Source organism: Helianthus annuus, chromosome 17, assembly GCF_002127325.2.
Source record: "Helianthus annuus cultivar XRQ/B chromosome 17, HanXRQr2.0-SUNRISE, whole genome shotgun sequence".
Classification (NCBI taxonomy): Eukaryota; Viridiplantae; Streptophyta; class Magnoliopsida; order Asterales; family Asteraceae; genus Helianthus; species Helianthus annuus.
Window position 1 is genome coordinate 47563629 of NC_035449.2, and position 72089 is coordinate 47635717.

General features: G+C 36.3%; 2 protein-coding genes and 3 long non-coding RNA genes across 6 annotated transcripts; 4 read left to right on the forward strand and 1 right to left on the reverse strand.

Moving 5' to 3' along the window:
- Positions 1-13352: 13352 nt before the first annotated feature.
- Positions 13353-13791, forward strand: LOC110923495. Its single transcript, XR_002584118.2, has 2 exons — positions 13353-13445; positions 13594-13791. It is a non-coding gene; the product is annotated as an uncharacterized LOC110923495 (long non-coding RNA).
- On the reverse strand, positions 13673-15827 carry LOC110923494 (extensin). Of its 2 annotated transcripts, XM_035987066.1 has the most exons (4): positions 15702-15827; positions 14629-15387; positions 14331-14598; positions 13673-14233 (listed from the first exon to the last, which is right to left on the reverse strand). In XM_035987066.1, the coding sequence occupies exons 1-4, from the start codon at positions 15753-15755 to the stop codon at positions 14049-14051; spliced, it is 1266 nt and encodes a 421-aa protein (XP_035842959.1). In that variant the 5' UTR covers positions 15756-15827; the 3' UTR covers positions 13673-14048. The 2 variants fall into 2 exon arrangements, with proteins under 2 accessions (XP_035842959.1, XP_022023269.1); XM_022167577.2 differs by having other exon boundaries at positions 14331-15387.
- Positions 15828-31490: 15663 nt separating this feature from the next.
- LOC110921546 (glycosyltransferase BC10) lies at positions 31491-35629 on the forward strand. The gene is made up of 11 exons (XM_022165883.2): positions 31491-32014; positions 32714-32830; positions 32953-33053; positions 33136-33207; positions 33298-33379; positions 33484-33564; positions 34139-34177; positions 34408-34473; positions 34594-34743; positions 34894-35022; positions 35360-35629. The coding sequence occupies exons 1-11, from the start codon at positions 31799-31801 to the stop codon at positions 35414-35416; spliced, it is 1110 nt and encodes a 369-aa protein (XP_022021575.1). The 5' UTR covers positions 31491-31798; the 3' UTR covers positions 35417-35629.
- Positions 35630-52773: 17144 nt separating this feature from the next.
- Positions 52774-54978, forward strand: LOC118489276. Its single transcript, XR_004886988.1, has 3 exons — positions 52774-53102; positions 53971-54278; positions 54356-54978. It is a non-coding gene; the product is annotated as an uncharacterized LOC118489276 (long non-coding RNA).
- A 14043-nt stretch (positions 54979-69021) lies between these two features.
- LOC110922542 lies at positions 69022-70269 on the forward strand. The gene is made up of 2 exons (XR_002583241.2): positions 69022-69401; positions 70156-70269. It is a non-coding gene; the product is annotated as an uncharacterized LOC110922542 (long non-coding RNA).
- The last annotated feature ends 1820 nt before the right edge of the window (positions 70270-72089 follow it).

The window sequence follows — 72089 nt, forward strand, 5'->3', positions numbered from 1 at the left end:
CTATTCACACAAGAAACGAAAAATGAGCATTTAGTCTAAAGATGTATATTTGTATGCTCAATAAAGGCTCAAAACTCACTTTTGTGGGAATGGGTTTTTAATGCGATCAAGTATATATAATCGAATTTTTAACTAGACTTGTTATGCCGTTTCGTAATTTTCTTATGTTGGTTCTTTGTTATCACGACGCTATCGGTTGTAAATTTATAAAAATATAACCTTTTTAGAGCTTGTTATTCCCAAGTTAAACCAAGACAAGTAAAAAAAACGAAAAGTTTTTGAAAAAAATTTGGGGTGTTTAGCGGTTCCAATAGAGTTTTGTGTAAGGCTTGTAATTAGGATTTGCAAAATTCAAGGTTTTAGCACCCCCCCCCCACACTTAAATTACACATTGTCCTCAATGTGTCCCAAAAATAAGATTTTCGGTTGATTAGAATGTGTAAAAGTGGGTTAAAAAGCAAAGATTTATGCTACTGGCATCCTGGACACGGCCCCGTGGTGACCGGGCACGGCCCCGTGGTCAGGTGCCAGTAACAGAAATTAAAGAAATAAGACAGAAGCCTGGACACGGGGGCGTGTCCACTGAACACGGCCCGTGTCCAGTTACCTGAACTGGGCGTTTTTTCTGCAGGTGGCTCAGCACAGGGCCGTGTTGGTTGGGCACGGCCCGTGTTGAGCCTTCTGTGATGGAGATTTGTGTCGCGTTGCTCTGTTCTTTGTGCATGGGGCCATTTTTCTCGTTCCCTTTTTCATCCATTACCACCATGAGCGTGTTTTATTTATTAATAACCATCAAACCTTAGAAACCATCATATCATTGCAAACATAGAGAGACATTACATAAAAACTAAAGATAAAAATACATAAATATTAAATCATGGAGTTCTAGCCCTATGTTTTATTTTAATTAGCAAAATTTCCAAGAAGCTACTAATCTTGGTTAGATAAGGCTTTTAGAAACTCCTTTTTCCGGGTGTGGTTCCCCTCATATGTCGGCGAGCCACTCCTCCACCTCCCTTGGAAGGAGAAAAGAGGGCTCATTTGCATTAGTTTGAGGAGTTTCGATTTCCGCTGGAATTTCTTGTGGGTGCTCCATGGAAGGTTCCGCGGGAAAGTCTTCCCACCCGGTAGGGTTGTTAACCCCGATTGCTAAGTTCCAGTCTTGTTGTGGAAGGACTGGTTCCATTGGAGGTGCTACAAGAATGTTTAACCTTTGGTGCAAAAGGTTAATTTTTCTTGGAAGCTCCTTTCGAGTCACACCGTAAGATCGTTAATACGGTCAATTAGGACCTCCTCTACTGACGTCATTTCGTCGAGAGCTTCCCTCAATGCTATCATATAGTGCACAAGCGTAGCTTCAACGGAGGGCCTTCTTCCCCTTCGGCTGTTTAAGGAATGAACGGATGATGTTTTGCTGTTTTCACTCGCCATTCTACGAAAAATAAACCGAAAAACAGTTTATGTGATGAAACAGTTCCTGGACACGGCCCCGTGCTCATTGAGCACGGCCCCGTGTTCATCTTTCTGCAGAATTTTTTAGCAAGGAATCTTGGCTTTTTAAGTTATTTTCTGAATTTATGTAGGCTTTTTGGACATTAATAACTTTTAAACAATGTTATACAACATGTTTTTACCAAGATTTCATGAATAAAACTCATTGTTCCCTACCACAAAGGTTGAAGAATTCAAACTTTTTGATGGTAGTTCTTGAAGAAAGATGACAAAGAAGGAAATGGCTAGAAGAGGAAAGGACAAGATGGGATGTTGGAAACTTTTTTTAGACTTACCTTGGATTGTTTGAGAGAAGATTCCTTCAAATCTCTGCCCCAAGTTGGTCCAAATGTGCAGAATTTTTGGCTGCATTTATAGAAAACGACAGCCTTCTGGACACGGCCCCGTGTTCGCTGGGCACGCCCCCGTGTGCAGGTAAAATTCTGACACAGTTTGTCCGTATTCTGACGTTCTGATCAGAAGAGAATCTTTTGGTGAACACGAGGGCGTGTTGGCCGGGCACGGCCCCGTGTCGAGTGGACTGTTTTATGAAGTTTGTTGCTCCTATGGAGCTTATTTATATCGGGTGGTTCTTGATTTGTTGGAACAACCCCAAAGTGCCTAAGATACCTTAATTGTCCTATACTAAGGCGAGAACGCAAGAGGTTATCGGTGAGGGTAATTCCTATTTTCATTCTAGGTGGACAAGTCCAACCCTTTTCCGGGCTCTCGTTAAAGAAGGTGTATGCCGAATCGCTCAGGTCTATGTATGCATCGAACGAAGTCGATGGGGAGTCCTTCACGGCACAATCGGCACAGGGACGACTATCGTCCAAGTCTTTTCTAGGTATGAAGGTATTTTCGGGAGCAACGAGGTTGTCGGAATGCGGTTCCAACATTTCCTCATGGTCATCATCTTGGGGCGGATCAATAAAATCCTTCCTAAGTTCTTTTGACCAATTGAGAATTAGTTCTTCTAGTTGAAATAACTCGTCAAGGAGCATTTCCCCTAGAATATCTAGCTGGGCGCATTCGAGGGAGAGATAGTGCTTATTTTTACTTTCGCCCCTCTTAAGGTTATAAGGAATCGGTGGGTCTATATAGTGGGGCCTATAATTTAGAAAATAACATTTTAATTCTTCATGCTCGCCTCCACATAATCGACACCACATACCATAAGAGTGCCGAAAGTAAAAAGAATTACTATTACCCATGTTTGTGTCAGAAATTACCAACCGCCGGGATCTAACGGTTCTGTTTTCAGTAAGAGAATCTTGGGCACGGGGGCGTGTTGAATGGACACGGCCCCGTGTTCAGCTTACTGTCTGACTTAAAACAGGATTGCCAGTTCCAATGATTGAGCACGGGGGCGTGTTCAGCAGGCATGGCCCCGTGCTGAGCTCTGCAGAAGCTGAAAAACTAAGAAAAATCCTAAAAATTAAAAAGAAAAATAAAAATATGATTAGGCCGTTGATTCCTAACTTTCTTAAAATCCTTGTGTCCCCGGCAACGGCGCCAAAAACTTGATGTGCGTGAAGTGTGTTATATTTTTTATGTATATTTAAGCCCCTTTTACACTTTCAGCCAAGTTTTAAATTTATAAAACACGATATTTACTAACACTAAACACACATATGGGCAAGTGCACCCATCGTGGACGTAGTATAGTGTTGGTAAGATACCGAGGTCGTCCAAGGACACAAGAGCTTTTAATACCGGTTTATCCTCAACGTCTAATCAAATCAAAAAAGTGAGAAAAATGTTTTTAACTAAGAAAATAAAAACTAACTAAATGCTGAAAAATAAAATAAAATAAAAACAGATAGACAAGATGAATCACTTGGATCCGACACGTGTATTAGTATAACCTTTGATTATTTTCGCACTTTTGCACTTGTTTAAGAGATTATCTTAGTTATTGTAGTAGGCCCCTCTTTTGAAGGCGACGTTACCCTCAACCCAGTAGTTTGAGTCAGCAAGGATACAATCCTAAAGGGTCGGATTATTGAAAGATAATGAATTAAGTTATTAATGCAAATTGTGGTAGGCCCCGCTTTCGGCGGTGACGTTACCCTCGGCTAAGTAGTCTGAGTCAGCAGGGATACAGTCCTAAATAGCCGGGTTATAGTATTAATAGTAGTTAACTTATGAGGGGGTCAAAGAGTTTGGATCCCCGCCATCCAATACCTATGGGCATTGAAGGAGATCCTACTAAATTTGACCCAGGTCTCAAGCAGGACCTCTAAACGCTGAACAAGGGCAAGACCCTTACCAAACCGTTCCCTTAACCCCCGACCAGGTAGCCAACATACCTCCATATAGACCGTGGAGATATGAATGGTGAAAATCTTTTATTTTATATAGACAGTAAAATAATGCCAAGACACCACGGACAAACGATAAGGAAAGATCACCTTCAACATAAGCAACTAGTTATTAAAGTCGTTAATACAAAACCAAATAAAAAGTGCAAAAGATTAAAAATAAAAAGTATTATACTAAATACTTGTCTTCACCAAGTGATGTAAGAGACTTAGGCAAACATGGCCTTGATTGTCAAGAACTCTTACGATCAATCTTGGATCCCGAGACGACTCACACACTCTACGATGGACAATGGATGATGGTGGTGGATGATGGTGTTATGGTGGTGGTGGGTGGTGGATGAAGTGTGAGAGAGGTGGTGTGCCAAGGGATGAGATGGAATGAAACCAAGCACTCCTATTTATAGGCTGAACAGAAGGCTGGGCACGGCCCCGTGTCCGCTGGACACGCCCCCGTGCCCGTCTGACACTCTCTCTCCTCATTAATTGTAATTCGCAATTACAATTAATGCGCCTGCTGTACTTTCAGCACGCCCCCGTGCCCGCTGAACACGGCCCCGTGGTGGGCAATGGAAGCTTCTATAAGTTTGTCTTTTATGCTGCTTCTTGGGCACGGCCCCGTGCTGGCTGAGCAAGGGGCGTGTTCAGACTTCTGCTTTCTCTTCTTTGCCTTGGAGGATGCCGTTGAGGGTCCGGGCAGTCTACTTTTATTCCTTTTCTTGTATTTATGCTAGAATTAGTTGTCTTTTTGCTTCTTTTGTGAATTTGAGCTCATTTCATCCTGAAAATACAAAAGAAAGACAAAAACACTCTTTTTCCAACATTAGTACTTAAAAAGGGTTAGTTTTATGCCTTAATTGATGTGATTTATATGTTGTATTTTACACACTTCAGTACGCCTCGTGACATCATCTCGGACCGTGATGCTCGGTTTACCTCGAGATTGTGGGAAACATTTCAGGCGGCTCTTGGTATGTCGCTTAATCTGAGTACCGCATTCCATCCTCAAACCGACGGACAGACTGAGAGGACGATCCGTACTCTTGAAGACATGCTCCGCGCGTGTGTTATAGATTTTGGTGGTAGTTGGAACAAATACCTGTCGTTAGTCGAATTATCGTACAACAACAGTTATCATGCTAGCATCCAAATGGCACCATTCGAGGCCCTGTATGGGAGAAGATGTCGTTCGCCTATTGTGTGGCACGAGATCGGTCATTCGCAATTAACCGGTCCCGAGTTATTACAAGAAACGACTGACAAAATCCTCCAGATTCGAGGCAACTTGTTGAAAGCTCGTAGTAGACAGAAAAGTTACGCCGATAGAAGACGCAAGCCCCTTGAATTTGACGTTGGCGACTATGTACTCCTAAAGGTATCACCTTGGAAGGGTGTAGTCAGATTCGGCAAGAAAGGGAAACTAGCGCCTCGATATGTTGGACCTTTTAAGATTCTGGAAAGGATCGGAAAAGTCGCCTACAGACTCGAACTACCGGAGGAACTCAGTAACGTCCACCCGACTTTCCACGTCTCTAACCTCCGAAAGTGCCTAGCTGATCATGATTTGATCGTACCGCTCGACGATCTTCAGGTCAACGAAACGTTACACTTCGTGGAAAAGCCCGTCGAAATCATGGATCGCCAAACCAAGCAACTCAGACGCTCGCGCATCCCTATCGTGAAAGTCCGATGGGAAGGCAAACGAGGCGCGAAGTTCACTTGGGAACTCGAAAGCGACATGAAGGCTAAGTACCCGCAGTTATTTAAATAGATCTGAAGCATCAAATTGGTAACATCACGGTGATGTGCAGCTTTCAGCCTAATTTCGGGACGAAATTCCCTAAACAAGGGGAGGTTGTAACACCCCCTGTTTTCGAATGTCAAAGTCAAAGTTTGACTTCTTTGACTGTTAATAGTCAATTTTAATTTTTGTATTATGTGGAGGAAGTGTTGTCTAATTAAAGTAAATCGAATGTTTATTCTATGCGAACCGATTATCGACCTTGAATAGCAGGAAGTAACAATGCAATAAAGTTAATCAATCAATAATCAAGCTAATCGAATCATCATTGAACCCGAAACTCGAATTATGCGAACTGTGGTATTAATATACGTGTGTGTGTGCCTTATGTGCTACTTGTGCGTGTTTATTTAATGTTATGTGTGGTGATCAATCGAATCAAATCGAAACTCGAAAAGCAATTCAAACTCAATCACATCGAATCGAAATCGAAGTCGGATAGTAATCATAAATGCTTATATGTTAGATATAGTAGTTGGGACTGAAGGTAATTTGACTAGGAAACTCTATCGTATTCGTATCGTCTTCAATCGAAATCGAAATACCAAAAATCGTCGCCGAAACACTTAAAACAGGCCACTGATCGAACATGACCCTTCTGATCGAACAGCCCAGCCGATCGAACATGCTGTTCGATCGAGCAGGCCGTCCGATCAGGAAGCCTGGCCGATCGACCAGCAATTTCCTCTTTTGGAGCCTATAAATAGGGCTGTCATTGTCATTCTTTCCACTTTTGGAAACTCTCTGACCGACCAGCTCGTGCTCCCCTTCTTTTCTCAGATTTCTTCCGATTCCGGTAAGTTTTCACTCTAAATCTTGTACGTTTTTTTTATCATTACACGATTCTACACCTTTCTATCTTTCAAATCTGGATTTCTAACCGTGAAATCACCAAGATCTAAGAGTTCTTGGATGATGTCATCATGGTGTACTTGAAGAACATCATGTTTTGGCCTCATTCAACCATGAATAGCTTAGATCTAACCGATTTCCACATAAACAAACTAAAATCTATCATAGATCTAAACATTACCCGGTGTGGAAGATTGAAAGATGGATTTTTCCGACTTTCTTTCAACTCCTTTACACTCAAAACCTATAAACCGGTAGAAACGGAGCTTGAACCAGCTCACTAATCATTCTAACAACCACGTGGTTCAAGGTTACTCATCGTCATATCATCGACTTATTCAGGCTAACCTACTCTTAAGCGCTCCCTTCAATCCATAATCAAGCGAAGCTAGGAATAAGCTCTAGAGGCCCCCAACAAGTAGTTTTCTGTCAAGATCAAATGTTTAATGTTTAGTTGTATGTAGATCTTGTCAGGCTGGGTCTTTAGGAGCATTTAAACAATATTTATTTTATCATGTTAAATCTGAGTTGTCGGAACAGAATTACTTGTTTGGATGTTATCTGTAATAATGAATTTGTTTATTCGGGATACGGTATGGGACGTATCTTTAACTGGATTATATGAATAGTTGTTATGGAAACTTCTGGACAATCTGTTTCGCTCAGTGCCATACCCTGATGATTCCGCAATCGGTTGGGTGTGACACCTATACACGAGGAAACACAATAAATCTAAAAAAAAACCCCTTGTGAGAATCAAACTCAAAACCTAATGGTTCCAAGCTTTATCCCACCCTTAAAATACCACTAGGCTATAATGCTATAGGCTCAAGTTGTAACTAATACTTGCATATTTTACTGATAAGTGAAAAAGTAATTATTACATATAGGAACACTTATTTTTTCTTTTAACTTGCGTAAGATTTTCGTTAATCAAATTAAAAAAGAAAAAAAATGAAGATAAAAGAAAAATGTGGTTTACATGGCTATTTATAATTGGTTAAAATGTGTAATAATCTGGCACCCTTTTTTCACACCCTTGGTCCCTTTTACGCCGGATAACGCACACATGGGTGGGGTGTATCTGGCAAGAGGCGAGAAGAAATGACAATCGGTCTTATAAAAGAAAAAAAAATGAGGAAATGAGCCAATTCATAGAGTCATGATTTGACTCGAGCAAGCGAGTCGAATACTCAATGCGACCTTAGTTTCTGTCTCAATCTCAATTGATGTTGACTCGGCTTAGATGACTTGTTTAATAGGGGTATAATGGTTTTTTTTTAATATAAAATAAATAAATTAATAATTTCTTTTTCTCTTTCTATTTAAATACTTACAATTAGTGTTGTAAACAAACCAAACAACAGATGCTTATACTTGTTCACTAAATTACAATTGAATAAACTAACAAAAATCATGTTTATTCGTTAAGAAAATATATTTGTTTATGTTCTAATAACGAATATAAACATACATACGTAATATAAATTTTTAAATAGATATACAAAATATATGCATGTTATTATTGTATATAATTTTTCATCTTTGTTCGTGTAGTCGTAAATATATTATGATGAAGGGGCACATTCGGGATGGAAGTTTTGGTTCATTGGGTTGGATGGGAACACCATCGCAAATAGCTCGGGATGAGATTTGGGTTGGTAATTCTTGTTGGTGAAGCTACAATTTGAGAAAACTAGTTTTTTACCCACGTCACGCGTTGCGACGACAACATAGCGTTTGTAATTTCGTGTCACACACTACGACGATGTCATTAACGTATGAATTTGTTACACACATGATATATGTGTAGACTCGTTAATCGTACTTTAGCCATTACTTCAACTTATAATAATGGATTTTATACATTAACATTAAACATTATATCAACAATTGTGTAGTTGCAAACAAATAAATATTTATTTGGTTTCACCTTTAAATCTTTCTCTAAATTATCTCTCTTTGAATATTCCAAGTGACATCACCACGTTTCCAAACCTCAAACCTTATTTCACTTTGATTTTCCTTCATTTGCATCCCCATGATAGCAAAGCTGTCAATACTAAACAACTTTATATAGAAACTTCGTAGTTAAAAAAATTATACTTCCCACAACTTTAATTTTGTGTCAGTAGAGGAGTAAACTGTAAAAGAGATAAACACAATGACATCTCATCATATTTCGCCCGAGTCTCTTCAGTGTCCACATAACAGGTGAAAAGTCGAGAGGTGATATACAAAAGACCAAAACCATCTTTGAATTTCAAAACCTTTTCATCTTCTTTTAGGCTATTTGATTTTAAGTCATTCCCACCATAACAGGTGAAAAGTCGAGAGGACATGGAAGATTTGAAGATATTTGAAGGACATGGAAGATTTGAAGATATATGAACTTAGACTGTGGTGTGTGTGGCGTGGGTTGGGGCGGCGGTTTGGGTTCAACGCCGACTGCTTCACCTCAGGTTGTCGTTGGGGATGCGTTGCCATTTGGCGTGGAGATTGAGCCTTGGGGGGTGGGGGGGGGGGTGACATGGCTGGCTTTGGTTGGCTGGTTCGATCTAGCCGTTGGGGGGTAACCGTTGCCAAACCAAAAAAATCCACATGGCTGGCCACGCCAAGCTAAGCCACGACACACCCCTAGTTTTTTGGGTATTACCTCCTGGATCCCACCCTCGCCACGTGTCGAGCAATGCCCCCAACCCAAGCCCCTCCACACCCAATAGTCTTAATTCCACGCTAAAGCCATCTCTAATTGTGAGTCTCGGTTCTAATCTGCAAACCCGAATAACCCTATCATAAAATATCCGAAGTTAATCATACAACCGGTTCTCGATTATGTTTTTTTTTCATGGTTTCAGGTCTGGGGTCGGTTCGGGTTTAACCGAGGTCGGGTTAACTCATTTGCTCAGCATGGTCCTCACCATCAATGTTTTAAAAACCGGTTTTTAAATCAAACCGGATTAGGCTAAAATATGGTTCAACTGGTTGAACCAGGTTGTACCGAGCGGTTCAACCGGGTTGACTACCTAACTGTATAATTTCATAAATTACAACATCAACTCGAAGGTTAATCCAAAAATGCATGATTACATATTAAAAGATCATCCAAAAGTAAATCCATAATAAAAAATTATCCAAAAAATAATCGAAAATCATTCAATTTTCCAACAAGCTCTTTTAAATGAAAGTGTACGATCTGTTTAAACCATTTGAGTGTTGAATACATCAAGTTCACGATCGCATAAAAGATGAAATTCACTATTATCGCCATCCTCATCAACTAGAGGATAACTATTTTCGTTTCATACAATATTAAATAAGAACTTTTATTTACGAATAATCATAATATATAAAAATTATGTAAGATAAGTAACATATATAATAAAAATAATTAACAACCCAAACTAAAATAACACTGGGCCAGTACCGGTATTACGTTTCAAACCGGTATACCGGATTTTACAGCCGGTACAAAACTTATGCCGTTTCACTTATTTACCGGGGTGTTTCGTACCGGATTTACATCTAAAAACGGTAATACCGGTATAACCAGCCGGTATTTACCGGTTTTTAAAACATTGCTCACCACAACCACAAAAGCCATCATCACCAAACACTTGCGGATCAATTCCCAATCTTTTCTCCCTCTCTTTCTATACTACTTTACCAACTTCAAATCTCTTTCTATACTACTTTACAAACTTCAAAACTAAACACGTACGCCAATAGATATATAAACATTTTCAAAAAAATCTTTAAAAGATTAGTCTCAGATCAGTAAATGTATCAGAACAAAGAGGAATTAAACCGCCATGGCTGCATCCTTCTTGGCAGAAACCAAAAAATCTGTTCAATTTCCAACGGAAAATGCCACGCCAAGATGCGGCAAATCTCAACTTTGAACGATTTACTCAGACAACAAAAAAAATAATCATCACCGCCTTCATCTTGTCACGAAGAACAACCACCAGCATCAATAAAAAATAGAAATAACTAAACCAATAGACTCAGATCTAATAGATCGTTGCCAAGCAATTTAGAGAGAAAAAGAGAGGTGGGAGGCCAAACGTTTTAGAGAGAGAGAGAGAGGTTTGCAATTTGGTAAAACAGAGTGGGAACATAGGGTTTTACACCACAACGTGGAGATGGTGACCGTCGTGGTGGCGCGACGGCGATGGAGACCGTGGTGGTGGTGCGACGGCGGTGACCCTCTGGTCACCGCACCTCTCTCTTCCCTGTCCCTTTTTCCCTCTTCCAGTTCATATGAAGTGAAACCATGAGGAGTAAGTTGTAAATCTGAAGACACGCGTCTCCAGGAGAAATGGCCGCCCAAATAGATGAATAGGAACAAACCATGAACACAAACACTATTCATTTCCATAGTGTTATTAATAGATATTAATATTAATGGAATTTGGTTTCATCAGGTTCAGCTTTGAAGTGCCCCTTTCAATTTTGGTAAAGATAAGGTGATCCTCCTTTGATGGGTTTATTTGAGTTCATTGGGTTTAATTTGGAGTGCCCCTCACACCCTTGTGACCAGTTTACCTAACATCTCTACATACTTATTATTAATAGAATGAATGAAAAACATGTTCCTTTTCCCTCTTCCAGTTCATATGAAGTGAAACCATGAGGAGTAAGTTGTAAATCTGGAGACACGCGTCTCCAGGAGAAATGGCCGCCCAAATAGATGAATAGGAACAAACCATGAACACAAACACTATTCATTTCCATAGTGTTATTAATAGATATTAATATTAATGGAATTTGGTTTCATCAGGTTCAGCTTTGAAGTGCCCCTTTCAATTTTGGTAAAGATAAGGTGATCCTCCTTTGATGGGTTTATTTGAGTTCATTGGGTTTAATTTGGAGTGCCCCTCACACCCTTGTGACCAGTTTACCTAACATCTCTACATACTTATTATTAATAGAATGAATGAAAAACATGTTCGCGTTTGTCACTAAACTAGATGGCGCAACGGTACGTTGCGGCAACGAACCATAAATGAAAGCATATAAGAGTAAAATTTTAACTTCTAAGATACAAATTTAATAATAGCTGGTTAAAGTAGGGGCCATAGTGGGTGTTTGGGATTCCTTCTCAAAAGTGACTTATTAACTTATATAAGTCATAAGTAAGAAATTAGAAATTCTGACTTCTTAAAAATGACTTCTCAACTCACAAAATGCTCTCGCGCTACAGTGCCCACAAGAATTTAGCTCTTGATCATAGTTGTGTCGGTTCAACAATTTATTAACTTTTATAAGTCAATAAGTCATAAGTTGCTCCAAAATAAGCTAACCCAAACACCCCCACAATTTAGCTCTTGATCATAGTTGTGTAGAGCCGTTCAAACAACTCGCCACTCGTTCGAAAATTGCTCAGAAAATGCTCGTTCGATTTGACGCTCGGTTGTAAACGAGCCGCTCTGCTCGGTTCGGTTTGAAAACGAGCCAAGCATGAGCAAAGATCTTCTCGGCTCGAATTATTATTTTTAGTTAGTATACATATATACTTAAATATAAATTAAATTTATTGTTTTATATATATCACTCTATTAGATTTTGGTCCACTATATACAAATTTACAACTATATCTACACTTACTAGTCCAGTTAGTCAGTCACGCCAAAAAAATTAATATAAAATCTAAAAGTTAAACCCTAAACCGATAAACGACAGTCTGCTCATCACCTACATGTTTCATGCCATTACCCTAAGTCAATAGTTTCATGCTCTCAACGTTATTGTTCGTGCAATATGATCATCGCCTCGTCGGCCACAACATTGTTACTCATAAGAAAAATATTATGCCATGAAATGTGTCTGTTTTTAAAGACATAAAAACGTGAGACCCACATTGTCATTATCTCTCTCAGCTAATTTAAATCGAGCGACACGGTTGTTCAAATTTCAAACTTCGCTCGACACTCGCTCGGAAGGTATTCATCAATTTTCCCAGGAGCAATATTTGAATCAGATGAGTCCCAAAACCACATTTGTAGTTGCTGGTATGATAAAATGAATAGTTTCTAAGTTAGTGCTACATTTGACAATAACTAGTGTTTCAATACCATCATAAAAAAAAATCATTTGACTTATGTGATTGTTGTTCAAAAGATTTGTATAGGTCTGTAAACGAATCAAACGTTCATGAACCTTTCATGAACTTGTTTGGCGGGAAGTTCGTTTATTTAATAAACGGACGAACACGAACAAAAAAAAATTGTTCATTTAATTTAATTAAATGAACGAACATGAACACACCTTGTGTTCGTTCATTTAGGTTCGTGAACATTCTTTTATGTTCGTTCATTTATGTTCGTGAACGTTCGTTTATGTTCGTTTAAATTTTAATAAATACTTAAAAGTTATATTTATTAAAATATTAGGTTTTCTAACTACTTATATAAATATAACTAATTAGTATATCTATGAACCCTTATTTAGATGTGTTTTCGGATGAAATGTAATATATTAGACTTGTTTCTTCAATCATGTTAATTTATGTTTATTCAAATATGTTCAGTTAATTTTTTTTATGTTCGTTTGTGTTCGTGACTGTTTGTTTAGGCTTTAAACGGACGAACATAAACGAACACGAACATGTCCGATTTCTTAATCAACGAACACGAACAAAAAAAAATGTGTTCGATTATATGTTCGTGTTCGGTTAAAGTTAAATGAACGTGTTCGTGTTCGTTCGGTTCGTTTACGGGCCTAATAACAAACATTAAAAAATGATTTTTAGGCTATTCGACGTGGTTCACTTTTTTTCGGTTTCCATAGAATGCAAAACCGTAACCTAACCGTAAATTTCAGTTCGGTTTTTGTCGGTTCAGTTAAATTGTTTTTTTTGGGCTCACCCCTAATTGTCATAGCTGACTTAGATTATTGACTTGTTATTTCTCAGAGAAGAGTGCCACTGCATGCTTTTCCTCACCCCTGATAATGATTTTGCTGGCAATGAGCAGGTAGTATGAATGATCCCCAAATTTCTGTTAATATTGAATTTAAACTGTGAAAGAATATTTCTTTTAGTTATTTATTCTTTTTAACATGTTATTATTTAACCGTTTTGCACCTCTGGCAACTGCATAATCTTCCCTTCAATAAATGCAGGTGATTACAATGGAAGAAATTAAAGAATCAACTGCCAATATGTAGTTTAGGTGCACCCTCGCTCTTTTTTGGTACACAAATACTGATTACATATCTACACTACATGTATAACTTTATTTATATGCTCATATAACATCACTTTTGGTGTATCCGACCATCACATTAACATGCCTTCAACAAAAATAAAATGTTTTTTTTTATTATTAAACAACCTAACCTAACCTAAATGCTCATATACATGTTCCTTAATTTCTCTTGAATTTATTATAATTTGTTGAACGTCATATAATTTGTTAATTGCGTAATGATAAACATCATATTGTATTCATTAAAGTACTCCCTCCTGCTTGATATCAAGAATTTTGCAAGCAAACAACAACTGAAATTCAAAAGACAAGACCGGCCAATTTATTCTTAAACTTTAGCTGGTAACTACTATAAAAGATGCATGGTCTTCATGGGCACATTGGTCTACCAGCTTGAGTCTTCATATCTGTGTAGCATGAGCCACAGATCTCTTTCTTTCCATACTGACCGGGAGGAACACACTTGCATCGGTTGCAGCATGCCATGCAGTCTCGGTGACATCTCTCTTGGTTCGAATGTAACTCGCACCTTAATCCACAAGATGAAAAGCATCCTACATCCATAAGATTAGGAAATGATCATTAGACACATGATTCTTGAAACTTATGAAATGGATATTTTTAGTTATGTAAGAACCAAAATGATGTTACCTTTGAAGTCTGCTGGTGGGGCTGATGGCTTAATGACTTGTTGACCAATGCTGGTGCATGGTGGGGGTGCTATAATAGGTGTTGGCGGCGGAGTGTTGTTATTACAGTTTGGTGGTGGAAGTGCGGGGGGATTTGTTGGAGCCGGTGGGGTTGTCGGTGGATATGTTGGAGTCAATGGGGGTGTGGTGGGAGTTGTTGGAGCCGGTGGGGTTCTTGGGGGATATGTAGGAGACGATGGGGTTGTCGGGGGACTTGTTGGAGCCAGTGGGGGTGTGGAGGGATTTGTTGGAGCCGGTGGGGGTGTGGAGGGAGTTGCTGGAGCCGATGGGGTTTTGGGGGGATATGTTGGAGACGGTGGGGTTGTCGGGGGACTTGTTGGAGCCGCTGGGGGTGTGGATGGATTTGTAGGAGCCGGTGGCGGAGTTCCAGCGGGTGGACCGTTGGCTGGTGGAGTAGGATAGGATGGAGCTTTGGGGGTGCAAGGTGGTGTGGGTGGAACAACAGGTGGTGGTGAAGAGTTGGGAGTCTGAGGAGATGGAGGAATTACAGATGGTGGGGTATTAGGTGTAGGTGGAATTCTTGGGGGGACGTTGGGTGAATTACCAGGGGTTGGAGCTGGTGTGGGTGTTATAATAGGTGTTGGCGTTGGAGCTGGTGGGGGTGTTATAATAGGTGTTGGCGGCGGAGTGTTGTTATTACAATCTGGTGGAAGTGTGGGGGGGTTTGTTGGAGCCGGTGGGGTTGTCGGTGGATATGTTGGAGTCAATGGGGGTGTGGTGGGAGTTGTTGGAGCCGGTGGGGTTTTGGGGGGATATGTTGGAGACGGTGTCGGGGGAGTTGTTGGAGGCGGTGTGGGTGGCGTGGGATATGCTGGAGACGGTGGGGTTGTCGAGGGAGTTGTTGGAGCCGGTGTGGGTGGTGTGGGATATGCTGGAGTCGGTGTGGGTGGCGGGGGATATGTTGGTGGTGGCGGAGGTGATGGGGGTTGACAATTAGCATTGGTAGGTGGTGGTGGTGGTGGTAAGAGAATTGGCGTTGCAAAGCTAACATGCATCACCTATAATACAAAAATGAATTTGAACTTAGAATTTGTTGAGCCAAGCCAACAACAAAAGTCATCATCGACTGTGGCAACATATATAATTAAAAAGTTTTGCAGCTAATGTGCTGCATTGTATAAGCTAGCTGTAACATTTGATTTATTAGCTTGTACGTGATGCAACTAACTTACTTGTTACCACATTATGCTTTCAAAATGTATATTTTAAAAAGATAATGACAATTAATTATACAACATGCAAGGAAAGAAAGTTGTAGAATATGCAATGAAATGAGTAAATAGCAAAAAGGTGAAAGAAGCTAGAAACGTACATATGCTGCTGCAACCAAGACAAGAACAGCTAAAGCAAAAGGAGGAGACTTCATGGTAAGTGAAGTGAAGTGAAGTGAAGATTGATGGTGAATGCGTTAAGGTGGTAAGTGTTGTGATTTATATATAACAAGCCCAAAGGATGATACCACTTCATTTATGAAAGAGATCGAGAGACATAGCATATGGGTTTGCAAATCACATGCACAAAGAATATGCATGTGGCATACATATCTCATTCTGTGTTTCCTTTCCTCTATTTTTACCGGAGTACGTATGGGACAATAGACAAATCAAAAAGCAATCTCCCATTCCCAAAGTAATCATCGTATATTATATAGTTTTCATATAAAGAGTTGGTGGATAAATCATCATCAATGTTACAACCCAACCCGGACAGTTGGCTTGTTAAACGCAAGCACCATCTATATCTTATGTTGGACACCACACCATCTATTTCTTGTGTTGGATTCGTAAGTCTCGACATGCATTCTACATAACAACTAACAACAACTCAGTTTGAACCACAACGTTGCATATGTTTTTTATGAATGATACGCGAAACAAGAAAATTTCTATCGGCAGTTATCAATCTAGGATGGAAGATTTGGTGTTTGATAAGCGCTTACGTGTCATGTCAAACCCCATATATAATCTAATGGGACGAATTGTATTGTTGAGTAACTTAATATACTATAAGTGCTATGAAATGATGTTATTAGATTAGTTAGCACTTTTTTTTCTGTTAGTTTTTCATAATTTTTTTATAGTATTAGAACCTAGAGTGTTGCTATCTAGTGATTCTCTGATCTAGCCATCATTCCAGTTTAAAAGCAAAACATTTTCGGGTAAACAAATGTCCGTAGTTCAGGTTTTGTTAGTTAAAAAAATGTATTTTTTTAACACGCTCAAGGCCTCGTTTAGTTAACCATGAGTGATGAAGAAGAAAACGTACTACTTAAAGTTTTAAGACTTGTTCTATGAATGTTTATAAAAATGTTCTCGGACTTGAACACATTATGTCTGCAACATTTATTTCATAATCTTCATTTAAGATTTTGTTTTTTTATGAAGATTTTAGTTTATAAACGTTAGTTTGAACTTTACAAATTTTTTATCAAATTGATCTTTTCTTATATACCCGTTGGTAGTTGGCGATCTTGCCTTATACCACTTGATATTGATTAGTGGGATTACCTCCCGTCATGTGTGTGAATTCGATCCGTATCGATTTCGATTCTGATTACTTGTAAACTACTACTCGCAACATAATTTAGAAATTCTTTTATATCGACAAATAGACATGTTGGGATTGGGTACTCTAATTTTATAGGTAATAAAAGAAGAAACTAGAAATTGTGGTTACCGTTTCTTGGTTTACATATATAGATAAACTAGTTTAATTCCCCGTGCGTTACACGGGTTAAATAATTTAAACTATAGGATAGATATTTCTGTAAATATCATTTGTATATCTCAACTTCACTGCCAATACTATCACTTTGTATGTCAATTTCTGGTTTATCAATTGCAGTCTCCTCAGTAAATTTGCCCGGTTGTTAACGCAAATTTTTATATGGGCTATCAGGGAGGACCTACCTTGACGGGTCGGTGGGCGGGTGCACCCATTTGAAAAAAATTAGTGTATTTTTTAGACAAAAAGCCCGATCGCACCCCTTGAAAACTTCATCCGTACCCCCATAACAAAATTTCTGGCCCGCCGCCAGTGCGGATTCATGATTTTATTCTAATGGGTTCCTTTTGGTAAATTTTTTTAATTCTCACTATTTTTTTCTAAATTATATAAGGTTCTCACTAATTTTTTCCAAACGCACTGGGTTCCTGGGAACCCACAAATGTAGGCTGGATCCGCCCCTGCGCCAGTCTCTCTCTAAAACCACCTCTCTCTTTGTCTCTCTAGAAGACATTCAAAATCCAAAACTATATAGCATAGTAAATAAAAACACATTTGTTCAAACTTCAAAGAGACATCAGATTAATCTGAGCTTTATATTGATTGTACAATGAAGTTACTACCAATTATCATTTAAGTTACTCTCGAAAGTTCATCTTCCGTAGGGTAATAAACAGGTGCAGGTGGTATAGTTAATGATGAACATGTGGTTGTTAATTTTGGTTTTCAAATAAACTCAAATCAATCCATACATATATAAACATAGATCACTATCAAAATCTAGCAACAGTTTTTGAAACATGACGCAATTTTAACAAAATAATGAGCTCACACTTAATATAAACATGAGGATTGTAAACCCAAAAAGCGAAATTAATATAAAAAAAGTGCTTTTAAGTAAGAAATATAGATAAAGAATGTGATGTGAAAGGCTTTTAGAAAATAAACATGGTTAAAAGAAAAGTATGTATGTTTTATTATAGCGAGAGAGATAACGAAACCGTTGTATATGCTATAAGTTGTGCTTTATCACATGTAAATCATTGTACGATAAATGTTATTTTATGCATAATAAACAACAAGAAATCTTGTTAATTATTTATTAAAAAGAATAAACTTAAAACCCAAGCCAGTCAAGTAATATGCTACAAAAGGGGGCCTGGTAAGTGGTAAATGATGCTCATATTTCTCTACGAAACAAATGCTGAGCCAGGCCCAATACATCTTATCCATCAACCATTATTAGTCAATAGTCGAGATTGATACGTAGGGGTGAGCAAGTTTAGGTCCGGACCGAAAATAACCGAGAACAGAACCGAAGATATACCCAACCCGATCCGAACCCAAGTATCTAGGTATTTAGATCGTTTCCAAATTTTCATATAAAATCGGGTCGGGTCGGGTCGGTTCTCTTTTTCTTTTCATGGTGAAACCCGACTTGGACCTATGGACCGGAACCGACCCTATATTTAGGGTAGTGAATCAGTTCTGTATTTTATGTTTGATTGGTTCTCGGGTCGGGTCGGGTAGGGTCGGGTTTTTCCGTTTGCTCACCCCTATTGATACGACTCACAAGTCAAAATTGTTGGATGTGCTAAAAGTAGTTTATTAATTAGCGACTAAATTAACCTAATCTAGACATAAAGTTATACCCTAGACTCTGTAAAATTTAACTAAACCACTAACTGGCAAGTGAACCGATCGACTCTAGTAAGCTAAGTAAGTCCGGAAATCGAACCCACGTGACTCTTTAAATTACGTAATTAGACTAACTACACTTAACTGACTGACACGACTATTTATTTTATGTTTTAGGGGGGGGGGGTTCTAAAATCCTACGATTGCAATTAAATTAAGTATTGACTCAATAAACAAACTAAAGACACAAACGCGATGTATGGTGTTGTACTCAGATGATGGTGAAATAACTACCTAGACTTAAATCCTAATCAACTCAGAGTGGAATTATATTGACGTGACCAAACTATGGAACCAGGATCGTATTATGCTAAACTTACTAAGAAACTGAACAAGACCCCCAACCCATCTTAGGAAGGCACCTATGGAAACTAGCAAGCTGTTAAAATACCGGTTTATATGGATTTCCTTCCAGTCCTCCAGTTGAATTAACTATGATAAGTTCCCTTACGGTATAGTTATCTAAGGTGACTATGATAAACTAATCTGGCTCGGTTAACACGAATTGAAAGGTTAACTAAATCGGCCTTTCTACAAAGCACCTAACTTTAGTGATCTAACAACCTAGACAAACCGACAATCCCTCACTTCACGGGTTTTGAGATTAGTAGCCCACCTAGACCTACTTGATTCACGAAACAACTTCCTACGGTGTGTTGGCCAATTAATCGTAAAGACTATGAACATGAGTGCAAATAATCTAACACTAACCTATTCTATGAAAGACATTCATCAAGATACGTGTAGAATTCATCACGAAAACTCAAACAAGTAAAGATAGTCAAACACATCAAATTTGTATTACCAAGTCTTTTACGAAGTTAATTATCCATAGAAAAAAATCACGAACAATAAAAAACCAAACTTTATCAATTATTCATCCTAATCTAGGTAGTTTATAAGTTCTTAGCCAACAATCATCTTGTAAACAAAATCAAGGAACAAATAGAAAGAATGGAACATGGTCAAAACAACAAAAGTAAAGAACGAGGGAACCCGAATGATTATTCATGAGCAGCCTTGATCCCCGACCTTTGTATCTTCAACCGGAGCTTCAAAACCTTCAAATTCAGCTTCTTGATCTCCACTTTTCGGCCAAAGCAATCCTTAATTCGTAGGGTTCTCTTTTCACAAAGTTTATGATGTTTTTATAACAATTCCCAGCTCAAAACCCTGATCAAATGCTAAACATTCTGTGAAAATTGCCTCCTCGCATCGTGCGAGGAGCTTACGATCTCAAGAACATGCGACGCTGCGTGTTATATTTGCTCTGGACCAATTACATTGCTCGCGTCGCACTGGGAAATGGTCTTCATGGGACACATGACACGAGCATATGCTTTTTCTCGATTTTTGTGCCAGTTTAGCTCTTGTGCTCCTGAATTCGACCCGACACTTGGTTTTTGACATATAAGACTCGTTTTTCGACCTTTCCAACTATTCTTCACTCCCGAGACCTGGAAATCGCAATTCAGTCAATAGTACACATATTCTACTAAAAACTAATCTAAAACTACTAAAAACTATACAAACTTTATACGAAAAAGAGATGTATTTTGCAATACATTACCCTTTAACAAGCCAATTTTTCTGATCCACTGAATTACAATATCTTATCAGCGCCAAGATATGTATTTGATAGGAAATAATTAGTTAAAAAAGTCTCTTATATAGTAAAGATAAATTATAGGCCTTCGATTCAAGGTTGTATTAGGTTTAAGTAAAAATACAATTAATTAGAAACATACCACGAGTTGGATTAGGTTATAAAAACTTAACTCGAATTTCTTATCAAGCTTTTTTAAACGTTTTATAAAATATGTAATTAATAACTAAATCTTAAAACCTAAACCATCTACTAATAAGGTTACTCAGTGTGGTGGGCAAGGTGGAGGGGGTTTTCTGCCACGTAGGCAGAGGGAACTTTGCCCTCCAAAACCCCCTAAACCATGGGGGGGGGGGGGTGGGCAAGGGTAAGGGATGTTTTTTGTTTATTTTTTTACTGTAAATTCTATATAATAATCATTAATCACCATCATCCTCCATTCAACCCACCAATCACCGTCATCCTCCATTCAGAACCACATGTCCCATGCCCGTCGAAATCTGCAACCCCCTTTAGGGCCACGCCCACCATGCCATGTCAGAGGCGATGTAGGGGCGTGAATAGGCTCCCTCCTCCACGCCCATAACATGAAGACATATTGTTACAACCAAGTGTACAATAACATAAGCAAATCTAATTTCAATTTCAAGCTACAAAATAATCAATAATAAGAAAGAAAGTAAGAAATCGACCTTTACTCATGCTTTAACCTTTAATCGGCTAATTGCTTGATTCCTCGTTGTTGCTTAAATGTTCAAACAACCCTCGTTTGATCGACGACTACAGTCCTTGATAGTCGATCGTCATTCAAAAAGTTTATTGCATTAGACAGCTTTTTGTTACATTAGGTTAACAATTGGGGGAATTGGGTAATGTGTTATTGGGTGATAAAAATGTGCTTTTAATTTGTTAAAATGGGATATGTTTGATTTGGAACTAAGAAATTAAGCCTAATTACTAAGCTATAATCTTTTTATTTGGTAAATTGTTATATATATATATATATATATATATATATATATATATATATATAGTATTAGGTTCAAGAGTGAACACTAGTGTTTTTGCGAACTGAGTGAACTAATCCTGGCCATCCACGTGTGTAAATCAATGGTCAGGATTTGATGATGAAATACACTGGTGTATTATACGATTTGATGATGAAATCCTAGCTATACACCTGTGTAAATCAATGGTCAGGAGTTGTTCACTCAGTTTGCAAATACATTAGTGTTCTTTTCATAAAATCAATGGTGTCAACCAAAAAATATTGGTTTCGTGCGGAATTTGACTATTTTACGTTTCATATGCAACACAAAAAAGAATGGTGTTGGTTGACACAAATACCGAGTATGTAGTTCATTGTTGTTTGTATCATTGTGTTTCTTGGTTTAGTGTGTTGTACTTTGTATTTTGGTTTCTACCACTTAGGTTTGTGGGGGCTTATGTTGGATTAATGCTTTTAACTTGCTTTTTCTTACTTTACCTTTTCATTATTGTATTTGTAATAGAACATTTAATGTCAGATTTGATGCTAACATAATGGATAGATTCATTGCGCAATTATTTCAAAAGTCATTAGCAAAGTGCTGCTACATATAGGTATGATATGTTTCATAGCGTTATTTTATATGTTTTGTGTGTTTAAGTTTGTCATCATGCTTAGTATTACACATTCTTGATTAGGCTCTTTACTTTAGATGGTTAATAAGCTTTTTACTTTCATTGGACTTATATTAATGTGTAACTTATACATTTTTTTGATTATATGCAATGGTTTGTTACACCTTATGCTGAATTGTCTTTGCTTCCTTATTGCCTGCTGACTTGAGTGCGTGTATCCATTTCAGACATCCGCAATGGATGCGTATGCCAGAGTTGATCACATCATCATAAGCGTGTTTCTTATCGTTTTATTCATCGCATGTTTTTAGTTATCTTAACAGATAATTAGTTATTAATTTTGCTGGTCAATAGAGACACACAATTCCAAGACAACCTTTGGATATGAGGCGTATAAGAAACGTATTTCACATCTAGCTCATAAGGTTAGTTTTTTTCTTACTCTTTTTCTTAGGCTACTTAAATTGTATCGAAGTTGTTGTTTTACATTTGGTTTTAATGTTGTTGCCTGCAACCTTTAGACAATTCCTCTCACTAATACGTGATGGATGGTATATTGGAATCGGCAACTCAGTGTATCCATCTGCAACGTTCACAAGTTAGAAGTCAAAGAGGCGGATTTTATTGCTACCAGTAATAGAAAGCAATATGTATAAATGCAAGGAAACGTGATAGCATCGTTGACCCACCAAAATATTCACATTTTCCAGCTTCAACTGGAACTCTGGAAGTCGAACAAACATGTTTCAACTATCAAAGTGGCATGTATTTGAAAACAACATTTTTGTATTACATAACAATTCGGTTGGTTTTCTTATTTATTTATTTATTTTTTTTTTGTAAAAGCATTGTCCTTAAAGTTGTAATAGGCTTTTTTTAGGTTGAAATTTTGTATCAAAGTCTTATGTGTTTTAAAGGAACAATATGTAACAACCGTTAACGGTATGTCTATGTTATAAATGCTTCATTCATTGTGGGATGATTGTCTAAACCGAGAAAAAAATCTAAACCCCCACCCCCTAAAACCTAAACCCTCAACCCCATCCTCCGACCCAAGCTAAATGCTAAAAACTAAACTCCAAAACTAAATGCTAAAAAATATTTTTTTAAAACGTTTTTCCATTAAAATCGAGACATTTTGTTAATAAAAAATGATTAATAAAAAGTCTCGATCTTAATGGAAATTAAAAAAAAATGTGTGTTTTTAAGTTCTTTTTAGGTAGTTTTTTTTTGTGTGTTCGCACTAGTTCTCAACATAAACGGTGGTTCCTGAATGATTTTCACCATGTATGTATATATATATATGGGCTGGTTAACGTACAATTTGTGTTAACGTATGATGCGTACGAGATTGAGTTACAACATGCGGCTTTTTCCTCATAACATGCGGGTTTTTTATACAACATGCGGATTTTTTATACAACATGTGGATTACATGCGTTATTTTTTTGTTTTTTTTTTCAACTTGCGATTTTGGTATTTTACAACATGCGGGATTTTAGTTATGGAGCTTATAAGTTATAACGTGCGGACTTCAAATCTCGTATGCTCGTACGATAAGGCATATTGTACATTACACTTTTAATATATATCTCTCTCTCTCTGTCTCTCTCTCTCTCTCTCTCTCTCTCTTTATATATATATATATATATATATATATATATATATATATAAACGAGATCAGGAGAAAATGCTCAAAAGTGTGAGAACGGTGAGAACGCATCCTGGCCCAACACGTGTCACGCGGCATAGAGAAGGGCGAAGGGGTATTTGTCCTTTCATCTTCTGTTTTTCCAGTTCCGTTTTTCCGAATATTGTTTTAATTTTTGGGGTTTAAGATTTTTGGCGTTAACCAAATTCAATAATTAATGGCGTTTAATGGTTTCATCGTATTAACATTTTGGCGTTTATGGCATTTATTCATATTGTATGCCATTGGAACCCAGGGTTGTCAGGAAATCTATCTGAATGGCGTTTTTCAAGGCATTTTAAAAAGATGGCCCATTGTTCTATTATTTTTATAAACTTTTTGGCGTTTGTGGTATCTTGGCGTTTTACAATTGTTAGATTATATTTCAGCCACAGTAAAAAAAATACAAGCGAAGAAAATAAATTAAAAATCCTAATTGGATCTCTCTTCATAATCTTCACTGTCATCAGTCTCTCTGTTCTTTAATAGTACAAGAACTGTCACAAAAAATATGGCATTTTATGTAAAACTTAACAAACCCATCGGTTTGATTATTTTGCCTGCTCGTCTGTTGAAGTGGCTTTTTTGTGGATGTTTGGGGACATAGATCTATGACGTGTGGTGAGTTTTTCGCTTTTTCTTCATGTTGATCTTCATCTTTATAATCATCCCACTCTTCAGTGTCATTGATCTCTTCTCCTCATCCAAGCCTTCTTCAAGAACAAAAAAAATACAAAATGCCATATGACTGGCATCAGTATATTTTTCTTGAATTTTTTTCCATCTCATGCAGCAAAATCTTACTGAGTTACTCGCCTCCGCTAACAATTCATTCACACAAACTTCACGAATAACAATACTGAATACCCAAGAAAGCATATTAGCCATCTTTGATTTTTTTTTTTTGGCGTTTTACAGTGAGTGGTATTTAGTAGTATTGGTGTTTGTTTTTTTTTTTTGTGTGATCAAATAGAAGTTGCTGAGACGTATCACTTAATAGGATCTCTTTTTGGCGCCTAAGTTAGGCGGTGCGTTATTATAATAAAGTATTAGCCTTTTCAGTTACTGTTTGTAATTATTGTTTTTGACAAGCTTTATCTCTGAAGTCTGTAACACGTCTCATCTTTCAAGTTTGGCGTATTAGATTCTAATTTAATAAATGTTCCCTATCTTCAGTATTACTGATTTGTAGTTACTGTTTCTAGTTACATTTTATAGTTTGTTTTTTATTTATTTTATTATTTTAATTTTTTTGGTTTTTTATAATACTTGTACAAAGTAATTTTATGATGGTTTGATAAACGCCAAAGGTGTAAGACATTTGGCTTTTTGGCGTTTTTATTAGATATGGTGTTGTTTCTATATAACAATCAACTGAAAAAAAAGTAAACAAAATAAATATTGATCTTCCAAATCTTCACTGTCACCAGTCTCTTTCTTCTTTTGAAGCATCTTCACTGGCTGTTTCGACTTTCTTATGATTTTTTTTTTATTTTTGTCTTTTGAAGTAGTTTTTTTATCGCCGTTTGAAAACACAAAGTCTGAAATCAGTCTCTTTTTCTATATTTTTTGTCCATCTCATGCAACAAAATGTTATTGGCTTTACACCCTTTAGCCAAAATGTTATCTTTTTTGGCGTTTTACCGAGAAAAAGAACGCTACAAAATAAACCATCTTAAAACTGTAAATTTGATCATGCTAAAATCAATAAAGTGTTGCTGTATGGTGATGGATAATATTGTGAATCCTCAGTTAAGAAAGATAACTGACAATGTTGTCCACCCCATACAGTTACACTTTATTGACAACAATATATTTGATGCTCGGGTTTTCTGGTGTTTATCAGACGAATGATATATATTAAATACGACGTTTGGGGTTTTTGTGTGTGTTTTTAATTGAAGGTCTGAGTTGTTGTATATATAGGATTTTTTTTGGCGGGATTTTACTATAATTAAGTTTGGCGTTTTATATATAATGGCGTTTTTAGTTAGAATGGTGTGTGATTTTTGTTTTGCGTTATATTTTCATGAGATGGCGTTTTGTTTGGAGTAGTCAAAAGACGCTTTTACCCTTATTGAAGCGCATTCACGTAATAAAATTGATGTTATTTACGAAAACACCACCGCACCAATCTAGTCCATAGACTGTTTTGATCGGACGATTCATAAGCGTTCTCACATTTTCCACCGTTTTCTCTAAATCCCGACCCTATATATATATATATATATAGTGGAGGGTTCAAATGAGAAGAAAAATTTTGTAAGAATAAAAAGAATAAGTTTTAAACCAATAAAAATGCTCCATTTTACTTCATTTAATATGTGTATTTAATGTTATTAATAAGGGCATATAGGTAAATCTATAATTGTAATTAATTAGCTAACTAATTAAACTTGTAACTTACTTTTAAATATACTATTTCAAGAAAAAAAATATTTTAGGGCGAAGGACAATTTTCGACATGTGTAGGATAAATTTTAGTATGTGTAGGATACATTCTTAAATGTGTATGATAAATTTAGATATGCGTAGCGTAAATTTCGGTAAGTGTAAGATATATGTAGGATAAATTTTGAAAATGTGTAGGATAAATTTTTTTTGTTTTATTAATGAGAGATAACATAATTAATGGAAGAAGTTATAAACTATTTAATGTTTTACCATTATGCTCTTTCTTCTTTTTCTTTTCACATTAAATTTCTTCTCAAATGAGCCTTCCCACACACACACACATATATATATATATATATATATATATATATATATAATTTTGGTAAAGTATATAATTTTCTCATACAACCAATGCAAATTGGGGTTAGTTTTTTTCTTTTTCATAAAATAAATTGTTTCAATCATAAAAAAAGTTAGTGTTCTATAGAATTTGACTATTTTACGTTCTATATGAAATGCGAAAAGTAATGGTATTGGTTGACATCAAAATCGTGTATGTAGCCCCGCCAATGAGCTCAAGCTTAATTATATTTAAGTTTAGATTGAAATCTTTTTATTTGCCCAAAATTTTTAATCGAGCCCGTTCTCATCTCATTTCTTTTAAACTCATTGGTTTCTTGTAGAAGAAACAAAAAAGGAGATGATGCTTGACATGAAAGTTGCATGAAGCATCTAATGGTGAAGGGTAGCATGTTGCCCTCAAAGGTAGCAACCTCCCAACTACTTTTTGTAAATACAAATCATGCATTTGTTCTTAAGCGATCTTAGTTGCATTCTTAAAGCAACATTTCACTTTTGACTTTATTTACTTTATATTTTTCTCAATGCAATTTCATTTTTTTTTTTGAAAAGTTAAAGTCCAAAGTGATCTCTTGCCCATATTCCAATGTTTGGGGATCCTTTTCTTTTTGTTATGTTGTTAAGAAAGTGGCAGGAAAATTATTATTGTAATTAAGATTTTATTTGGATATTAAATAGATACAAGTAACTTTTTCTTTTGAGAAATCTTCTATAAAATAAACTAATTGTCTTCTAAGAACATGTGTAGTGAAAGGGGAAAATAATGCCCTCACCCTTAGGGTATTTACGTCATGTGGCAGTCCAGTCAGCAAATGGGCATTATTGGGCGTTTTCTAAAATGGGTGTAGTGGGGATGGAGCATTATTGGGCATTAAATAAAATAAAAAAAATAAAGAAAAAATCTTATTGGATAAGGAGAAAGTGGCTGAAAGATGATTGGACAAGGAGTATTGTGCATGGCGTTTTTAAAACCACGCCAATGGGGCTTTTTTTGAATTTTTTTTTAAAATAACGCCCTATGTAATGGTAAATAGGCGTTTTTTTTAAATTTTAAAAAAAAACGCCCTACTACACATGGTCTAATACACTAAAATTAAGCTCACACAGGCTTCACAATTCATCAAATCCAACTAATTCTTCTTTACTTATTTGTCTTCTCGTCGTATTCTCTCAATAAACTCCTTACTCCTTAGTAATTTTTTCTTTCGATATTTGACATTTTTGACTTCCATCTTTGCTAAAACGACCAGAAGACCCTTCATTTATCAAAAGTTTCGATTTAGGCCGTGGGGTATGGTGGGGCGGGGGTTGGGACTTGGGTTGGGCATTGGTTGACATGTGGAACCGGGTGGCAGAGATGGGAAACCCACTACAACACACGGTATGGTGGGGCGGGAGTTTGGGGGCGTGGGTTTGGTGGGCTTGTGGGCTGACCGGCTGGGCTGACCCGCTGGGCAACCCAATAACACAAATTTATTTTTTTAATAATTTTAAATAAAGAAAATTACAAAAAAAGAAGATTACAAAAAAAAAAAATTCCTAACTTTTATATTTGTTTTTTATCTCTTCTCTCAATGCCAAGACTATTTCTAACTCGTCACCCTGTAGGTGATCAATCGGCTGGGATAGAATTTTCAAATCATCTCGTCTTTGTTTCAGGGCATCTCTAGCGGCATCTCTAGCTTCTTTGCTCCTACGTATTTCGGCCCTTTGTTGTTGGAATACGTTGAATGTATCCAACTTGCATGAAATGTCATCCAACTGGTCGCTGTATATTCCCCTACGCGAGCCAGAACTCCCAGTTGAAGGCGACGCCGTTTGTTTTTTAGCACGCCTTCTTGATGCATTTCTTCCATGCTCAGGCCGGTTTGGGCTTGGCGAATCATCCAAAAGGTCCTCAAACTCTTGATCTCGTGCATCGGATTGAGCTTGGGATGAGGCCCTTGACCTTTTGGAAGACGAGTTAGTTTCGCTACCAATGGGGACAGTGGACCACTTTGGATGGAATTTACAAATCTCCCAACAATGCATGAAACGGAAGTCGGCCTTCATATTTGACTTGTATCCGACCAGTGCATTTGTCAAAATGTCGGCTTCGGTTTCACCACTTTTAGGGTTTTGCTTTGCTTTATTTAAACACCCACTAAATTTTGTAAGTTAGGTGCTTATTTCGGTCCACTTTGAGGATAAGCTATCGTTTTCACGATAAGTCCCCCTACCCATTTCTTCATGGAATTTCCTACTAACGCATTCCCACAAAGCGGTTCGATGTTGCGAATTTCCTATGTTAATAAAAAAATATTAATATATTACAAACTAATATAAAAAATAATCATTCCATTAATATAAACTAAGGTTAAGAATACCTAAAGTTGAATGTTGAGATTGTTCACACTAAGCCCTCGCCAATGCAACTTCTTCAGCATAGACCCATTTTTGTTGTTTTCGTTTGGCGGTTTCAACTAGTTTATCCTCCTCGGTTTTTTTCTTATGACTTCTTTTTTTGATGGGTTTCGATGCGGAAGGACCCTCGTTGGGTGGTTGAGTTTCGGGAACGGACTCGTTTAGTGAAAGGTCGACGGAGGTTGGTGAAAGTTCGATGGGCGATTGTGAAAACGGGGTAGGTATTGAATCTTCGGTTTGTGGGAAGTTAGTATATATACGATTCCCGATATACGATGCATAACCTGGTAAACCGGGCGTAGGAGAGTGTATGAAAAACGGACGAGCTATTGGACGAGTGGGTGGTGGGCTAGGATTATTTTCATGGAATGCATACGGGTTCGTCGGGTCATAAGCACAGTTAAAAGGATGCATTTTTCGTATTGTAGAAAGAGAATTTGAAGATGTATAGAAGATGTGGTTGATGAATGTGGCAAAAAATGAAAGAAAAATATGAGTTTTATAGTGAAAAAATGGAAGGTTTTTTTTTTATTATAGCCGTTGGCCAACGGCTCTTTTCTTTGGGCCATTCACAAACCGCCATGTCACCTCTTTGCCCCGCCCCACGCCCGGCTTGAAACCCAAGCCCCAAGGGGCCACGCCAAAACTCCCGCCCTCCCGGAGTGGTGACTTGGGCGTTTTATCCCAACCCACGCCAAAAGTCCCGCCCCATACCCCACGGCCTAAACTTGCATTGTAACATATCCTAACCACTTAACACTTCTAGAAGTTAACAAACATATGAAATTAACAAAAAAAAAAAGTAGTAAACTTTAAAATTTCATTACATCAGTTTTTTTCTTGCATAATGATATTTACAGAATAAAAAATAAAGTGTCACATCAACCACCACATAGTAGGGTTTACCCTGAATTATTGAACCTCTTTAAGACATCTTCATGTGCATCAAACTATTTAACTTTTTGACAAACACGATTATGGCTTGACTAAATCACATGACACCTGCGATTAACTTGAATATAAAGCAAAGCAATCAGAATTCTTCAAACAACTTTTAAATGCCTAATGATTCATAAACACACATATATATACCTACTTAGACCATGTGTAGAGGTAAGTTTGTATAATGCCCCTACCATGGGGCATTATCCGACACGTGACATCCTAGTCAGCGTTAGGGCATTATAGCAAAAGTGGCGTAGTGGGGCATTATGCCAATAACCCCCATTCAATCATTTAAAAAAAAAAATAATAAAGCAAAGAGGCTAGTCAAACAATGGAGGCATCCCATTGGCCACATGCCCCTTCAAGTCAAACATGGTAGGTTCTTGGGCGTTTTCATTATAACGCGAGCAACATTTTTTTCAAAAAATAACGCCTAATAACGCCCCGTGTAATGGGGGTGGGAGCGTTTTAGGGCGTTTTTTTTTTCAATTTTTTTTTTAAAAATCACGCCCCACTACGGACGATCTTAGTTGATTGTTTGATCCCTTAAAAGAAACAGACAAATAGCCTTGTCCCTTAAATATATTTTGTCATCTAAGAGCAGTAATATAAAATTATATGTCCACTCGCTTAATATATTATACACAAAAGTCAAGTATAACTTCTGTTGTTAATAAGTTCTATGTATAAAACAACAATAACAAAACCTAGCTTAAATCAAAAGGATTATGCTTGGAAGAAAGATGCAAGGTCCCAATAGGTTGTTCATCAACAAACTACGGTAGGAAATGATTTATTTTAAACGTTAATCATTTTTTTCTTTAAGTCGTCACCGTCATCATCATTATACTCTATAAATCCCATCAATAGCAAAGCCAATGTAGGGTCTGAGGAGGGTAAGATGTAGACCGCCTTATCTCTACCCCGTAAGAATAGAGAGGCCGCTTCCAGTGAGACCACATGCTCGATAGTAGTTTTTCATCCAGCCTTGACATAAGACACATAACACTCAGCAATTGGGACAAAAGCCTATTAGTGCATGTACCCCCTTGTCTTTCGGCTATCAACGTCACCACATGATGCATGATTAACCGTCCCTGGATTTTTAACGTTATTTTCACGAAATTAGTAAAATAACGTTAAAATATGTGCACTTTCACTTTTGCCCCCCTAGGGCCCACACATATATACGTTATATGCGCATACCGCAAACGGGGCGTGAATCATTTCGTCTTGAAGTATTTATATTTATTTTTTTTGTTTTAAAGTTGCAACATAACAAAATCATTTTTATAGCAAGAATAATACAAACAGTAACAATTTCTACATGATTTAAGTAATGTACCATGCTAATGGTTTGATATTGAATATTATTAGTTAATACAAAAAAAAAAAAAAAGAAACTAGTATTGTTGATTTTGGTTTCATGTATGTTTAACAATGAAACATTAAACATTTATAAAACTGCATAATCGTCTCTCTTTATAACTCTCACGATAATATTCGTAAAACATAAAAAAATAAATACGTAATTTGTCATCAAGGTAACATGTCGGATAGAAAAACAAACATATAATAATAATAATCATAAACAATAATTTACAAGCTTATAATTTAATAAAACAATTATACCGAAAGGTACCCCTGACATACCACCACCCACTTAACAACCCCAACGCTTTGTCCTTCTTTCTTTTTTTAACTTAAAACCGAATTCGGATCCTCCACTAAACCGGGTCACCCGCACATGACCTCCGTTAGCTTCCATTAATGGCGTCAATAAGCTCCTCATTGACTCCATTCACAAGCCTCGACTTCATGATCTCGTTTTCCGCCGCCATTGGTGCCATTATTCACGCATTTCAACTGTGAAATTGAGCAGCTGGATCTCGATCTTGTTAGAATTTCGAAACTTGTGGTGTTTTTGAAATGGTGAGAGAAGACGTTGACTGAGTTGACAATTTGAATGATGAAGCGGAAGGTTTTGTTACGGCATAACTGGAAGACGAAGGTGTTTGTGGTAGTTTTGTTAGGTTTTTGTTTCTCTACGTTTTTGTTAATGGAGGCACAGTACAGGAGGATTGGTGCGTCTTCTATGCTTCCTCAGAAACCTAAAATTGCTTTCTTATTTCTAGCACGGAATCGGCTTCCGCTAGACCTTGTTTGGGATCAATTCTTTCAGGTAATTGTTATTCAGTATGTTATAACAATTTAACACTGATAATTCAGTGATATATCGGTTTTATCGGTCAATATCGCCGATATTATCGATACCGATAATTTTACCAAGGGACTGATATAACCGATATATCACCGATATTAACTGCATAGCTTGAAAAACAAATGCATTTGAAAAATAAATGTATATAATCTAGTAATGTTATGAACAAATGACATCTGTACCGTGTGAGACAGATATTTGTCCTTAGATTCAGGAGTTTGTTTGTATGTGGCAACTATGTAAGTATGTGCATTTGTTTGGTACTAGCTATCTATCATGGATTCAAGATAAAATTTGCAAACACAGGTGGTAATTGTTGAGTATAAGATTTCTATTTTTAGAATATTTGTGGCAGATTTTGACTCAATTGGATCAAATTCAGATGTGCACACCCATGAAAACTGCCTAGGATGATGTAAATGATCTATTTATTCATAGTTTATTGATATATAAACTTTTTTGTGAGTATTTAAGGGTGCTATAGGGGCTTAGGATATAATCACACAAATGCTAATTATGAAAGAAAGTTCCAGACATGCCAGATCAAGTTTTGTTTGTAACATAGTTCGTACGTGTCACGACACGAGTCTTTTACCATTGATAATGTCATATAATTGAAATGTATGTTCTTACATTAAAGAGAATCTCCTTGTTTTGCAGGGAGAGAATGAAAATCGGTTTTCAATATACGTACATTCAAGGCCTGGTTTCCTGCTTAACAGGTTGACAACAAGATCTAAATATTTTTTGGACCGTCAAGTTAATAATAGCGTACAGGTTAGTCTTATCTTTTCCTGAATTAAATCTTGGAGCTTCTTGTTTTCACATTTTGATGATTGGTTTCCATAGACTTCATATTATACGCAGATCTTAGTGACTAACAATATGCCTTGTTGTAGATATATTGGGGAGAAGCAAGTATGATACAGGCAGAGATTATTTTGCTTCAACACGCACTTATGGATCCTTTTAATGAACGATTTGCTTTCCTTTCAGACAGGTGAAATAATCTAGTCATTTACTATAATATTAAAAGGTTATAGCTTTTATTGATTAGCCTATCGAATATACTTGTTTTCCAGCTGTATTCCTTTGTACAACTTTAGCTACACATACGATTACATAATGTCAGCATCAACTAGTTTTGTGGACAGGTAAACGTTACACTTAAGCTTTCAGCTACTTTTTGTTGGTTACATACATAGATGTCGAGATATAATTCATTATAAAATGTTGGTTTCCAGCTTTGCTGACACAAAGGAAGGCCGCTACAACCCTAAAATGGATCCGGTTATTCCGGTTAACGACTGGAGAAAAGGATCACAGGTAAAACTGCTGCCTACAAAACCAACCCACATGTATTTTAATGTGATGGTGATTAACTTGCGATCTAAGTAACCCTTTTTTATACCCATATTACCTAATTTCAGTGGGTGATTCTGACCAGAAAGCATGCGGAGATTATTGTAAAGGATGAGGTTGTCTTTCCTATGTTTCAGCGGCATTGTCAGGCAAGTGGTACCATTTGCAATCGTTGATGGTGTTCTTTCGTTTTTAATAACCCATATATGAAACTTGCGTATGAAACTGCCTTCGATTGCCTGTGTTTAGGGGTGCTAAACGGGTGGTGTTCACGGGTTGCCGGGTTCAACCAGAACCGAAAAACGTGTCGTACATATGAACCCGAACACGACTCGTTCGACCCGAATTTTTTATTTTTTTGCATATTAATATATTAAAATTAAAATTTTACATTTTTACCACAAAAAAACATGTATATAATCAGTTACATTTTAGTTATAAAATCTTTTATCAATTTCTCTTTTTAGTTATAATTATGGCATAAAGTATATTGTAAAAAACTAAAAAAATATATTATATAAATGGGTTAAACAGGTCAACCCGCCAACCCAACTGGTTTGACACAAACCCGACCCGTTTATCTAAACAGGTTAGCGGGTTCAACCTGAAAATGACCCGAACCTGTTTAGACTAAACCCAAGCCCGCGAATTTTAGGTTCGTGTCGTGTAAAAAATTCACATCCCTACCTGTGTTAATTATCGACTTTTCTTTCATGCCTACAGAGGAAATCACTACCTGAGTTTTGGAGGGATCGTCCTGTTGTGAGTATATGCTTTAGTCTATGTATTTAACTATTTGTTTGTTTTGTTTATTAATTTATTCTATGATCCCATTCTGTTGATGCTTTATTAACGTATTTGTAGCAATCTTGTCAACTGCAAAAGAGCGGTTTTGATGAGTTTTCTTTACAGAACAGCAAATAAAAAGAAACTTCTTTCAGTGCCAATTTAGTGAAGATTATGACAAACTGGTCTTTTTTGTTTGTTTGCAGCCGGCTGATAATTCCAAGGAGCATAATTGTATACCTGATGAACATTATGTAGCAACATTACTGGCTGTAAGTTTGTGCTACATGATTATTTCCAAATATCTTTAGCCTTTTGGTTTAAAAAAAAACAACGAAGCTCCATTTATTATTTTTGTTAATGGTTTCTAAATTTTGGATTGCAATAAACAGCATAAAGGGCTTGAAGGAGAACTGACAAGGAGGAGTTTAACTCACACGTCATGGGATATTTCATCAAGCAAAGGTCGCGAGAGGCAAGGATGGCATCCCGTCACCTACAAATTGGCTGATGCTACTCCCATGCTTGTTCAATCTATCAAGGTGAGTTATATAATTCGCAAACTGTTTCACACCTTTTATTAATAAAACAAAGACCACTTTTTGTTATTTCACTTATGTGTTTAAAAGTCATTCTGCATTGGTATTTATACTTTGCTGTCTGTATGTTAATCTTAACATTCTAACTTTCAGGACATCGACAATATCTACTATGAGACAGAATACCGAAGAGAATGGTGCACCAGCAAGGGAAAACCAGCCCCTTGCTTCCTTTTTGCTAGGAAATTCACCCGGCCTGCTGCCATGCGTCTTCTTAATATGGTAATTGTGAAAACACCCCCTTGCTTCCTTTATAAATGGGCCGACCCGTGTTCTGTTCTATCTCAAACTGACCAAATAAAAAAATGCAGTTGAACAGAAATGGGCCAAACGTGTCGAATGACCCCAAAATATATTTTGAATGCCTACAACCTTTTAAATTATATTATCGTAAAAAGATAGTTTTTTGTAAATAAGATTTAAACTTTAAAGTGCTTGCGGGCCAACCCAACCCAACCTGATCCGATCTGTTTCAACATGTACAGACTAAAGGACTTATCTGTTTTGACCAATTTGCCACCATATCTTTCTATCTGATAGATTGTTTTCTGTTATCTAGTCAGCACTTGGTGTTTCAAAAGAAGCAAGCAGCCACTCCTTATCCTTGATGAGGTAAAGTGTATAGAAGAAGTTAATATGTCTGATGAGAGCCACTGCCAGCTAGATTTTCATTTTACTAGATGTGTGTGTGTAACTTGTAACATAATAAATGTGTGTTGTAGCAAAGAAAAGGAACCCACGACTGCTGAGTTACTTTGATGTGGTTTGGTTCATTCCACCATTTTTGAAAAGGGATAAATGTACAAAAATCTTACAAGATTATGCAAAAGGTTAAAAAAATGACATCAAATTGAAAAAAAAAAGGTTCAAAGTGATCTTTATACTTGTGAACAATTATTTTGTGTTGTTGATAATAACCATCCCAGTGAGATGGGTTGTTAGTCACTACAAATATTAGTAAGACAAGTTGGTGATTGATACCAGGATTAGTGAGATGAGGCAATCACTCTCTTATTAGTGAGATTTAGCGGTCAGCGGTATGGTTTCTCGGGGGAACGCCCAAGCCAAACTCTGAAGCCAGCGTGAGCCTAGTTAAGACAACATAGTCTGGCCGGAGTGGGACAACGGGGCTCTTCAATTTGGGGAGTGCGATAGACTAATACAAGAAAGTAAGCGTTCTAAAAAGACTAATAATGATCCCTACCAGTTGAAAGAGACTTCCTAGCAAAGACAAGTAGACAACTCTAGATTGAAAATAGATGTGGCCACATAAAGTTAGGGGTGTTCAAAAAACTCGTGGTTCGCAGCTCGCTCGAAACTCGCTCGAAGAAAGCTCGGCTCGAAATTGGCTCGGTTGTTAACGAGCCAGCTCGGCTCGGTTCGGTTTGTAAACGAGCCGAGCTCGAGCTTGGTCTGGCTCGGCTCGTGAGCTCGAGCCTCAAATCTCAGCTCGATTTGAATTTCAAGCTCGAGCCGAGCCAGCTTGAATCGAGTTCAAGCGAAGCTCGAGCTAGGTCTAGCTCGGTTCGTTTACAGCCCTACATAAAGTGGATTAATGTAGATAAATGCCAAGTTTGTTATAATAGATGCTTTTGGATAAGAAAACAAGATACATTTTAGCCAAATAAACCCTTAAACATTGCTCATCATATCTAAGAAGGATGATCAAGATTCAATATTGATGTTCAAGATTAGTAAAAAATATGTACAAGCTTCAAGATGGCAAGATTCATGAGCATCAAGTCTTCACCATGTAGAATAAGATTGCATTATGATAACTACATTTTTTAGTGAAACATTTTAGTCATTACTGGCCGAGAAGTGGTTGTCACTATCTAACTAGTGAAACGATGTGACGATAATCTCTATCGGGCTTAACTAGAAGTCTTTAGTGAAGAAAAATCTTGACAAACTTGCAAGACTTTCATGTAAACCAAGAAAAAAACTAAAATAACATGTTTATCTCCATCCAGGGGTATCCAGAGGATGAAGTGAATGTTAACTAAATATACTCATTGGCGTCACGGAACTTTACAATTAGTGTTTGAAGATTTAACACAATAGGGGAAGGTTCAAATGAAAACCACTAGTTATTGTGAAAACTAGAAAACTAACTAAAACCCACTAAAAAGGAGGGGGGAAGACTTTTAATGAAGGAGGGGTAAAATTGGAATAAAAAATATATAACTTTTCAAACATTTCCCATTTCTACATACGTTATCATTTTAAAACAAAAATGGCACCATAAGATCACAAATTTTCTTATCTTTCATTCAAGTATATTCGAGCATATTTTTTATGACATAAAAAAGATTTATGGTGTCGTCTTGTTTTCAATACTATTATTATAGTAGTGCACATGTGCAATATAACATGTACTACAATGTGCATTACATGCTTAAAATTAGTTTTTTGAGTCTAGTTTAGCTTTTAGGGTTTGTTTTTTTGGAGGTTTAGGATTAGAATTAGGTTTTTGGGTGTGGGGGGGGGGGGGAGGGGGGAGGGGGGTTTAGGTTTTTGGGGGGTGGGGTGGGGGTGGGGGGTTAGGTTTTTCGGGTTTATGTTTAGGGTTTAGTTTTAGGTTTTCGGGAGGGTGGGGGGGGTTTAGGTTTTGGGGGGGGGGGGGGGGTTAGGCTTTTGGTGGGAGGGTGAATTTAGGTTTTTTTTTTTTTGGGGGGGGGGGTGGGGGGTTTAGGTTTTTGGGGGGTGTCGGTGGGGGGTGTGTTAAGTGGTTTAGGCTTTCCGTATTAGTGCACATGTGCAGTACAACCAATTTTTTTTTTTTTTGAAATTTTTTTTCCATATATAAAAAGTAACGATTTTTCTAAAAAAAATTGTAAAAAAAAAAAAATTGTATGTTTTTTAGGATTTTTTAAGCTTTTTTAGTTAGTTTTCGAGTTTTCACAATAAAAATGGTTTTCATTTGAACCATCCCCTAACACAATAAAGCTCAAAACTCAATCAAACATGTATGTATCCAGTTTTGAAACATTGGTTTTAGGCATATAAAAGTATCAAGATATCAGTCATTGTTTGAAAGTTGGTAAGTGAAGATGATAGGAGTAAAACCCCAATTCATCAGTCCAAATCAATGGATAAAAAATAAAGATATATCCTATGTATGCAGTAACAAATACATTTCCCACATATAGATGTATCAACATGGCTCAAAGACTTCAAATGCGTATCAAAGTTGCAAAATTCTAGCACCTAATTTTTTTTTATTCTTCTTTCAAAAATTCACTTAATGAACTTTATGTCTTAAAATCATAATCACAAGTTGCAACTGCGTTCTTCGCATAATCATCAACCTTCCTATTTCCTTTTGAATATCGTAACTCCTTAAATCATTGTAATTATAAAGGTTATGTACCTTCATGTGACTTTTCTCCCTGCAATAGTAGCATTTGAAATTGAAATTGCTCATCTTTCAATCTCCTCTAACTTGAGACTTCAAATACCCTCTCTAATTACTAAGGTATAAACTTCTTCCACTATTAGGATCCTATGTAACTGGTAATTTCTCCTCACCCGAGAAACTAACACTCATCGTTATCCCTCAACGCTTTAAGCATATCTTCAAGTGTCAAAGTGACGTCAATGTAAGCGCAGTGTACGCACAGTTTGTGGGATTTGAGTAATGACGACAACTTCAAAAAGGTTTGTTCTTAAGTTTTCGTCAATGATAAACTCATTAACATTAGGCGACCAACGATCATGTAGATTACCTCTTATTTGAGTTTCATGGAGATGCATAAGTACTCATGAGTTTATCCCAAATAGGCAATGCCGTTCCAACGTTTTTTGGAAACCCAACTACGAAGTGGAGGCCCTTTTGCAAAATAGTGATTGTAATATGTGATACATATAGGGGTGTTCATGAGCCGAACCGAAACGAACGGAGGTCTGCTCGTGCTCGGTTCGGTTTGAAACCGAGCCGCTCGGTTCGGTTCGGATTTTGGAAATCGAGCGGAAATCTTATGCTCGTGCTCGGTTAGGTTCGCTTTTGCTCAGTTTTATTTAGCATTCCTACACAACCATTCATTCACCAAAATTCACCAACTTATATGTCTCACACACACTTAACAATTTAACAAAATACAAACATAAAAAGTCCTACAAAAATAAACACAAAATGTCATCGAAATATTTAATGTTTAAGAACATCTAAAATGCAAAATAACTTCAAAGACCTCCAATTTTGAACCGGCAACCGCTGCAAAACCAAACATAAAGAGAGCACACAAATTAATGATTAGATAAATAAGTATATTCTTTGTTTAACCCGTAAGAGCAATGTTCCGGCGGACGAGGGATGTGGCCGGTGGAACTGGATGGCCGGCGGACGGTGATGCTTGCAGATGAGGGATCTCGATGGATGTTGGCTGGTGACTTGAGAGTTGAGAGAGATTAGGGTTTTTTTTTTTTTGAACCGAAGATATGAGGATTCTAGGGGCTGGATATGTTACATGTTTATTATATTTAATAAATAATATATATATATATATATATATATATATATATATATATATAGTGGAGGGTTCAAATGAGAAGAAATTTTTTGTAAGAATAAAAAAGAACAAACTTCAACCAATAAGAATGATTTATTTTACTTCATTTAATTTTTGTATTTAATATGGGTGTAAGGGTATATTGGTAAAATTAGATAGATGATTAATTGTTAGTCTTACTTTTTAATAGCTAACTAAATTAAATTTGTAACTTATTTTCAAAAAAATATATATCTTTTCAAAGAAGAAAAAAATTAATTTAAGGTGTAGGATAAATTATGAGGTGTGTAAGATAAATTACGAGTTGTGTAGGATAAATTTCAATATGCGTAGGATAAATTTAAAAAACGTGTAGGATAAATTTTGATGTGTCTAGGTAAAAATTTTAGTATGGAGGATGATAATCTTTATGACTAATTAATTAGTCAAAAAGAATAATAAATGAGATGAGAGAAAACTATTTAATGTTTTACAATTATACCCTTTGTTTTTTTTTCTTCTCAAATTAATTTTCTTCTCAAATGAACCTCCTCCTATATATATATATATTTAATAGGGTAGGGTTCCAGCGTGAACAACCTCCCAAGAGTGAAATGTGTGAACAGATCTGGACCCTTGATTTCCTTTTTAGTTGTTAAGGGTAGGATTGTAATTTTATATAATAACAAAACATGAAAACTCTTAGGAACAGTTCAGGTTTCCAAGTCTCATACAACTGACAATTGCCGGTCATGCCCACCTCTGAAAACACACATCTCCAAAGTCAACCAAATTCCTTTAACAACCCTCCCTAGCAAAGTAGTATGTATTTTTTTGACCGACCTGATAAAATATTTATATCCCACAGTCTACAAAGAGAGATGAGAGGGAGAGTGCAACGGTGGCATCACCGCACCCACCACATTGTTATTAACTGCATAAGTAGGGGATCGCGAGCTCAATGGAGAGATGAATTTTTAGTTAAGAACCGCCATTACCATGGCTCCAGCAGCGGCGACAGACGATGGCGGCAGCGTTGGAGGATCTAGCGTGCGGAAGGTGTTCTTCACATATTCAACAGCATCAACTGTCATACGAAGCCCGATGAGCGGCAGTACGATGTTTCGTGAAGAAGTTCAACCACCGCCGATGCACTTAGCAGTTAGCTGGTCGTTTACAGAGGACGGCGCCCGCGACGGGGGAGACTTCTCTGGCGAAGCCGTCTACGAAATTGTGTTCGTTGTGTGTTCTGATGTGGAAAGTGATGAGGAGTGAAATTAGGGTTTCGTAGGTTTCAGAATTGGGCAACTGGGCCTTCACTTCAACTTCTATTATTAATTAGGGTTTAAATCCTTACATAGATGGCATAAAATTGCAACAATGAAAGGGTGTTGTTGTAGTAGGAATCCTACCGACAAAGATAAAAGATGGAAGGGTAACAACAGTCAACAGATGCATATTGGCGTCTGCAGAACCACATTGACATCATCAGAACCCATGTATCATCCGTATTCCACAAGACCACTGAGTTGAGGTCTGCCGTTTGCCTCCCCATCTCATCAGTTTTGCTTCATGTTGTTTCGAATTAGTGGCAACAATGAATGGCATTATGTTTGACCGAGAAGAAACTACTAGGTTACCGCAGCTTTCATTGCATAGAGCATGAAACCACTCGCTTGCAAGCATAGCACTGAATGAACTTTTGAGATCTGTATGTGAAGTTTATTATGCTTAGGCATCCCTTTGAACAAAACTAAGTGTAAACTTTTAGTGTTTGTTTGTCTTTTTTTAATTATCTTTTACGCATTGTGTTTTACGAATTGTGTGTAGCGCATTGTGTCTTACACATTGTGTTTTACACGTGTCTTACTAAACATTTCCACCCGTTGCGCGCCGCCGCAACGCACGGCGGGAAAAATACTAGTTATATAAAAAATTAGATTTAAATCATTATTTTAATAATTGGATTAACTTACATCTTTCCTATTTTAAATTCGTTATCCACATTATGTTTTATTTATTAAGAGTAAATTACAAGTTTTGTCCTTTATGTTTACACCAAATTGCAGACGCTGTCCTTTAGCGCAAAAGTTTACAGGCGGTGTCCTTTACCTTTCAAAATCTTGCACGTTTTGTCCTTTAGGCCAAACCCAGTTAGATTTTTTGGTTAAATCTGGTCATGTGCAAGGCACATGAGGGTATTGTTGTCATTTCACCTTCTCAAGAGCTATTATGTAAAAAACTTTTATTGAGGGGCTATTTTGTAACAAACTAAATATTAAAAGGTTACCTCTTCTGAAAACCCAATAACATCATCTTCAACATACCCTTCCTCCCCAATTAAAAGGTTACCTCTTCTGATAACATCATCTTCAACATACCCTTCCTCCCAGTTCTCCTCAAAGCCTTATGCACTTTACTCCCATCAATATCCCTATACCCATAACTAATTCTATCATAACCAACCGGCACCTGCAAGTCCCCCTTTTCCGTCAACCACCCAAGCCGCGTATGCCTCATGTCTGGTCAAACCGGAGCACCGGAGTATTGTCACACATATTTCACGAAATACTTCACCGGCGGTTTTTGGTCAAACCAACCGGCGCCTGCAAGTCCTCTGTTTGAGCAGTGGTTGTTCTAGATCTTCAAACTCGCCATTCAGTCTAAAGTCAAACAGAGAGGTACCATATAGTCTTTATTCATATTCTGTTGTATTATATGACTGTGAAGAAACAAAGGAAGATGAAGAAGCTAGTGATTCTAAGCAGAACTCGTCTCAAGAACAGAGAACTGATATGCAACAAAATACCCCTCAACGAGTTTCCTTTACACTTGGCCCGAAACGACCAAGGTGAATTGGGGGAAATTAAAGTGTTTAGGTTTATAATCTTTCTCCCAGGTGTTTAGATTTATAGTGATGATTCGTTTAATTTTTTGGGGTTTTGAGGATTATTAGTTTTGGGGGTTTTTGGTTGGTGAGTTGATTTGAAGATGGTGATTGTAGATGATGAGGGGTGGTAGTGGTGGCGGTGAAGGCTGATTGTGGTGGTGGTGGTGGAGGTGGAGGATGGTGGTGATAGGTGATTGCTAATTTCAGAAATATATATATATGGTTATAAAAATAATATTTCAAATTATTTTGTTTTATTTTTATATAATATTCCCTTGATATAATTTATCTTACACAATAGTCCTTGGGAGGTGAAATTATAATACTACCCTCATGTGCCATGCACATGACTAGATTTAACCAAAAAATCTAACTGGGTTTGGCCTAAAGGACAAAACGTGCAAGATTTTGAAAGGTAAAGGACACCGCCTGTAAACTTTTGCGCTAAAGGAGAGCGCCTGCAATTTGGTGTAAACATAAAGGACAAAACTTGTAATTTACTCATTTATTAATAAATTAATTATCAAAACAAACAATAAATCACCAGATTTCGATTTCAATTTTAATTTTTATTTCATATTTTATCACCAAAATTCAAATTTTAATTTTTAAGATCCACGTAACCTTCATATTTCAAACGGTATACACATGTGTACTTAGATATAAATAGAACAGTACACATGTGTACTCAACATCGTACATATGTGTAATTAGCTACATAATACATACATAGAAAGAAACAATACCTGTAAAACTATTTTGTATTTAACAAATTACAAGTTCCATAAATGTTTTCCATACCAAACAAAAAAACATATAATTACAAGTTCCAGTTTCGTAAAAACAATAAACCCAACATAATCGAAAAAACATAATCTTTTACAACTATTCGCCATGTTGTATGCTGAATCATCCTTTTCGACCAAGGAAACGAACATATATGAATCATCCTTATCGACCTCATACGTGAATCATCCTTATCGACCTTCCATCTCCACTTTTCTCGTTAACGACATCTCCTATAATAGCAAAAAAAAAAAAAAAAAAAAAAAAAAAAAAAAAACTCTTACTTTGCATAATTCACAAGTGTACATCAACAACCTTACACATTCAATACACAAAAAATTCTGAGATATCACAAAAACAGACGCTATACACATGTGTACATCGCGTTAAAATCAGAATACACATGTGTACATCACATTAAAAACAGAGCAAAATCAGAATACACATGTGTACATCGCGTGAAAACCAGAGCTAAATCAGAATACACATGGTTTTAACGCGATGTGCACATGTGTATTCTGATAGAGAATAAATACTTGGGTAGCCTGATAGAGAAAGAGAAATAAGATCGTGAATTTCAAACCGAATAAACAAGAAGGTGAAGTTACAATATGATATAGACACTTGCATTTTTGTTGTTCTTTTGCATGTTTTCATATGGGTATCCAACAATAAAGGCAGACAGAGACAGTTTTGATATCTACACACAAAAGACACAAAAATAACAAATTTTAGATGAAAAAAACAAATAGATGTTCGAAATCAAGAGCCATCAGGAATAAAGTAGAAGTTGGTAAACTAACCAGATGTTTCGAAATCAAGAGCCATCAGACCGATATTGTTTTCTTCCTAACTAAAACGCTGCAGCATATAAAAATGACCAATATTATCTCATGCATACTGCAAGCAAGTATGAAGCATATACTAGAAAGTAGATTGACATTATTACACTAGTTATATCATTAACCATAAATATTCTATTGATAATTGTGCAATTGTAACAAGTTTAAACCTTAATGGTGAAGCAACTTTATTGTCGAAATCCAAAACCACGAGGCCAACATATCTATCACCAACATCCAAACCAAGAAATCGCCATCGATCCACAGCACGCAGCTTCAGCAAGTCCTGGTACAAGTTGAGTGGCTTCACAAACTTCATCTATCAATCCATCATTCAGACATTAGTGCATTACATGAATTACTCCCAATACTCAATACTTAAAGTTTTAAACTCGGTGACTCACATTCCCTTGAAAAAGAGACTTAATTTGTTAAGATGTTAATTACCCAATGTAAGACAAGACACAAACTGTTTATATATACTTAAGTAGTACAAAAGATGCAAAATTTTCATACTTGAAATCCAGAAAATCGTTTAAGAATCCTTTTCCCAAATTCAGATTGCATTCCACTTTAAACAATTTTCTTGAAAATTCCATTTTCATGAAGATTCTCAATACAAAACTGAGTCACAAACTAGATGGGAACATTCTGTAGATCAAAATCCAATTGAAACATAAACACCAAAGTTTGAAAATTTATGTGGGTGTGGGTCAAGCATTTCTACAAACAGTACATTAATGGTGGTTTCATCGCCTGAAAAACCCTAAATCAAATTCTTAAATCGAGAACTTCACCTGTTTGTTCGATTCGGATCCAGCGAACTTCACCTGTTTGTTCGATTCGAATCCTGATTTCGTCGTCCGGCAGTTTGTTCTTCATTGAGATCCGGCAATGAAACGGCGATTCAGTCATCCGGCAGTTGTTCTTCATCGAGATGGATTATTTTCATTAGTGGATTTTTTATATAGTGTTTATCTTTGAAACTGATACAGAGACTTTTAGGGGATTACAAATGACATACGTATTGATTAGTTTCCATATGTTAAATATGAAAGTTTCCTATTTTACCCTTTAGATTAAAATTTAAATTAAATTTATTATACCTTTAGTTACAATTGTGCCATTGATCTAAGATCTATCATCCACAAAATCAAGGGTCCAGATAAGTTCACGCAGTTCACTCTTGGAATTTTGTTTACGTTTGATCCTAATCCATATAATATATACCCATATAATATATATATATATATATATATATATATATGATAATAAAAATAAATTCGATCGAAAACGAACGAGCGACGAGCGAGCGTACCTATGCTCGTGCTCGGTTCGTTTTTAAACCGAACCGGGCTGCTTGGCTCGGTTTTAACCGAGCAAGGAATCGAACGAGCAAGTTTCCGAGCTTTTTTGAACGATCGTCGAACGATCTTCGAGCGCCGAGCAGTTTGGACACCCCTAAATACATACCATTTCGGATTTCAGAATGATAAATTTCTTGAATATCATATAAAATATATAGAGAATAATAGAAAAATTAGCCATTAAAGTTAACCTACCTTGAGTAATTAACCCTAATTTCGCCCATAAATTCTCCTCCAATCCCAACGGACCTAGCACCACGAGTGATGTTAGTGATAGCCGATAGCCTAGAAAATTGACAAACAAGTTGCGGTGGGATGTGGGAATGATGATTGCGGCTCTATTTTAGCCATTTTAGGTGCCGATTCGTTGAATTGGGATGGGGTCGAATGGTTGATGGTTGATGCATTTATGTCTGTAGTTTAATTTCGAATCTGGGCCTTGAATGTGGGTCTTTTTTCCTAAATATTTTTTATTTGGGCTCTTTTAATAAAAAGCTCATTTAATTTTGCTTTTATTTTGGGCGAATTCATATACAATATATAGAACTTACTAAGAATTGGAGGCCCTTGATTTTTGGTGGCCTTAGGCCTGTGTCTAGGTTGGAAAACCCAATGGGCCGGCCCTGCAAACAGGCACATACCCTTCACTAAGCAATTTGATACCCATAATAAGATCTAACCTTATTTCATTTAAATCCTCTTCTACACCATCTTCCAAACACCATCCATCCGCATGTGTAGGTATGATACCCATAATAAGATCTAACCTTACTGAATGGCCAGTTGTGAACATATCACATTCGTACTCTTATATGAAGTATCATCCATCCAATATAGCAAGTGTTGATAGATAACATCATATGAAATATTAGAACCACCAAATACATTTATGTTGCACTTGAGCTGCTTACTATGAGCATGTAAGAAATTTAGAAGATTTCATAACTAGTGCATGTAGGACGACAAATCTTATCATGTTGTACATGTGTAGGTAGCAAATACTATGTTAATTAAAGATGCATATCTATCAAATACATTTTCAGATTTTATTATATTGCACATGTGCATATAGCTAAAAGATACATACCCATAAAACTTCCTACCCGTGTACATATAACCTTACATCAACACTAAAATCAATCCTTGATTACAACACTACTATATCTATTTTTAAGTGTCTATCTTTATTTGTGAGAACATTTATGAGTAGGGTTCTTGCTAGTAATCTTGTGTAGACAATTTTGCCTAGTAAATTAGAGGCACTACTGATTTATCGATGAAAACCATCTCTGTAGATGGATCCGTTTCAAAGAAAAAGAAATAAAAGAGATTGTAATTAGTCATTCACTCATTTGATAAAAAAAAAACAGGTATTGAGGTTGAAACAAGAAGTTAAAACAGCTAAAAAAAAGCATAAAGAAAGATTAAAATAAAAAAAGCCAAGGTCCCAAATTGTTGTTTTCCCCGACATTGACATTAACGGTTGGATTTAAAATTGCAGATCGAAAGCTCCAAATGGCATACATTATACTAAAAGTCGGTTAAGGAAGGTCATAATCGTTGATGTTTTTATGAATTATAAAGTAGCAAATCGTTACATAAATTGAAAAGGTTAAAAGACTGATGGTGATAATGCCCGAGAATTGAGGGTAGACAACCCATGTGGGCTAACCAGCCAAGTCAACGATTGTTAGGAAGCCAGGTCAGTGGTCGGCTCCAGATTAGTTAACACCACACAAGTTTCAACCAATATCACGCCTGGGCCTACTTACAAAGCCCAAATAAATGCCTGCCCACATGGTTAGTTAGTGGTGGTTGGTTTTCCCACTATACACTTTCTTTTGCCTCACTATCGTATACAGGATTGAAATAATGGTGTATGCTAACACTAAACGCCCCCTACTTATTATCGGTGGAGGTAAATCATGTGTCTCACACTAAATTAAGTGGTGTAGTATCAGGGTTTGGTGACTTGATCCCCAAATCTACACAACATATTCTCACATCCTTACCACTGAAGCATTGTTATGAGGACATCGTATATGAGATAGTGCCATTAGATAGGGTGTTTATTGTTCGATTTAAGCAATTTTAATTAAAAAGAGGTTAGATCAAGTCATTTACAACAGTTTTCGTAAACATCAAACCAAATTGGGCGATTTTACTGGTTTTGGTGGTTTAACAGCTTAATCTTAGCCTTTTGACGTTTGAACCAATTCTTTATTATATTTTCTAAAGTCATTGGTTTGTTTAAAAAAACTAAATGATAAAGACGGTTTATGGTTACAATACATATACATAACTACTTATTTCAAAAATGAAAAAAAAAAAACTATGTATAATAAAGTTTAAACGGTCATCTGGTTTACAAGATCGATTCCAAGTTTTAAACGGAACCAAAACGCTAAATTGTAAAAAACCGGGGTGTTTGGATCTAAAACTGGCCAAAGCGACCGACTCGCTTAGGTTTAGAATAGGTTTCAACGGTTTACAAACAAGCCGGATTTATTATAATAAGTCGTAGGTTTCAATGGTTTTGAACAAATCGAGGAGGAAACCTAATGTAAGGGGATAGACTTGTAACATCCCAAAATTTAAGTAGTATAAAATTACAAAGGGAGTTTTAATTTGCTTCAAAGCCTATGTTTAAAAAAGGAAAGGCCCAATGAGAGTATTTTAGTTAATTTGTCACACACATTAAGCTATCCTTTCAAAAAAATGGTGTAAGTTCAATCTTATGTAAATTTTGTATGTATTAGGGCAGCTTTGTTTTTTTTGGTAAAGGTGTTCTATGTTTTAATGAAGTTAACCTTTCAAAAAAAAAGTTTCAATTAGAGAAAGAAAGGGGAGAGTTTAGAGAGAAAAAGCTTGATCCGTTTGGTTCAAGTCGGATTTGTAAAAGGATCCAAGGGAAATATCAGGATATAGTTCTCGGTCTAGTTTTAAGCGACGACAAGGTGATTCAGGCTGTTTCATACGGATTCTGGAGTGGGATTCAAGTAGTTGCCGTAAACCTAGTATAAAGTTCCCGATTTTGCATGGGAACTTCATATACACCCATTTCGAGGCGTATGGATTCATAAAGTTCGAAACTTAATGTGTTTATAGGTTTCCAGCATCACAACTTTCATTATGGTTCGATATAGGGTTTTGGTGAAGAAAACAAGTAAGTTATGGTAAACTCGTATTTACGAGTATTGAAGTACTCACAAAGGGTGAAAGTATTCGATAAACATTTATGAGTTGTGAGTACTCTTAGTATATGCAACCATGTTCACGCAAATGATGAAGTATACGCGAATACCCGAGCTATTCACAGATTAATAAGAACTCGCTAATAGTGTGGTTAATTGTTTCACATGTCTACCCTGCTTAGGTCTAACTTGATTGTCCAGAGGTTCAAAGAGGGTCATTACTGCAAGATCATGGTATACTTAGCTAAACAGACATATGAGTTTCTTGACCCTCTTCATGTTACTATTTTGGGTGAAAAGCATCTTTAATTTAGATTGACATTTTTATGTAGCTTCGCCTTTTAACTGTATTTTGTTTAACTCTTGCTAGCTCCTTGCTAGTCTTTAGCCAAAGAATTTCATCCTCAAAAAATAATAATAATAAACTGGTTGAGCCTAAGCCTAGCTTGTGATTGAAACCTACTCGCGTGCCGTGTTTGAGCTTTAGAAATAAATCTCTAAACGAGTCGGACTCGAGCTCGAGCTCTCTAAAGTTAAACAAGCCAAGCTAGAGCTTAGACAAGCTCATACTCGACTCAGGTCGTTTACTTCCCTAGTTATGAAGTATAAGTCTATGACACGTGTGAAAGAGAGGCGAAAACCAGTGGTAGAGCTTGACCAAAAGTTCTACGAGGGCGGAAAGTCAATTTTTTTCCTATCGTTAGATTTCGGGTTATATGTTCGGGTTGGTTATTTGATTCGATTTGGGTCAAACAATAATAACTCCAAATCAAACTAAATAATTTTCATTCATTCAAATGACCCGTTTTTACACATAAAAAAACGAAATATTGCTTAACAAACAAAAGCCTTCGTCCCACAGACTAAAGGGATTAAATTATAATCACCAATGGGGTGGTGGTCTATTGACAAAGACAAAGCCTTCAAGTCCCAGGGATTAAAAGAAGTTTTCCGTTCAAAAATAAAATTATTATAATCAAAATAATGCCTTCTAGAAAACAATGCTCTCCACTTAAAATGTTGAAATATGTATGTGTAATTTGCGTTCTAGAAATCAAAACGATCCAACGGTTAACAAATTACCCACGGCTTTTTAAACATAAGTCCTTTACCCGGGGACAACTTTAAGTATTTAAGTAAACGTAAAGCAATTTGTAAATGACCAGAATTAGGAGCATGCATAAATTGACTTAAGAACTGAACAGCATAGCTGATATCAGGTCTGGTTATTGACAAATAAATCAACTTTCCAACTAACTTTTGAAAATTTGTAACATCTTTAACCGGCTCTAACCTCTAATTTACTAGCTAAAACATGGCTTTGCTCAATAGGAGTATTAACCAGTTTGACTCCTAAATATCCAAATTCTTCTAACAATTCAAGACAATACTTCCTTTGGGTTAAACATAAACCACCATCAGAATATAATACTTTAATTCTCAAAAAGTATTTTAAGATTCCCAAATCTTTAATTTGAAAATTCACACTTAATTTTTTATTTTTTTTTACATTTAGAACTTCAGACTCAGAGTTTCCGGTCACAATAATATCATCTGCATACACCAAAGAACTACAAACACATAATTTTTAGACAAGGTATACATAGAATGATCACACATACTCTGCACAAAACCCATATTTCTAAGACTTGGGTTAACTTTTCATTCCACTTCCTAGGAGCTTGTTTAAGTACATACAAGGACTTAACTTACACACTTTGGTTTCATTCTCAGAAAAATAACCAGGAGGTAACGACATATAACCATCTTCCGAAATCGAGCCATGTAACGCATTATTAACGTCATGTTGAAAAACAGGCCAATTATTTTGAACGGCTAAGCTTAACACACAACGAATAGTAACCATTTTTACAACCGGAGAAAAGGTTTCTCCAAAATCCACCCCTTCTCTTTGACTATAATCTTTAGCAACAAGTCTAGCTTTGAACCTCTCAACCTCACCATTAGATTTGTACTTTACTTTATAAATCCACCTACATCCTGTTGGTTTCCTATCCTTAGGTAAATCAACAAGAACCCAGGTTTCATTTCTATACAAGGCTTCCATCTCCTTATTCATAGCCTCAATCCATCTAAGATCTTTAATGGCTTCTGAATAAGAAGATGGTTCAACCGTTTTATTCAAGCTTTACACAAAATACATATTCTCAACAGACAAATTTGAATAATTAACAGACTTCTCAATACCATACTTAACTCTGTCTTCAACTACATAATCATCATATCTCTCCTGGGAAACACAACACCCCTAGATGATTTCCTAACATTATGGACAGGACCCTTAGATGGGCTGGTCTCATCATTTGACCTTCCAGTGTCCTCTGCCCCGCCATTATTAACCTAATCACTACTACTCACCTGCTCCTCAGATGCATGTTGACCACAGTCAAGACTAGGAGCAGTAGCAAATGTAGAGGGTAACAATGGTTGCTAGTCATCGCTGGAATGATCATGAGAACCATGTTCACCCTCTTCATCATTGGGTACAACAGGAACTTTAGTTGACAACGTTTCAGAAAAATAAAAAAATCATGATTTAAGTTTTTATCAACAAAACACTCTTGATTATCACTTTTAGTCTTAAAGGAATACACAATCTCATACAATTTTACATATCTAGAGTAAAAAACTTTTTTACTGTCCAAACTCAACAGTTTATATCCCTTTTTAACATTAGAGTATCCAAGTAACACACACTTATCAGCATGATAAGCAAACTTATCTGACTCAGTTAGAAGTGTACTAAAACATAGACAACCAAAGTTCCTTAAATAAAATAAGGAGGGCTTAAAACCAAACATAACTTCATACGGACTTTTACCACCTAAAACCGACGAGGGCAACCTATTAATTAAATAGACGACTGTCAGAACACGGTCTGACCAAAACCTAAGTGGCAAACCACCTTGAAATATCAAGGCTCTAGCTGTGTTTAAGATATGTGTGTGTTTCCTCTCCACCACACCATTTTGTTGTTGTGTATAGGAACACGATGTTTGATGAAAAGTACCTTTAGACTTACAAAACGTATTCATTTGATTGTTAACAAATTTGGTTCCATTATCACTCCTAAACACCTTTATTTTTTTCTTAAACTGCGATAATACAAGTTTATAAAAACTACTTATATTTTCAAACACTTCAGTTTTATTTGTCAACAAATAACACCAAATAGTTCTGCAATAATCATCCATAACTGTTAAAAAATACTTATATCCTTCATAACTCGTAACTTTGTATGGTCCCCATAAGTCTATATGAACCAAGTCACCTACAAATTTAGACTTGTGTTCACTGAGTGGAAATGGAACTCTAACTTGCTTAAACCTATGACAAATTTCACAAGGATCATGACTAACATTTTTGAAATCAAGACTATCTTTCAACACAGCTAAAAGCTTATCTGATGGATGACCTAATCTACTATGCTACACATTAGACTTAATAACACTATTAAAACAAACATTCATAGAATTACCATTATTACCAACAAAATATAAACCACAATCCTATCTACCAATCACCAGGACTTTCCTTGATTTGGAATCTTGTAATGCACAATTATTTTCATTAATAATCACAGAAATTTGATTATCCTTATCCAGTCTGTGAACAGATAGAAGATTTACATTATATCCTGGAACATAAAAAACATCTTGTAAAATCACCCCGTTTATTAATTTTATGTTACCAATTTTCATAACTTTAACACTAGTTCCATTGCGGTGACTAACTTTAAGGTAAAATTCTGAGACATCAATCACATTAAACATTTCTTTGTCACTATTAACGATGTGCTGATTAGCCCCAGAATCTATAACCCACATGATACTACTATTAAACACAACATAACTAGAACAACTAACAAAGTTATTGGCACAAACAGACTCACCTCCCATATTTGAACATTGTGGATCTGATCCACTTTTTTCACCAGCTAAACTCAACAACTTTGTTATCTACTCAGATGTAAAAGGCAAACCAGAATTTCCACCAGTAGTAGACGAACCAACAGTAGTGTTATTAGACTTATATTATTAAAATTGTTGCTAAAAGACTGATTATTATTATTATTATTAGTTCTTTTCTTAAATCTTGGTGGATACCCTACGATTTCAAAACACCTATCAACCGTGTGTCCTAACGTATTACAATGTGTACACTTCAAGTTTGGATTGGGTCCTCTAGACACTCTTCTTTAAGGATCAAAACTGTTTTGATTAGACTTGGGGGTGTTTGTTTTTTTAGAAAAGTACTTCAAAACCTCTTTTCTCTTCCCCACGCAGACCACGCGCAGACATAGGGGTCTGCAGCTTGGTTATTTTTTAGAAGGGTTTTCATTAGAAAACCTCTTCCTCACCTCTGTTTCACACAGATGTGGTCATAAGACTTCTGGCCTCTTTACAAAACTTCTTCATCAAAAAATAAAACCCTAATCTTTCACCAGCCGCACTCAGCTCCTCTTCCACCCTCTCCACGTCCGCCATCAGGCTGCTCCTCCTCCGACGCCGCCCCCACCACGTCGGCCTCCATTCTACGTCGCACCACAGCCCCTCGACCTCCACCTCTCGACGACCTCCACCTCTCGACGACCGCCACCTCTCGACGACCTCCATCAGCCTGCTCCACCTCTAGACGACCACCTCAGCCCCTCGACATCGCACCCTAGCCCCTCGGCCTCCACCATCAGCCCCTCGACAGCCGAGACACAGGTATGGTGTTAATGTTTTGTCAAAAATTGTTCCTTTTCTTGTTTGTTGTTAGTTTAAAATTATTAATTTGTTAATAATCTGAATGGATCCTTGTAGGGGTCATATTAGTTGTAATTTGTGTTATTGTTATTAGGCCCCTTCAAGTGTGATCTGGCTGTGTTATTGACCTGTAGATGTTCACACATAGCATGAATTCAAGTCAGTGAGTCAATAGTGGGATTATAATGTGAACTTTTATAATAAAAATAATAATAGGTAAGTGCATCGAGAAGATAATTTGGTATTTTGTGGGATTGATTGCATCGTAAGGTTATACACTGCAGAAACTCCAAAACATATCTTGCAAGCTTTTTAGTTGACCATTTATGAGATAACTTTTCATAAAGTAGGCCTCTCTCTTTGACTTTTATCCCTTAATCATGTATGTAGATTGTATCTATTGTTTGACAACAAAAAATATTTGATCGAACCATATGAATATGCCATGTCTTTGTATTTGACTAGATACTGTCATATGAATATGCTTAAAAAGCTATATTATTCATACAACCAGATTGATTATGTTCTAGATTGTTAACTTATATAATGAGAACTTAATTATAGATACCATTATATAACAATATACTGACACTTTTATACCCTTTTAAATATAGTGTCAAAAATGCTTAAGCTCAATATAATTAAACGAGCTTCATCTTAGGCTAGATGTTGTTTAAGCTTGGCTCGATTCAATCATTTCAGTTATGATTATGTTATGGAATATAGATGTTGCTCATCGTGACTAATTGTTTGATTAGAGTATTTGTGTTTGTTATGGATTGACATGATTCGCGCCTAGTATGTTAATTGGTTGTTTGTTGATTAGTAGAAATGGGAGAGAAACAACAATGGTCAAACGACCATCTAAAATGCTTATTAGAGACTTGCATTGAAGAGATACACACGGTGGGTAGAAAAGGCTTGAGTTTGCATAAAGACTCGTGGAACAAATTAGGAAAAGTTCTTAAGAAAAAGTTTGGCTTGGATTTAACTCAAAAATAAATGACGAATGCATATGATAATCTAAAAGCCAAATACGTAGGATGGGTGTATTTGAAAAACAAAACCGGCAACATATACAACTCTCAAACAAATACTTTTACCTTAACGAATGAGGAATGGGAAGAATTTAAGAAGGTATGTTGATTTATATAAATTTTAAACATAATCCTAAAAAAAAGTTTATAACAATATTTTTTTTACTTTGGGTTTAGGGGCATCTAAAGGCTGCATCATTGAAGACAGTTCCATTGCCTTTTCCAGAACTTTGTGCAGAATTGTTTGATGGAAATACTGCCACTGGAAATTGCAAGTGGACCTCAACCCAAACAACATCCGGGGTTGGATCTTTTTGTCATCATGTTTAATCGCTTATGATTATGGACACCCATTATCATGACACACAAGATGATGCAGACACTTCTAAGCCTACTTCAAAGCCCACTTCTAAGCCTACTTCCGAGCCCACTTCTGAGCCTAATCCAAACACAAGGGCCAAAATCTCAAAATCATCTATTAACCATGATGATTTAGCACGTGATATGTAGATGGCTCTACAGGTTTTGATTAAAGGCAAAGAAGGGCCAACAGTTCGTAAGTGTTATGAGAAGTTAAAGTTGGTTGGGTTAGACCCGGTAGATCCTATGAATTGTTTACAGAATACGATCAATCCAATGTTTCGGTGCATAATAGGCTAGTGCACGTTAATGCTGATGAAGACGAGGTTGAAACACATGGTACTGCATCGGATCGAGAATATATGACTCAGTTACGAGATGAGATTGCTGAGCAGTTAATGCAAAGCACGGATACAATGATTTTAAAAAAAATGTTATTGTCTTTTTTATGAATATTATTTAAGTATTGTATAACTATTATTTAATTTGAGTGTTGAAAAACTCTTTTAAGTTTAATAAATCAGTTTATTTATATTTCAGTTTAGAAAAGGCTTGACCAAGAAACAATTCTTCAGATATAAAATTTAACAACCAAGTAAGCACTACTGAGTTACACCTATCCCATTGGGCAGATGAGACATCGTTATCCTCAGGTTTCTCACATTTACCATCTATAAAACCGTATTTATTTTTGGCTTCTAGTGCAAGCTTCTTTGCACTAACCCAAACAGTATAGTGTTCTGTGCCTTTAAGTTTTATACTAACGATGGTCAATGCACTAGAATCACTATGATGCAAATAAAGAGGAGACCTTATGTCTAGTTTACTAATGAGAATAACAGATGTACTACCATCACCTATATTGATAGACAAACAAAAACAGACAAGTAGACCCAATACAAGAGGATGAACAACAGTTATCAACAGATAACAAACCACAGAAGAACAATCAATCAAGATGCAACACCCTAAGGCGAAGCTGTATCAGTGTCCAGATTCCAGGCTCGTCACTTATAGTGCCTAGGCAGGTCTTTATACAGGAGCCACTCTCTAACAACTAAGACAACAACAAGAGAATAATAACAACTACCAGAACAAACTGAACACAGATATATCACAGAACAATCAACAACAAAAAACAACAAGCAAGACCACAGAGAAACCAGTCATCACTACCCTGGTATCAACTAAACAAAAGAACAACAATCAGGCCGGTCCTCACTACCCCTACATCAACTATATCAATGAACAGAAAGTAAAGAACAACAAAAAAATGGAAAGATCTTACAAAGGGTGCGTATAATTCCAAGAGCGATCAGAACCGTAGTTTTCAAGAACTACAAGATCTGGTCAAGCATAAACACACAAACCTGATCAGTATGCCCTGAACCTTCTAGGGTTACAAAGACCAACATAGGTCTTCAACAACAGAAGACAAGAGATCACCTTCTTCAACCACCAACAAACCCTAACTAGGGTTTGTGTCACACGAATCCAAACAGATCTGACAAGATCTATACTTGCACACACTCCAAGAAAGAGATCAAAACAAAACAAATAAGAAGAAGTGAAAAACAAAAGATCTAAACTCAAGACACAACGGAAAACCCAAAATCAGACTCAAGAGCTATGCAATAGCTCTGATACCATGTAAAATGGTATGAAAGATCAACAACACAAGGTAATCAAACAACACAGATTAACAGAGAAATGACAAAACAGTGATAAAAACTTTATTAGTTACCCAAACCTGAAAAACACCCCCAAACCCTAGATCTCACAATTTGTGAGATCAGAAATCATATAAGGTACAATACAGAAAATACCTAGATGGTCGTCGACTGATGATCATCAACACATGAAGATCAAACTCTCAAAACAATAGAGAGTTTACTCTAAACAATCTTCAAAAAATACAGAAACAACAGACTAAACCCTAATATCGCCAGAGAACCAGAGAGAGAGAGAGAGAGAGAGAGAGAGAGAGAGAGAGAGAGTCGAGAGTGAAATATTTGGGGGAATTAACCAACTGCGCAGAACTTTGCCCTTTTATATGTCCCGGCTTTCATATTTACACTTAAGTCCAAATCTATGCAAGGAGATGATCGCAGTCCCTTAAATATTTCATACAGCCCCTTGAACTCTCAACAACCTGCCACACTTAACCAAACCGTAACAACCACAATAACAAACATAACGACTCAACAATAAGCCCAGTAGTTATATTCAGTAATTATATCAGGCCCAATTGTCACAGCCCCCGATCCCTATCTCCCGGGAACGGGCGGCCGTGAACCAGTTTCGGTGGTATCACGTTTATTTATTCAATTTGGCAGCGGAAATTTTCATCAGGATCGTAGTTAGGAAATATTTTAATCAGAGTAAACCACCATGTTTATAACATTAAACATATGGGTAAAAACCCAAGTTTTCAATACACACGTTTCATAGGAATACATCCTATTTATTTGAATAAAAACATCCATTTTATTCTTAGGTAACTTTATTGCCACTTTTCCAAGCCTTCAGTGCTGTCCAGCTGGCTTCTATTTGGCTTTCACATTTTGTTACCTGAAACGCGTTTTAAAAACATTTTGTCAGTGGGAAATACTGGTGAGTGAATCCCAGTTTAATCAAGTTTGAGTAAAAACCAATTTGCAGTATTGAGGGCACATCCGCAATTACATTTGTATCCAAGACATCACAATTAACATCAGTGGTACGGTCATACTCAACTTATGGGATGTTACCACGCCAGTAACCAATTTTGTATACAAAACCCCAACATACCCACTATAATTGTATTCTTTACAAATACTCAATAACTGCTTTGTATATATTTAATTAAGTGAGGTTTTGTAAAAACATTTAACAAAAAGGAGATTACTCACAAAAATGAGTAAATAAAAAGAAGGATCACTCACATTGCTGTTTTAGGTTTTTCGTAAGGGTTTCCTGGAGATAATCTATAAATTACACAAATGCACGTGTGTTAGTATAATAACCCATTTTAACATTAGTAATACCCTCCCCGAGACGGCATTCCAACGACTACGTCGGGCAGAACCACGACAGCCGTTACGGAACCCTAGATCAATCGGGCAGCGTATCTAATACGTCTCCAGGGGTTATAATACTTACATCGTAGCAGAACCTCGCTATTTTTGGGGGTATTGGACTCGGGTATAATGCCCGCTATTTAAAAGCTAGAGAGAAAGAAAAGAAATTGAGCGAAACTGACTGAAGGCCGTTGCCCTCTATTTATAGTTGTGAAATCGCGTCCCCACGCGGCCCGCGTGGAGTTTGGGCCTGGTTCTACGCGGCCCGCATGGCCTAGGGCCTAGGCTTAGCTGATCCGGGTCATCTTATAGGTTCGACACGAGTTGGACACGTGGCCGCTCCGGGTCACGCCACAATTCCGGACACTCGCGGCCCGCATTGACTTAACCCACCATGTACGCGGCCCGCTTGGGCTTAAGGTTTTGGTGAATTCTGGTTACCTACTCGCGCGGCCCGCGTTATGTTTGAGGTGAGGCCCATGCGGCCCGCCTCAACTTAACTTTTATTGTTTTTATTTATTTTATATAATATAATCTATCTTGGGGCTCGGTTTTCACATACGGGGTACATATAAAGACACATAGATATATTTAAAGATATATTAAGGTGTCGGAAATATTATGAGGATGTCGGTTTTACCGAGGGTTGTTATATCCTCCCCACCTTGTTTTAGAGCTCGTCCTCGAGATCTACTGGAACAAGTGTGGATATTTCTTTTGTATTTCGGATTCAAGCTCCCACGTGTACTCGGGTCCTCTTTTGGAGTCCCACTTTACTTTGACCAGAACCAATCTCTTATGCTTGAGATTTTTAACTTTCCTATCTTCAATTTGTAGAGGCTTCTCCACAAACTTGAGTTGCTCATTAACCTCTATATCCTTAAAAGGTACTACGAGTGATTCATCAGCTAGACACTTTTTAAGATTGGATACATGAAACACATCATGTATTCCTGCCATTTCCTCTGGCAGTCGTAGCTGATAAGCTACAGGTCCTATTCTTCTAATAATTTCAAAAGGTCCAATATACCTGGGGCTTAGCTTTCCTCTTTTGATGAATCTTACCACTCCTTTCCAGGGAGAGACTTTCAATAACACTTTATCTCCCACTTGAAATTCTAATGGTTTGCGTCTGTTATCAGCATAACTCTTTTGGCGATCACGTGCTGTTTTCAGTCGTTCCTTGACTTGAATGATTTTATCAGTTGTTTCTTGTACTATCTCAGGTCCAGATAATTGTTTTTCCCCAATTTCTGCCCAACAGACTGGGGTTCTGCACTTTCGTCCATAAAGTGCTTCGAATGGTGCAGCATTGATACTTGTGTGATAACTGTTATTATAAGAAAATTCTATTAAAGGTAAGTGTTCGTCCCAATTACCTCCAAAATCAATTACACAAGCTCTAAGCATGTCCTCCATTGTCTGAATTGTCCTTTCGCTTTGTCCGTCCGTTTGAGGATGATAAGCTGTGCTTAGATTTAACCTGGTTCCCATTGCTCTTTGGAAACTTGACCAAAAATGAGAAGTAAAACGGCTATCTCTATCAGAAACAATTGATAAAGGAATGCCATGTAATGAAACAATTTTATTTACATATAATTTGGCTAATTGTTCCATACTAAAGGTTTCCTTCATTGGTAAGAAATGAGCTGTCTTGGTTAATCTATCTACAATCACCCAGATTGTATCATTACCTTTCCTTGTTTTAGGCAATTTGGTAACAAAATCCATTGTTATCCATTCCCATTTCCAAACTGGTATTTCTAGTTGTTGTAACAATCCTGAGGGTTTCTGATGTTCAGCTTTAACTTGTGAGCAAGTTAAACATTTAGAAACATAAGCTGCTATGTCCTTTTTCATTCATATCCACCAGAAATTTTTCCTTAAATCCTGGTACATTTTATCACTTCCTGGATGCATCGTATATTTAGACTTATGGGCTTCTTCTAATATACGGTGACGTAAATTTCCTGATTTAGGTATCCACATTCTCTTTTTATGGAACCTCCAAATTCCATCCGTTCCTTGTTCTAATTCCTTAATCATTCCCTTTAACTTTTCAGTATCTTCCTTGATTACTAATTCTTGTGCTTTTCTAATTTGATTGTTTAAATCTACTTGTAGATTTAATTTAAGAGAACGTACCCTTTTTGGTTTTTCGTGATATTTTCGACTTAAAGCATCAGCCACCACATTTGCTTTTCCTGCATGATACTGGATATCACAATCATAATCACTAAGCAATTCCATCCAGCGTCTCTGTCTCATATTCAACTCTTTTTGCCCGAAAACATATCTTAAACTCTTATGATCTGTGAATATGGTAAACTTACTACCATAAAGATAATGTCTCCAAATCTTAAGGGCAAAAATTATAGCTCCTAATTCCAAATCATGGGTTGAATAATTTCCTTCATGACTCTTAAGCTGTCTGGATGCATAAGCTATAACCTTTTGACGTTGCATCAATACGCATCCATAACCTAATTTAGAAGCGTCACAAAAGACTACAAAGTCTTCAGTTCCTTCTGGTAATGCTAGTATGGGTGCATGGGTTAATCTTTGCTTAAGGATTCTAAAGGCTTCTTCTTGTTTTGGTCCCCATTCAAACTTAACAGATTTACAGGTTAATTTAGTTAAAGGAATGGCTATTCTAGAAAAATCTCGAATAAATCTTCTATAATAACCGGCCAATCCTAAGAAACTTCTAACTTCAGTTGGTGACTCTGGGGTTTTCCATTTGGTAATTGCCTCGATTTTTGTTGGATCTACATGAATTCCTTCATGATTCACCAAATGTCCGAGAAATTGCACTTGTTCTAACCAAAATTCACACTTTGAAAATTTAGCATAAAGCTTCTCTTTTCTCAATAAACTTAAAAGTAAGTGCAAGTGCTTTGCATGCTCATCTTTACTTTTAGAGTAAATTAGAATATCATCTATAAAGACAATTATGAATTTATCCAAATATGGCTTACATATTCGGTTCATCATGTCCATAAATGCGGCTGGGGCATTGGTTAAACCAAATGGCATGACAGTAAATTCATAATGACCATACCTTGTTCTGAATGCGGTTTTAGGAATATCCTCTTCCTGTACCTTTAATTGATGATATCCTGATCTTAAATCGATTTTAGAGAAAAATCGAGCTCCTTGAAGTTGATCAAACAAATCATCGATCCTCGGTAATGGGTACCGATTCTTAATCGTGACTTTGTTCAATTCGCGGTAGTCAATGCACATACGCATTGATCCGTCCTTCTTTTTAACAAACAAAATCGGCGCTCCCCATGGCGATGAGCTTGGCTGTATGAATCCCTTTTCCAACAACTCGTTTAGTTGTTTCTTCAGTTCTTGCATTTCAGCGGGTGCCAAACGGTAAGGTGCTCTAGCAATCGGTGCTGTTCCGGGTAACAGATGAATTCTGAATTCAACTTCCCTGTCTGGAGGTAGTCCTGGCAATTCTTCTGGAAAGACATCTGAAAATTGGGATACCACTGGGATATCTTTTACTTCTTTTCCTTTAGTGTTAGTGATTATAGAAATCAAATACACTATAGATCCTTTTCTTATACAACTTGCAGTTTTCATCACAGAGATGAATTTAGTGGATCTAAAAGGTTTATCTCCTTTAATTGAGATCTTTTCACCTCTTGGTGATTTTAATTGAATTGTCTTTTGATCACATAAAATACTGGCTTTATTGGCTATTAACCAATCCATTCCTAACACCACATCAAATCCTACCAGATTCATTGGGTAAAGATTTGCCATAAATTTTTGATTAAAAATTTCTATTCTTGCTCCCTGCAAGATTTCAGAAATTTTAACAGTTTCTCCATTTGCGGTTTCCACTAGACATTCTTGTGGTAGTTTAGTTAATGATTGATTTAGGAGTTTGCAAAACGAAGTATTAATAAAACTTTGGTTTGCACCAGAGTCAAATAATACTTTAGCAAAAATATCATTAACTAAAAACGTACCAGCAATGACGTCTGGAATCATCCTGGCTTCCTCTGTAGTTAGCACGAATGCTCTGACATTTTTAGGATTTTTGTTGGTTGCAGCTGGAGCCAATTTCGGACAGTTTGTCCTAATGTGACCTCTTTCCCCACAATTGAAACACATTCCATTACTGGATTTCTTCTTGCAATTCTCTTCCTTGTGTCCTGGGGCCTTGCAAAAATTACAGTAAGTAGAGCATCTTCCAGAATGCTTCTTTCTGCAGGCTTTGCAGTAGGGTGCAGAGGTAGAACCTACATTCCTACGATTGGAATTCCCAGAACGGAATTCTTGAGTAAGTCTTTGGGTTAGGTTTCTCCTCTGATCTTCTTCTCTAGTACGGATTAACTCATCTGTCAAGGTATTAGCTAGTTCTACAGCTTCCTCTATGGTTTGGGGTCTAGCTGCCTTGACTACATGTCTAATTTCTCCAATTAATCCCCAGATGTAACGGGAGATTAACACTGGTTCAGGTGATGCAAGGGTAGGTACTATCCTAGCATATTCAAAGAATGTGGTAGTGTAACCCTTACTGTCTACCCCGATCATTCTTAGATTCAGAAACTTATTTGCTATCTGTTCTTTTTCATTGGGAGGGCAGAATTTCCTTTCTACCATGTTCTTGAATTCTCCCCATTCCATATTATAAATCCTATCACTTCCTCTGGATTGGAGGATAGTGTTCCACCATTCTAAGGCTGCATTTTTAAACAGATTTGAAGCAAACAGTATTTTATCTTCTTCAGCACACTTGCTTATTTTCAGAACTGCCTCAGTTTTCTCTATCCAGCGTAAAGCTGCAATGGGTCCTTCATTGCCCGAGAATTCTATTGGTTTGCAGGACCAGAATTCCTTGTAAGAACAACCATGTGGCATGGTTCTTCTTCTTTTGGGAACGGGCGCTTGAAATATGGGTCCATTGTTCACGCTGTTTTCTGGTTCAGTTGGTCGCTTACTGCTATGCTTACTTTTATTATTCGCTTCCTGAACTGTTTGAATAATAAATGGCATCGCATCTATAATTCCTTGTGCCACAATATGCTGAACGGCACTATTATCCATTTGGTTTCCGTTGTCATTATTGTCCGAATTCTCATTAACCACGTTAATGTTACTCTGGTTATCGTTATTCAGATTTTCTTGATTTCCCGCGTCGGCCATCTGAATTTTAGACATTTACCAAATATTAATATCACAATTAATATTTGAATATATCCAATCACATAACACGCACGTTTACCCAAAAACGTCGAGCATTGCGACTTATACTCTATTTATATAGTATGCATCAATACACACCAGTACAGAAATAAAAATTACAGTACCGACTGAAATGTAAAGCTACAATACTAATAGTATGCATCAGTAGTTTTTTTTTTTTTTTTTTTTTTTCTAACACATACACACATATATTATTTTATTATTATTATTATTACTGTTTCTACCATCACCTTCACTGATATGGATTCATCCAAAAATCCATATTACGCTCATCGTATTTCCATACGAGGCGTTCTCCCACCTGTCGCATACGATCACTGCTTTCTAAAATTTCTTCCCCAAAAGTCCTAAGTTCCTGGACATTTTCTGCACTCATTGGGGGTGCAGGTTCTAGGACTGGGTTTGGAAACTGAGATACGGGTTCCTGATACGGAGGCATAGGGGCTTGGTACGGGTATGGATTTTCTAAAATTTCCCTAACATATGCATCACTAATATTGTAGGGATCTTGAGGATCTAACCCTGGGTAAGCTCCTAAGTTGGGTATTGGCACATTTTCCTGAATTGGGTTTTGTTGCACGTAGTCCCTAACATCGTCCCACCAGGGGTCGTAGTTGTTTGGGTCTAAAGGATCAGGTGCAGGTACCCTAGGTATCTCCTCCGGGTTGAAATCAGGCATTTCTATCTGGTTTTCTATTTCCATGGGTTGATCAGGATTTTGTGGTTGTGGTGCTAGCATTTGTTCCAGGTTTGGGTCAGCAGCAGTGGTTGCTAAAATATGGATATTAGCGATACCCCTATTGAGCATATCCTGATTATAAGCATCAGTTTCTCTTTTTGCTGCGGCTAACACTCGCTGTTCCTGCAACTTTTTCATTCTTTTCCTACGCTCGTGCGCTCCCCTACTGAACCATCCCCTCTTTTTCTGAGGAAATGGCTCTTCAGACTGAGCCTTAAACACAAAGATCCCTTCTTCTGTGTCAGCAGAATACCCTGAGAGGGCAGGCTGAGAAGAGGAGGTGCCTTCGCTCCTAGGCGAACCAGACAGTTGACGATAGGCGTCAGAAGGTCCTTGGTCACTCATACTGTAAACTAACAAATAGTCAGATAACACATAGCAAGAAATACAATTATACACGTATTTCCATAATTTATTTCCTAACACTTTGAATTTTGATGTCAGCAGAACACTTCTGTGGCTGAATCAGTGGCATAGCTCTGATACCACCTTCTGTCACAGCCCCCGATCCCTATCTCCCGGGAACGGGCGGCCGTGAACCAGTTTCGGTGGTATCACGTTTATTTATTCAATTTGGCAGCGGAAATTTTCATCAGGATCGTAGTTAGGAAATATTTTAATCAGAGTAAACCACCATGTTTATAACATTAAACATATGGGTAAAAACCCAAGTTTTCAATACACACGTTTCATAGGAATACATCCTATTTATTTGAATAAAAACATCCATTTTATTCTTAGGTAACTTTATTGCCACTTTTCCAAGCCTTCAGTGCTGTCCAGCTGGCTTCTATTTGGCTTTCACATTTTGTTACCTGAAACGCGTTTTAAAAACATTTTGTCAGTGGGAAATACTGGTGAGTGAATCCCAGTTTAATCAAGTTTGAGTAAAAACCAATTTGCAGTATTGAGGGCACATCCGCAATTACATTTGTATCCAAGACATCACAATTAACATCAGTGGTACGGTCATACTCAACTTATGGGATGTTACCACGCCAGTAACCAATTTTGTATACAAAACCCCAACATACCCACTATAATTGTATTCTTTACAAATACTCAATAACTGCTTTGTATATATTTAATTAAGTGAGGTTTTGTAAAAACATTTAACAAAAAGGAGATTACTCACAAAAATGAGTAAATAAAAAGAAGGATCACTCACATTGCTGTTTTAGGTTTTTCGTAAGGGTTTCCTGGAGATAATCTATAAATTACACAAATGCACGTGTGTTAGTATAATAACCCATTTTAACATTAGTAATACCCTCCCCGAGACGGCATTCCAACGACTACGTCGGGCAGAACCACGACAGCCGTTACGGAACCCTAGATCAATCGGGCAGCGTATCTAATACGTCTCCAGGGGTTATAATACTTACATCGTAGCAGAACCTCGCTATTTTTGGGGGTATTGGACTCGGGTATAATGCCCGCTATTTAAAAGCTAGAGAGAAAGAAAAGAAATTGAGCGAAACTGACTGAAGGCCGTTGCCCTCTATTTATAGTTGTGAAATCGCGTCCCCACGCGGCCCGCGTGGAGTTTGGGCCTGGTTCTACGCGGCCCGCATGGCCTAGGGCCTAGGCTTAGCTGATCCGGGTCATCTTATAGGTTCGACACGAGTTGGACACGTGGCCGCTCCGGGTCACGCCACAATTCCGGACACTCGCGGCCCGCATTGACTTAACCCACCATGTACGCGGCCCGCTTGGGCTTAAAGTTTTGGTGAATTCTGGTTACCTACTCGCGCGGCCCGCGTTATGTTTGAGGTGAGGCCCATGCGGCCCGCCTCAACTTAACTTTTATTGTTTTTATTTATTTTATATAATATAATCTATCTTGGGGCTCGGTTTTCACATACGGGGTACATATAAAGACACATAGATATATTTAAAGATATATTAAGGTGTCGGAAATATTATGAGGATGTCGGTTTTACCGAGGGTTGTTATACCAATTGACAATAAGCCCACCAGTAACTAATAAGCCCAGTTGACATGATTCGTGTTTGAACACTTTAGTTTTAACAATACACTGCCAAAAAACAATCATTAGGTGGTTGTTGGATTAACCGGTTAACTACCTACAACATTGTTCATACAAAATACATAACTATGAGTACTAAATACATAATAAGAAATATAATACGTGAAACATATATAGAGTTATGTTTAGGAGGAATCTTAGGTGGGGGTTCATTGGGGAACTCAAAGAAAGTAGGGAACCGGCTCAAACGAATTCCGATTGAGCTCATTCTAGTAGCGTTGAAACTATTCGTTGGACCCTAAATATATACATTCAGCCTTTAGGGTTTCGCTTTTAGGTTTATAGTTTATAGTTTAAATTTTAGGTACAACTTTAGAGTTTAGCTTTGTGTTTAACATTCAAGGTTTATAGTTTAAATGTGTTTATATGAAAAAGCTTCGAAATATATTATGTAAATATGATTTTTTTTACATATAAAACACATGATTAACCATTTTTTGTGGTTCCCAAATAAATCCACACATACACACATTTAAATATTTCAATTTATTCACAATAGGATTTGAACTCTTACCACTTGATATGGACTATGTCATAATAAACATCTTTATATCATCGAGCTACGATCCTTTTCATCCCACATAGATGTATGAAACAATTTCTAACACTAAAACCAATCTTTTATTCCAACATATACTTTATATTTAAAATTTCATCCCACATAGATGTATAATGTTTCTAACACTAAAACCAATCTTTTATTCCAATAACACTAAAACCAATCTTTTATTCCAACATATACTTTATATTTAAAATTTCATCCCACATTGATGTATAATGTTTCTAACACTAAAACCAATATTTTATTCCAACATATACTTTATATTAAAAGTATGTGTTTATTTAGTAATACTTTATATTTAAAATTTCATCCCACAGAGATGTATGAAACATGTTTCTAACACTAAAACCCATATTTTATTCCTAACATATGTTTTATATTTAAAAGTATGTTTTTACTTTTTACTGATAATCTTATCAAGAAAATTTTACATAGTAATTTAGAGGCATTAACAAAAAATCATATAATTGATTGTTTGATTAAAAAAAGAACGGGTTTAGAGGGTTGTCAACAAAGACGCAGCTTTTGATTAAGAAATCGGGTGTACAGGGTTGTGGATAGACGTTTGTTAGCAGCTTAAGATCGGGTCATCGCAAGATCGAATGGAGTTGTGCTTAAATAAGCCCGAGCTCAAGCATATATTAGAGTTTTTTTTTAATAAAAGAGCTCTTTTTTAAGTATATATTTACATAATAACTAACCAGAGTCGTAGTCAGCCACTCGTTGCGTAGGGACGTGATTGAGATTCATTACGTGTGACATACCATGACAACCAATGAATAAATTTGTAAAATCATAAATAAATGCGTTACATTATTTGTGTCGTAACTTGGCTCTAAACATCAAAATAATAAGAAAACATAAAACGATATAAGGTAAATAATAAAGGTAAAAAAAGGTAAAAGAAAAGAAAAACAATAGGAACTCGGCCGATTTCACTACACTCATTATAGCAAAGAAAAATAAAAGTAAAAAAATATGTCCAAAAGTGTATCACCACGTTCACTAAAAAAACTAAATGAAAAGAAAAAAAAAAGAAAGTGTATGTTAGCAACTTCTCAAGGCTCACATTAGCCTTTAATCAATATAATAACTAGGTGTTTTCCGGTGCGCATTGTTGCACCATTTTTTACATGTGTTTTCGCTTCTTATTAAAGCGATAAGTGTGATCGTTTTACCCGTGCAATGCGGCAACAATTTAGACATCATCAGTTTGGTTGGTCGAAAACCATAAAAATGAACATCGACGCCGTTTTATTATAATGGCAAAATACCGACAATGAGGTTAGGTTCATCACGATAAGACAATGGTAACATTATTCGCTATAGCCTATGATAACATAAAAAACTTGATTTTGAAACAACTCCGTTTTCGAAAAAAAATCTACACCGAAACACTTCTAAAAAAATTAAAAAAAATCACGTATTCAGTTTTTTTTTTAAATTAACAAACGAAAATTATTACAAAATGGAAAATCTCCTAATATATATATAGAGCAGGAGTTGGGTAGAAAGTGTGTTTTTCATAGAAAGTCTAGGAAGCAATCAGAATGCGACATGTGACATTGAAGATTTTTAACTAAAAAGATAATTGTGTACTTTCACATGCTATTTTTATTTTTGGAATTTATCTTCATTAACTAACTATCCATGTCCATATTTTGTAACCGTTTTTCTCCACGATTTTTTGAATAACTTGTTTTAGAAATCTAAACCAATCGCATATTCCATTGTTCAGAAGATTACAAGATTACTGGAAATTATCAGCATGTTCTTGGTGCTGTGTTTTAACAGTTTATAGGGCTAAAGTCAATTTTTTATAGATCCCACAATATAAAGATGGTAAAACACAGGGTATGAATCTGCTTGCTGTTAAAACACAACTGTAAGAATCTGAATGCTAAAACACAACTGTAATGAATCTGCTTGCTGTTAAAACACAATTGTATGAATCTGAATGCTAAAACACAACTGTATAAATATGCTTGCTGTTAAAACACAACTGTATGAATCTGAATGCTAAAACACAACTGTATGAATCTGAATGCTAAAACACAACTGTATGAATCTGCTTGCTACTAAAACACAACTGTATGAATCTGCTTGCTGCTAAAACACAACTGTATGAATTTGCTTGCTGTTAAAACACATCGTCAAGAAAACGGAGATGATAAGAACAGTATTTGAATGGTGATGATGAACTCGGAGATGGTGGAGATGGAGAAGTGTTTTAATTTGATCCGGTGCTCTCCATCCTTTCTAACGTTATCTTCTTCCATGATTGTAGTTATTTTTGGTATGGATTGGGGTTTCGAAGATAGACTTGGAGAGAGAGAGGGAAAATCACGTGAAATTAGGGACTGGGTTTGACTGACGGTTATCTAATTGATTTAAAACACGATATATTGACAAAATTTCCCCTGGTCTTTTAAAACAATGAATTAAATAAACTAAAAAATTACAAGATTGCCATTGACTTCATCTTAACCATTAAACACACCCATTGGATGGCCCAGATCGCTTCCTAGACTTTCTAGGAAAAACACACTTTCTGTAGGATCCCTACTATATATATATATATATATATATATATATATATATATATATATATATATATATATATATATATAGGCTAATTATAAGGAGAAAACCCACTCCAGTTGACTAAACCCAAGAAACCCACATATGTGGCTAGGATTCAGCCACATCACATCTCCCACATTAATGAGAGAGGGGTATATACGTCATTTTGCATATGGCAGAAAATGTAACAGGCACATCACATCTCCCACATTAATAAGCACTCTCTCTCTCTCTCTCTTCCTTTTTAACATAAAATGACGTACATCTCTCTTCAATTGAAAGATCTCAAATTCTCATTCATCTCTCTTCTCTTACACACTTTTCCCTCTCTCTCTTTATATCTTTATCATCTAATTCATTTTCAGATCTTGAAGAACTTCATCCAGATCTAAAAGTGATATGAATCCAAAAGATGATCCAGTTCAAAAAATCATCATCCAGATGCTCCAGATCTAGAAGATCATCATCCAGATGTTCGATGTTTGAACATGATATTCCAAATCTAGAAGATCCTCCTCCAGATCCGGTTGAAGATGATCGATGTTGAAGATGATGTGATGGCGGTTCGATGTTGAAGATGACCCCAAAGATGTTCGATGTTTAAACATGATGTTCCAGATCTAGAAGATCCTCCAGGTCCATAAGTATGTTTATTTTCAATTTTTTTTTCAGATTTGCAATTTTTTGCGTTTTGTAGTTCTTCATTTTTTTGTATTTTGTAGATCTGCAACTTTTTTCTGGATATGTTGTTTTTTTTTGTTAAAAAAGATGAATGTTTTTAATTTCTTGATTTATCAATTTTTTAATTTCTTGATTTATCATTTTTTTTTTGTATTTTGTAGATCTGCAACTTTGTTTTTTGTTCAAGAAGATGAATGTTTTTAATTTGTTTTTTGTTGTGGTTTGTGGATCTGCTATTTTTTTTTTGTTCAAGAAGATGGAGGTTTTTAAGTTCTTATTTTATGGGTTTGTTGTTTTTATTATTGATTGCATCAATTTTTTGTGTAAAATTTGTGTCAGATCTTGTTCAAGAAGGTGAATAAGTATGGTTTTTTCATCTTTGTTTGCAAATCTACACTTTTTTAGTCTGAATTTTTGTTGTATTTTGTGGATCTGCAATTTTTGATTATTAAAAAAAATGAATGTTACATTTTTTCGTGTTACATAAATAATGCACGTTACTGAAAATAAAGTGTGTTGTGTTTCTGGCATAAATTGATAATTAAAAAATGCATGTTACATTTTTTCGTGTTACATAAATAATGCACGTTACTGAAAATAAAGTGTGTTGTTACACTTTTTTAGACTGTTGTTTTTATTATTGATTGCATCAATTTTTTGTGTAAAATTTGTTTCAGATCTTGTTCAAGAAGGTGAATAAGTATGTTTTTTTTTCAGCTTTGTTGCAAATCTACACTTTGAAGATGATGTTTTAGATGTTTGAAGATGACGTTTCAGATGTTGAAGATGATTCAAAAGATGTTTGATGTTGAACATAGTTACGAAATGTAACAATCAAAGAAAAATGCATGTTACATTTTTTCGTGTTACATAAATAATGCACGTTACTGAAAATAAAGTGGATTGTTACACTTTTTTAGACTGTTGTAAAAATAAAGTGTGTTGTTATATTTTTTCCCAGATTATTGTAAAAACAAAGCGACTGTTACAGAAAAAAAGTGTCTTGTTACATTTTTTTGTGTTACAGAAATAATGTCCGTTACAGAAAATAAGGTGCATTTAATCATGTAAAAATTATATGTTACGTTTCTGTGTAATATTTTATGTTATAGAAATAAAGTGTGTTATTACAAATGTGGCATAAATTGATAATTAAAAAATGTATGTTACATTTTTTATGTAATAAAATACAGATGTATATAAAAAAGAAACAAAATATCTGATTTATATAAAAATGAAAAAACATAATTACATCAAAAGAAAAAAAAATCTGACACATGGAAGTAGAATTTTCCCATTTTACCCTTCTAGTACATCATATATATTTAAATATTGAGAGAAAGGGAGAAAAAGTAACACATATCCCAAAATTAATCTTAGCCATCCATGCATCATAATCAATGGTTGTTATTAGGTTTTCAGGGTTTAGTCAACTGGAGTGGGTTTTCGATTTATCCTTGCCCTATATATATATATATGGTTTCTCTTGTTTTTAACAAAAATCAACAAAAACGAATATCAATACCGGTTTCAGTAATATCAATAAAAAAACAAAAAAAAAACACTAAAATAATAATCATAAAAGACATAAGAAATAAAAATAAATGAAAAAGTCACTAACCTAAAAAATCATAAAAGACAAAAAAAAAACACTAATTTTCTTATTATATATAACTAGTTTTATGCTCCACCCAGATTACGGGGTGCTAGAACAAATATTTCTCAACCAAATAAAACAAAACACTACTATAGTTTTGCCAGAAAAAAAAACTAAAACGATGGCAAGACTGTAATTTTGAGCTGAGTTAAAAACTGTAATTTGTTAAGACCAATGAGCGAGTGCTAGGCAACTGCCGGGCACAAATAAAAATTGCATCGACTTAACCAATTAAAACAGAACACTACCATAGGTTTGCTAAAAATACTAAAACGATGGCAAGACAATTTTAAATTGGGGACAAAATCGTAATTTTGACAGGGGTAAAATTGTAATTTGTCAAAAGATACAACGATGACAAAATTATAATTCAGAACTGGGGTAAAATCGTAATTTTTTCAAGCCAATGAGAAAGTGTCAAACAATGTCTGGCACTATTCCCTAGCATGCTCTTTAAATATATATACAATATACAATTATTGAATATTTTGACAAGTTACTCATAATAATATTTTTTAACCATTGGTATATGTCAAGCAAAAAAAAAACGATGTAAGAGAAACTTAATGTAATTCCCTTGCGGGTTGCTGTGGAAATTCGTCATTATTAGTTCGTTTTATTAATGTATCAGTATGGTACCGTAACTTAGTATATCACCTGGAAGCAAACACCCAAACACACAAGTCGTGATATGCCCATAACGATATTGACACGTGTTTTAGGTCGATCGAATACCATAAAAACAAGTATCATTAATAACTCCAATTACCTTCAAGTCCCACAGACTAAAAGGATTAAATTATAATCACCAATGAGGTGGTGGTCCATTGACAAAGACAAAGCTTTCAAGTCCCAGGGATTAAAAGAAATTTGCTGTTCAAAAATAAAATTATTATAATCAAAATAATGCCTTCTAGAAAACAATGCTCACCACTTAAAATGTTGAAATATGTATGTGTAATTTGCGTTCTAGAACTTAAAACGAAAAAATAAA

Coding starts and splice junctions, on each gene's coding strand:
- LOC110921546 (XM_022165883.2), top strand. CDS start 31,799: ATGATGAAGCGGAAGGTTTTGTTACGGCATAACTGGAAGACGAAGGTG. Junction 32,015..32,713: donor TTTGGGATCAATTCTTTCAG/GTAATTGTTATT, acceptor CTTGTTTTGCAG/GGAGAGAATGAAAATCGGTT. Junction 34,178..34,407: donor TTTGGAGGGATCGTCCTGTT/GTGAGTATATGC, acceptor GTTTGTTTGCAG/CCGGCTGATAATTCCAAGGA.
- LOC110923494 (XM_022167577.2), bottom strand. CDS start 15,755: ATGAAGTCTCCTCCTTTTGCTTTAGCTGTTCTTGTCTTGGTTGCAGCA. Junction 15,388..15,701: donor TCTTGGTTGCAGCAGCATAT/GTACGTTTCTAG, acceptor TTTGTATTATAG/GTGATGCATGTTAGCTTTGC. Junction 14,234..14,330: donor CCCACCAGCAGACTTCAAAG/GTAACATCATTT, acceptor TTATGGATGTAG/GATGCTTTTCATCTTGTGGA.